The sequence below is a fragment of the Struthio camelus genome, chromosome 23, assembly GCF_040807025.1.
Source record: "Struthio camelus isolate bStrCam1 chromosome 23, bStrCam1.hap1, whole genome shotgun sequence".
NCBI classification, from domain to species: Eukaryota; Metazoa; Chordata; class Aves; order Struthioniformes; family Struthionidae; genus Struthio; species Struthio camelus.
The window spans coordinates 7,787,172-7,857,451 of record NC_090964.1 but is presented as its reverse complement, the minus strand read 5'-3'; the positions used below and the strand labels follow the sequence as shown (position 1 = coordinate 7,857,451).

Genomic DNA, 70,280 nt, shown 5'->3' with positions numbered 1-70,280 from the left:
TTGTGAGAGTCTTTCCCATCAAATAACTCCAGGGTATATTTTCCTTTATCAGCATCTGTGGGGTTCAGTATGTGAAGCCAGATCTGATTCACAGTACTCCCAGTTTTCAGTCTCTCACGACTTTCTAGTCGTTTCTCCCTAAGCAAACAATTATGTCATTTCAATCATATTTAAGTGAAACTGCATAAAATAGAACACTAACTTTCTTTAGATCTACTGGTTAAAACAAAAGATTTGGAGTCAGGACTTCACTGCTAATTTCACAGACAGTTATATATACTCAGTCACTTTTGAAAATCTCACTAGGCACCTCTTTTCTTTTAGGCAGTTTGCCAAAGCTCTGCAAACTCTACAAAAGAGCTCCTCATTCTTATTTAAGAGAGTAGACAGAATTTAGACATTAAATATTTTTAAGGGTTTAGCCCTCGAGTATCATTTCAATTGGCCTCCTTGTATACATCTTCAGGAAGCGTCTAATAAAACGGTGTTTCTCTATTTTACCAGGATACTATGAGACTAAATTAACTAGTGTTTGGAAAGAATTTTGTAATATTTGGGAATATTTGTTACTCAAAGTCGGGTAAAGCAGTCAGAAGTGTGAAGTAATAGAAGCGAAGAACTTAAAAAAAAAAAAAAACCCAACAACTTCTTCTCCTGTCTGTAACCAAGGTGGTTATAACTGAGCAGTCCCTCAAATGCGTCATTATTATTCTAGTAAAGATGACCACTTATAAATATTTGTGCAGTGCTAAGATAAAAATAACATGATTACTTATTTTAGAAGCCCACTCGTTTCAGGATATTGAGAACTGCAGTTTTCAGCCCTTACTCAGCAAATCTCCCATTGCCTTTAAAATCTGCAGGCTTGGGCCCAACATACTTAATCTCAGTGATAAATAATACAAGCAGCAGCACACCAGGAGCCTTGCAAATATCCTTTGGGAACTTACTGGTGATACCAGGTTGTTTTCATGTAGTCTGTGTAGTACTTCACTTCAGTGTAGATTTTGATGCCTTCTTCGGTAGGCTGAATTTGCAGAGGTGTAGCAGAAAGAGCTAATAGTATAATTAAAAGATTGGAATTGAGGAGGACAACCAAGGAAGACTATGTAATTTTACATGTTATGCAAACAAAATCCCAAGCAACCTATTAACATTTCTGTCTGGAGAATGTGGCCAGCTGAAAGCTAGATGGTATTCTACCTCTTGAAGGCCATGGATCTTTTACCCAACAACCTGTAAAAAATGTCAGTATCTCTTCTAGAGAGTGTTCAACACTAGCTCAGATGTTCTTGTTCTTAGCAGTCTCATCTTACAGACGAGATCATAGAGACTTGCATCTCTGTTTGCTTTGATGGTGGAATATGAAGCTACACCTGTGCCTGAGCAGAAGTAACAGTGCAAAACAAGAATTAAACGCGTGTTTCCTTCTTTTTTGAGGTGAAAGTAATCTGTCTTTCACAACCCCATGTAATCCTGACTTTACTAATACTTCTTTCCATGCGTACCTCACTGTTTACTAACCACTCCCCTTGTCAGTTTAAGGGTGCTTCTAATGCCAAAGGAATATTTAATCAGTACTGTTGTACTTCAGAGATTAGGGATTGACCTCTTGATCCAAAGCCAGGGGCACCCCCAGAGCTGTTGCTCTGATCATGACACCCCATCTTCCTCCCCTTCTATTATTACTGTATCAGCTGATGAGAAAAAGACATACCACTGGTCCTGCACAGCTCCTTGAGAAGGTCTTCAAAAGCTGCGAAGGCATAAAGATGGTAAGTATCTATAACTACAGTATTTAGCAAATCACATCTCAGCTACCGACTTAATTTCATTCTATTTAGAATGTATTATGTATAGTAGTTATCCATTATCCTTTCTGTTTAGAAGCTTATGGATATGAAGTTCTTGACACTGACTGATTTATTTTTAGATGCTGGGCATTTCTTGCTATATTTGGATGCTTCTATCTTCCTTAACACTCAGTGTGTGCAAGAGTGTCTCATAGAAAACAGATTTATGTATCAGGTTTAAATGATAGATTCCAGATGTTAGGGTAGGATTTAATCTTGGAAAGTAGAATCTTTTGATTGCTGCTGAGTTGAAGTGACCAAAACATTACTGAACTTTTAACCCTGGTACTTGACAGAATTTAGATTGTGGTCATAACTGATCTAGTATATATATTTGCTATAATAGATCAGGAAACTCTTTAAATCCGGCCAGTGATTTTTAATGCAAATTTTAATTCCTATGGATGCATATAGATACTATGGTAATTAACTGCAGTAGAAAGTTAGGAAATTTTTTCTAAATACAAACTGAATCCCAGGCAGGGGTAGGAATCTGTAATATTGCCTGATACAAGAGTCTCTTACCTCCTTTTGTGAGATCAAGTTGGGTGTAGTCCTCTCCTCGGTCATCTGAAACAAGTGCTTTGTATTGGCCCTCATCTGCTTTGGTTATCTGGCAAATATATATGTACATATAAAATACTAGAAAAACCCACAGATATTTCACATATCATTGAAATAGGACAGGATTTGGAGAAGGGGGAGAGCTGAGATGTTCTTCTTCCCTCCCAGTGAATTTGGCTTGAGTGATCAGAAAGGAGGCAAAAAAGGCAATTTGCCCTAGAACCTGCTTTGAAAGGTTAGAGAGGGCCCTGATTCATTACAAGATGAAATGTTGTCATTTATGGGGGTCAGTATCTCGACTTTTGCTCTCTGTCACTTTGTAGCACTGGGTGCCCTTTGGTGTAAGATACTGGTGCTGCTGGGACTCAGTAATGACGAATCCCACTGCTGTGTAAATTTTTCTCATGTTACTTTGCCAATATGCTTCATCTTCCAGCCTGCAGTGTCCCTGCTGTTCCTCAGACTTGTGGGAGTGGAGACACCCACCTTCACACATGTTTTTCTATTCATTTTTTATAGGTCATGTGGCTATTTGAAATTAAGAATCAAAACCAAACAAGATTTAAATTAGCCCTGCAGAGATGGAATAAAGTTCTGACTGCACTTTCAAGCTCCCTTACTTCACCTCTGTGCTCTCGGAGGAAAAGAGTTGCAGGTTTCTAAGACTATATACAGGGACATTATATCAGCTTGTCTGGCCTTGTGTATGGAGCAGGCCATAAAATTTCATTCAGTTACTTCTGTAGTGAGTTCAGTAACTACCTTTTTTTTTTTTTGGACTAAAGCTCATCTTTAGATATAGAAAACCTGAAGAACTTTCCTTATTAGCCACTCTCAGAATATCTTAAAATTATAATAGCCACTCGCTGTTAAAAATTATCTCATTTCTAACTCAGATCGATCTGGCTATAATTTTAATTTGTTCTTGTTTTGTGCTTTCTTTTGTGTTTGTTCAGTTTCTTTCATTTAGTGGGCACTACCCAAAGCATACTTTGAATGTTGATAATAAGATCAACCCACATTATTTGCATGCTTAAGTGATATCACCAAAGCCTCTGAGTTGCTTTATGTTTTTCACCTTTTTAATCCGAAGAGTTCCTATCCCCGTTTGTTGATCAAACACGTCACCTGTTCGTGCTTTCTTATTGAAGAACCATTGAAAGCTGGTGTCCTTTTTCAGGTTTGTTGCCTGTTTGAAGTGAAGGTTTAGAAGTCAGGATCCCTAGTGCGTTTTATTTCTGAATGCCTGCATGTCCTTCTAATAAGGAATTTCACTTGCATTGAAGGATTACCACAGAATCTGGGAAATTTCCTTCTCTATTAAAATTTCTGTCCAAGATATATTACCTCTTACCTTTCGCTGGTCTGCAAATAACTGTTTGAATGAGCATTGTTCATGCCATCCCTTAAACTTCACATCTAAAATTTAATAATAAAGAGATACAACCGTGTACAGTATGAATTATATGGCTATATGTACCTTGCAGGTAAGCAGTACTTCACAGTTCTCAGTAACCTTCCATTTCAAGTTTTCTATAAAATGAGGACCTATAAAAGAAAATAAATGTCTTTTGCTGTGTATTCCCACAGGTCTCACAAGTTATGTATGGAAATGCCACCATCTAGTGGTGAATCCCAACAGTGATTCCCTCCAATAACTATTTTTCACTCCAACTGAGTTTTACATACAGTAGGCACCACAGTTTATGGCGTAGGATTATTGCTGTCATTGTAATTTCCTAAAGTAATAGATCTTATGTTTGTTGAGGGGGTCTTGTCTTAAAATGTTAATGATGCTGCCTGTACTTTTTTATCCCTGTTAGAAGGCATATTTGTCTTTCCGATTTTAATATTTTTTTTCTCTGAAAGGACTTTTTAACAAACTTCCTTATTTATCAGTATAAGATGGGGGGGGAATGTAATGGTTCTTTTTTAACATATCTGGAGAAGCCTGTTTTCTACCAGGAAAGTGGATGGATTTTAACTACAGGGTATATATTCAGACTGGACAATTTTCAGAATTCAAGACCGTTACAGCACTAATTCAGAGTATCTGTACTGAGGGCTGTGGCTAGCTTGGTAAAACTCTTTAAATAAATTACTTTGATTTTTAAGTCAGGAGGGTATCTTAAAATGAGGACACTTATCTTAGTGCATTAATCAGCTTAAATAAGACAGTTAAAAAAAGACAGTAAAGAAAACTTCTTAGAGCACTCAATAGAATAGGTTTGCTCAAGTTTTGTCATCCAATTAGCATTAGTTTTGGTAAGTCATTAACCTTCAGGCTATCATACCCTGCTTTTTCTTCCATTCTCTCCGTTTTGCATGAGCCTCCTCTGCAACTTTATCAAAACCTGCAAGAATAGCAATGGTCAAAGTCAATAAAAATACATTATTTCTTAGCGTAACACAGTAGAGATTTCTGATCATGAAATGTATTATCATGAGAGCTGTGATATATGTTTACAAGAGATCTCTGGTGCATCAGTTACCTCTGGTCCCTATTGAGAGTCCTTGAACAGATTAGTACCATCAGTCTTTCATTATATGGGTTGCTCAGTACCTAATATTTATTTTCGTGATGTAAAATACATAGAAAAGTCTTGAAGACCTGAGCATTATGCATTTAGGAAATGAAACAGGAGTTTTGACTGTATAAAATTGCAGGCTATGAACCCTAAGCTTAAAATGTTTCAAGGGTAAGAAACAGAGGAAGGCAGAGAGTGTAGAATTTACCTCACTTATAGACAACTGTATGTAACTTCAATTATCTCTATTTCCTTTTTTGTCAATGGAGAAAAAAGGGCACTTTCAGAGCACAATTCATCTAACTTATTTTGTATTCTGACCTTAGCCTACGCTGAATCACTGTGTAAAGGTGCCTGTTTCTCTCCACTGGCTATAAAAAGAAGGAAGTAGACATTGACATTTGTATAGACACATTCTATTCAAAGATTTTGGAAGCTTCAGAAAGTCATTTGAAATCATCAAACTGTTCACAAGAACTGAAAATGGAGGTAGATGCTGTTTAGGGAAGTATTTGATTGAAGATCTTGTTTCTTTCTCTTTTTAATTAATCAAAACACTTCTCTGTAGTAGCACATACAAAAACCCTATATGTTCCATATTCAGCTTTTCTTTGTTGCTTGGACTTCTCCCTAAGTGCAATTGACTGATTTCTTTATTGCATTCAGTTTAATGCAATTAACCAGTGGTTAAATGCACTGAATTTTCAACCGTTCTCAGATAATTGAGTATGCATTGTAGTACATGTCATACAGTTTACTGTCAATACAGAGTTTTCCATAGCAGAATAATATGTAAAAATTTGGAAAAAAATATAGATCATTCCAATGCCTGTTTTGCTCTAGCAGGCCATGTTTATCATCAAGGACCTTATCTGTAAGGCCAAAAGCTTCGATATGTGTTAAAGAGAAATTCGGATAGTTTCTTACATGATACCTGGACTTTAAATACATGTGCTAAAATAAAGATTTGATCTCCCCACTCCTGATGTGCCACTATAACTGTGGGAAATACTTTGGGACTTTAAGTGCCTAGAAAACTTTCCACCGAGTGTGGCAGTTTTATATTTGATCCTGAATTTCCACTTACGTTCATCCACAAGGTCTAGAGTGAATTGATTTTTAGCTTTTCCATCTTGCAGCTGGGCTGTGTACGTCCCTTTATCCTCATCACAGAAATTCTGGATTATAAGTTCTACCAGACCTTTTTCTCTGACAAAGTTTATTTTATGTGTCTGTGTAAAACAAAACAAATAATACAATAAATTGAATATTTGTTTCACGGAGGAACTGTTCCAAGGCCAGATCCTGGCACAGCATCTTTTACAACGCTCAGACTTCAAACAGTCCGTTTGTATATGTATCCTCATATATTTCCCTCACCTTACAGGTGTATTGAAGCCAATACATTCTGATATAATCAGTGCTCCAGGAGTTGCCGCCAAGTGAATTTTGTTAAAGAGTATTTTTTTCCAATATAAATTAAAAGTCTATTTATTTGTTTATGCACATAAGTATAGTAGAATTGCTTATAGCAGAACTCTTCTCTGTGAGAAAGTTTCAATTAAAACCACATGACACAAATTCTTTCTCACTGTATGGTATAGATTTTTCAGCTTACCAGGATCTGTATGAGTTTTAGAATAATGAACGTGTTGCACATAATTACATATCTGTGGTATATAATCACATATTTGGGCAATGATGAGTAATATTGCCACCCTCTGACATCATGCAAGCACTACTGAACCTTTTATACATACGCCCCAAAACCTGCCAAACGCTTAAACGTAAATACCATCATTATGCTTTACTGGTTTGTTTGCTCTAAGCAAATAGTATCATTACAAAGAGCTTGACAAATGTTTTGTAATCATGCGTTACCACCTCAGTCCTCCAGTGTAGAAAAGACAGTTCTTACAATAAGTAAAGGCTACAATATATTTGCTACACATTCCTTAAAAAAAAACCTCAAACATGGTAATAAAAGCTTTGAAATTATTTGGATTAGTCCTATCCCTTCTATCTGTTCTCCTTGTGACCTTGGCATTGCTATACTGCTTTTAAAGGGCAGGTGAATGAATTATATTGCGCTTCATTTCATTCTGAACTGTTCTCTACTCCAGTCCTATCATTGTAAATACTTTGAAAATGATATAATATTAACTTGATATGGGAAGATAAGGAAGAGGCTAGAACATTTTTCTATACATATTAGAAGATAGGAGTACACTGTAACCCATGATGCAATCTTATTTCCACTGACTCAAACTGAGAAATGAATCACTTCCATCTGCTCTTAGAAGTCATAATATTTATCCATATTCAATTCAAAGAGATAGGGTGGAAACCGTGCAGCTTTGCTTTGCATGGCAGAAGAAAAATGTTCTGTCTCATTGTCAGAGATGGTATTTCTTTAGCATCTGCTTAAATGACACCAGTTTATTCATCCAGGACAAAGCTCTTTGTCCTGCACAGGAGCATTTGTAGTATTAGGTGAATTACACGTGGCTGAGGCTTGTTATTGGAAAGTCCTTCTACAAAAGGGGAGTCTCTGCTGGGCAAGATTGCCAGAGGCAGCTTGTCAGTGCTAACAGCAAAGCAGGGTAAAGAGTGGGCTTTCTTTAAGTGTTACCACGGGAGTTTCTGCTGGCCAGAGCAGTTACGGATATTATGCTGTCTTTAACTAATAGCTTTTGTGCTGCAGCCATACTAGGACTGGATAACTTGAGAATCCGACAATTATGTTTGGCTTCCTGTTTATGCCTAGTGGGAAATCAAGCCCTTGAGTCTTCCAAAAACAGCCATCAAAATGTCTGATGAGAATTTAGAATACGTGGGATGTACCTATTTTGTCTCTATCCCTGTTAAGCAAGGGGAAAGTAAGTCACATAAATGCCAATATTTAAAAAGTACGTACTGGAGTACTTTTGAGCTCGTTCCCATTGAAGATCAAATGCAGCTCTGCGTTTGGTGACAGCTTTTCAACCTCCAGCCACAGCCGCACTTCTCCTTTCTCAAGAACATCGATGTTCCATCCAGATATTAGCTTGATCACTGGAAAACAAGAAGGGGGGCCCCAGGGGAATTCATATGCAAATCACACAGCTGCAATCAACCAGGGTTATGCCAGGGTTCACCTTTCAGAGTGTTTGTATAGTAGTCACAAATGTAGTTGCTTCTTACTGATTCAACTTACATGGATTCCTGATTTCATGGCTACGTTTCAGTAACTTGTCCAGATCTGAAATGCAAAGAATGGCAATTGATTTAGATTATTATAACGAGGCCAAAACAAACTCGTTGTATCAATTTGATTTAGTGTGTCAATGGATCTTTATTTATGTCAAGAAGTTGATAATAAGTACAAAACATTCCATAGCAGGAGGGACTAGAACAGGTCATTAAGATAATTCTTCATTATGTCTCAATAAAATGTTGATAGTAAGAATTCAGGAAACACCTTAAAAATTTTTAAATCACTGTAATATTGTATTGTGTCTTAATTGTGAAATCTAAAGGAAAAATTACCTTTCAAGACCATGGAGTCTTTTCTTAGAGAGCTCTAAAAGGAACTGCCCTTGGGCCTTCAAGGAATAGGAAACATCTTTCTAAGGATATCACTATCATTAAGTGATGTCAGTCACTTTCTATTCCTCTAGGAGGAGCTTCCTCTAAACATTTAATATTATACAATTATAGCACATCAGGCTTTTGTTCTTGTTATTAGTTTTTACCTTCTTGTGTTAAAGTACAGCTGGCAGAGATATCATCATCTACATCTGTGACCTCCACTGAATATATACCCAGATCCTTTTCTGATGGGTCTGTCAGTATAAGCTTAGATCTTAGGAAGAAAAATATGGATAAATCATGTTTTTGTCGTAAATGATGCTTTTTGTAAGAGCATGCGATACACTCGATACTTTTGGAACATCAAATATAGCACTCATAGCCATTTATATGTGACATTGCAGAGCAGGGCCGAAATATTAGCCATATGATAGCTGAAGCTTCTCTTCTGTGACCCGAAGATTGTACTGAATGCCCTGTTTCATGGGCATCAGACTGAGAATCAGGGACAGCGAATTGCAAAAATTCAGTAGTTTATTTGTATTTTAGCTGAATATTGAAAGGAGAGGGAACATTTGGCTTGATGTTTTTTCTCAATATTTCGTAAGTTTTTTATTCTACAGTCCACGATTAATTTCTCAGTGTGCATCATCTACTCACTTATTGCCTTTCTCTTCAGTTCGAACTCTGTCAGAATCTGGTGGTCCTTCATAATCCTTTGACCAGATAAATTCAGATGAATCATTCTTTTCAGGAGCTTCAAAAGCCATGTAAATGAAACCCTCCTCGTCGACTCCAAGTTCAATTTCATTTGTGCCTGTATGAGAAAAAGAAAAGAAGCATTCCTTAACAAAACAGGGCAGGGCTTAGTTTCTGGGTATCTGACTTAACCTTTTACTTTATGGATGGAGAAACACAGTAATGATGAGTAAATGTAGATGCAGAAAAACAGATGTTTTCAAAAAAGCCAGAGTGTACAGTTAAGAGTAAATTCATTTGGGCAGTTTGAGTTGCTCATCTTTACTTTGACCGAAGCCTTTGCTTGCTATGAAACGTGTAACTAATATTTACTTAAAGCAGCTTTTTACTGGAAACATCATAGTATTTAGAGACTCCTCACATCAGGATAGGTCTTAGATACTCTGTTTTGTACCATTACTGTGGCTATTGTGATAAGGTATTTTTCTTCTAAAGCAGAGAGTCAAATTCACCCTCGGTGTAACTGCAATGAAATCAGCTCACATGAACTCATGACAAAGCTAAATTAATGTCATTCCATCTTGTTAAGAAAGAATGAAAAGTAATTATGTCTCATCTTCTGCTACAAATAGTACATATATTAATATGCATCAGCTGCAAGGCAACTTTTAACATCTATCTCCCTCTCTTTTGTTTGTGCAGCTGCTATTCTGTTATACAAGCTTTTGTCAGAGCAAAAGGAGGAGGGTTAACTGATCAGTAGGGATGACAAATCAGCCAGGGGGTTGGACGCTTGCTAGAAAGGTAGGTTCTATCTTCTGCTCTGCAGAGCTTTCCTTACTGATATTTTGCAGATTGCAGATATCCATTGTGTGTCTCAGGTTTCTGTCTGTATTTTGGGAAAGTAGTACTGCCCTAGCTTGCAAGGTTGTTGTAGGGATAAATACTTTACAGATCATGTGGCATTTATGATAATGGGGATCAAAAAAGTACTTTGGACAGACTCTTAGTTCAAGCCAAAAGCTGTGCAACTGAGTTGATATTTTTCACTGGGAGATGTTCAGCATGGACAATCTGATCACTTTTGGTTTCATACCGGGTTTGGTTTTTGCCACCACTGGATCTGAAGGGAGAGAGGGGGGACCAATTCCAGCCTTATTCAGTGCTCTTACTCGGAAAATAAGTGATTTCCCTGTCTCCAGGTCTGAAACCTGCAGGAAACAATGACAGAAATTAACATAATCTAAGTGAGAAGCAACACCTGGATACTAGGTGCATATACAAACCTTCATATGGGTGCTGGCTATGGACTGCTTATTTATTTGCTTCCATTCCTCTGACCCTTCTTCACACACGTCTACATAATACCCTGTAATTGGACCCACTCCTGTGTACAATGGTGCTTCCCAGTGTAGCATCAGGGATGTATCTCTTACTTCAGTGAACTTCACATCGTAGGGAGGACCTGTTCAACAAAGGGTAGGCTGTCAAACATTAACATTAAAAAATGCAACTAGGTGCCCTCCATTTTAGTCTCAAATTAGAAGGCTGAATTTTATGATAACAACTGAATAGCAGGTCCACAATAATCATTTCTATGGTAATTAAACAGCAGACGGTCTAGAGAAAAAGCATTCATCAGCTGGTTTAATGTTGTTTGCTTTGGTGTAATATACAAAGATGTTGAGATATAGATCAAGATTCTTCATTGGCTGGAAACAATGATATTGAAAATACCCGGATGCTCTGTCTGAAATGTAGAAATAATACACTTGGCTCTGAACTTCTCATTTGCCTGCGTTTGTATGCTTGGACCCACCATAACACCATTAACTCCCTATAGTTTTCAGAAGTCCCTCAGATTCACAAGAGTAGGGAGATTAACTAATATATGGGGCAATATTTTTTGGCTGTTGTTTTTACATCTTACTTACCTGGTTCTGGCATTGTCCATTCCTCACATTTGAACAAGTCACTAGGTTCAGATACTTTCCCAACACCAGCCATATTCATTGCACGTGCCCGGAATTCATACAGATGTCCTTCCTCGAGGTTGCTCACCTTTGAGTTCAGAAGCGCAAACAGGTTATTAGTACAATCTTGCTTGGTAGAACAGGTTTGCAATTGCAGACATCAAGATATAGTCTTATGATGTTATGAAGAGAGTTCTAGATGAGAGAGATTAAGAACTGAAAGGGGCAAAGTAGCTCATCACTTTTTATTGTTGATTCCCAGTGTGCCTAAAGAAGGATACTATTATATCTAAATGTAATACCTTGTAAACTCGTTGAGGAATTGGCTGAATATTGACTTCGTGCCAGTCTAGTTCAGATGCATCATGCTGATCTAGGAAGTAACCCAAAATCTTTGTTCCTCCTTTGCGCTTCGGGGGTTTCCAGCAAATGGTCATGTCAGTCTTCCCGCAGTGTAGAAGAACAAACCCATGCGGTGCTGATGGGCAAGCTGCACAGCGAAGTGAGAGATAAAATAGGATATTGTTCAATATAGGTTTGAGATCTAGGAATCAGGAAAAGAGATGTTGATATTGGATGAACTGAACTGAGGAAATCTCTGTGTTCCTATCAAACAGACATGATTCTGTTTGTGTTAAGGCCCCTTAATACCACTTTTGCAGTGTAAAAGTATTCTCAACTGACCAGATTCTTACTCAGGTATCACAAGAACAATCATGGACAGGTCTGAGGGCTTTTTTTGCACTTTGCTTTATGGTTTGTCTATTAGAGAGAATGTTAATGGTTGGATATTGACTAGTGTGGTTGGTAGTTTTTTGGTAATTGTGTGTAATTGCTGATGGGGTTCACGCTAGAGAAATTCACAATGCTGATTTCAAGATACCAGGAACTTAAATAGATACTGCACTTAAAATGGTCCCTTGTCCTACTGCCAAATGAATACTGAAGACTTAACACACTGCTAATGCAAAATGCTAATTAACTGTGTCCGCTGTTGACAAGTATAATTGATGACAGAAGCTGCAGGGTACAGGAGAATCAGTTTGCATTGTGTTGCTGCTTATTACCACTATGTCTAATAATAGCTACACGATAGATACGTTTTTGAGGGATTTTTTTGTGCGTGCATGCAATCATGTGTTACTTACCAATAGCTGGCCTTACAACGATGGGATCTGTTTCCGGTGAGCTTTCGCTCAGTCCTGCCTCACTGACAGATTTCACGCAAAAAACATACTCTTTTCCAGGCTGCAGCCCAGGAACAGTAAATCTAGGAGAAAAAATTAGCGTGTTTATATTTGACTGTTTGAAGTGCAGGCAAACAGTCTTTTGGACAGATAAGCAATACCTTATGAGAATTTATATGCTATTTACATTATTTGCTGTTACAGATTAAAGTGTGTCATATCACAGAAAATGGTCACCAGTAAATCAGTCAGTAGGTGTAAATCAGATACTGAGAGGTGTCACAGTGCTGGTTGGCACTACCAGTAGAATAAATGGGAATTTTTAATGGACTTTTTCTAGTTGACATTTGACCCTACAGCTAGAGAGGTTTTCTAAATCCTATTTTTGAGTGACGCCGATTTACTCTACTGGAAAGCAAACAAAAAAATGGATGTTGTTCTATTAATGCCACAAGGCCTATCTACCTAGTGCAGATGATTGACAGTATATGAAGATATATACAGACTTAGGTATCAGTCTGGCTTTGGGTGTAACAATGAGTCAAGGCATTTGAGTATTTGAGCAATATTTCATTCTAAAAGCAGGACGTGGTATTTGCATGTGTGCATGCCTATGAGTGTGCAGAGAAGGAAGTTCTTTTTTTATCTGAAATATGACTCCAACCATTAGCAGAGGAATCCAAGTTGGCACGCTGTGTTCTGCCAGCAGGGTATAATAGCTGAACTCACTTGTTACATGCCACTGGCTTATTATTGACAGTCTGCCATTCTTCTGTCCCAGTCTCCCGACAATATATGTAGTAGCCAAGAGGCTCGAGACCATCTTTTAACTTATCCCACTGCAAAGCAACAGATGTCTTGGTGTCTCTGAAAGCTAAAACCTGAGATGGAGGCGGTAGAGTAGCTAAAAAAGAAAAAATACAGACAAAATATGATATTTTCCATTTTTAAATTCAAACTAATTGTCATAATTGAGTTGTGTTGTTTGATTTATTCACCTTTTCCAGAGCATCATTTTCAAATTAGATCAAAATACCATGGACATTGTTCCAATCTACAGCCTATGCATATAGTGTTTGGGTTTGTCATACCTCAAGCACCTTTCCCTTACAGCCCATTGATTTCAGCAGAGTTACATCTGCTTATGCTTCTCTAAATCAGAGGAGGAAGGAATAGTTTTAAGTGAGCACTGGGGCAGCTGTAGTGTGGGATAATATGAAAAAAATCTACGGAACTAGCCCTCATCTCTGCATAGTGAAAACATGGGCATGAATCTTTGTATCTCTTACTCTAGTCAGCTCAGCCATGGGAAGAAAACAGAACAAATCAACTCTACAAAAAGATTGCTGTTTTGTCTGAAGCCCCAAGAAATGGGCGCCTTCAGCTGCCATGGGTATATCATTCCTTCCAACACTGTTCTATGTAACCTCTCTCTTACACAGTGCTGGAAACGCATTTGTAGTAAACACAAGCTTCAACCTTTTCTTATTTCATTAAACGTAACTCCCCCGTCATTGCTTGGATAGATTTACACTGCGCACTGACCAACTGCAAAGTAATTAAGCAAGGATTTAAGGCTTTAAGAGATTTCCTGATATCAAAGCAACTGCTGTGTAAGAATATACCATAAAGTTTAAAGAAAAGGGAGGAAAAGCCCATGCGTTCATTTGATAGTGTGTCTCCTTTTCCATATCATTAGTGTAGTGCATATTAATTAAATTATTACCCAATTTTGCTCCAGCAGTTATGGGCTCACTAGGCAGGGATGGCTCACTGATTCCATACTTGTTAACAGATCGCACGCGGAAACAGTATGATTTTCCTTTAACAAGATCAAAGAGTGCAAATCTTGGGGAATTAACTGGCATATCCAGATTAACCATTTGCCAGGAGTTGCTGCCTACAATTGACTGCAAAGAAAAAGGTGATGATTTACAACTCATGAAAGCTTAAAACCCTCCTGAGCAATAACAAAGTTATTATAGGGAAAGTAGCTTTTAAAAAAGAAAAGACTTAAAGGATGTTTTTGTTATTGGTATACTCAGACTTTTCTCTCGTGGCAACAGAGGCTGCCTTTGCAACAGAAATGGTACAACAGGTGGGAAATGAGTATGTATGAAAGGAGGCTGGTAGAAGATACTAATTAACCAACAAAAGGATTAGAGGTGAACAGGAAAGTGAACCACTGTGCAGTGTTTCCCAGCTCTTCCACACTTACTGGCCCATAAGGCAGGAAAAATCTTCCTGTCAGAACTCTGCTACCAGTCTGTAGTGTAAGACTCGTTTGTTTATTCTTTGTTAATCACTGCTTACTTAAGTTGGTGTCAGAGTCAGGATTTTAGCTCTAGTAAACTGCGGAGCTGGAGGAAGGCTCAGCAGGCCATTTTTGAGGCTGTACTTCTCCAATCACCCACACAGAGTGAGTAGTGCTGGAGAAGCGGTAGAAATTTCCCCACAAAGTGGCCTCTCAAGGCGTCTCACTCCAAGTAAAGGGACTGAACACATTTTCAAGGGAGAAGGGTGGTTCAGCTTCTTTACCTCTTTTCTTCTGCTTTGTGCCAAAGCTATCAGGGAAAAACATGATTATATTGGCCTTTTTAGGAAAGGAGGAAACCTGTCCCTTAGGAACGGTGACAACTCATTTCCACAGGCTACACTAAACAGCCACCAGCAATTAATTACATTTAGTAAATACTGACCTGTGCTGCAGGTCATCTGAGAAATAAAAGTTCTGTTTCAGGAACAGCAACTATTGCCCTTCTATTTGGTATTATTTCCTTACCTTTTCCACGTAATAATTCAGTGGTTCTCTACCTCTTGGATCTGGCTCGTCCCAAGCCAAGGCCACATAATCTTCTCTGACCTCACTTGCATGAACATTGGTGGGTGGCAAGGGGATTTTAATATGTCCTATGGGAAGTCAGAATATGATATTTCTTTAGTTATAATGTAGCAAAAAATAAGTTATTTTAAAACTTTATTTTCCTACTGTAACAGTATAAAGGAGGAGCCGTAAACCCTTTGGGGACATACAGGCAAACTAAGGTTATTACAAGAGGCTGTGTGCTGTTTAGGATGAATGCGAAGCCTTGTGCACCTTTACAACCATGTTTCACCAAAATAAGGCATTTTTTGTTTTTAAAAGCAACTTAAAAATCTGAACTCCATTGATGTAATGAGACTAAGGGTACTAACTGCCTAGCTCACATTTGAAAATGAGGTTGTAACACTTCTGAAAATGTCATATCTTTTCCTTCCTCTGCTTTTACATAAATACCATTCTATACCAGGCTTAGTCTAGCAGTATCACTCTACCAGCATTGGCTGGCTCCATTATATCTTGGAATGTCTCTATTTTCTTGAGGTGTACGGCTGTATTTTCCTGAATGTATTTTTTCTGGAATCATGCTGTCACTGATCTCATAGTTCTAGAATAATAATTTCTTTCTGAAAGAAGGGTTCAATATAAATCTGAAATTACCTTCCAAGTCATCCTTGAAAATTTCTATTGTCTTGCCGTCATTGTATGGAATAGCTGTAACGTAAAACAGGACAATGTTATGCCCTAAGAGAAGATGCTTGAGGCATGTAAAAAAAGAGAGAAGCCAGAACTGTGTCATTTCCTACACACATAATTATGTCCGTTTCATTACACATATAATGAAATGTCATAGCTGTGGTATTTTGATCTCCCTTTCAGAATAGGACTAGATGGGTTCAGCAAAAGTACAGTATGGCAATATGTTGCAATGATATTTGTGAGAATAAGGAGAATCTAGACAAACTGTGGTTAGTTATACCTCCAGCTTTATAGTGTACTTAAGGGGGTTATTTTCCTGTTTCTAGTACATACTTGTCACTCTTTTGTTCTTGCTGGGGTCGTATGTTGTAACTGGATCACTGCTTTTAGAAGGAAGGCTGATACCCTCTTTATTGACAGCCTTTACTCGGAACTGGTATGTCTGTCCTTCAACAAGGCCCAAAACAGGGAATCTGCAGGTTTTCACAGGCTTGTTGTTACATGGCACCCAATCCTCTGAACCAGCATCACATCTGAAATGAAATACAGCCCATGCTGTTCCTTCCTGGTTTTTCTGCAACATAGTTATGAGACTTTGTGCTCTAAGATGATTACTATACAGACCTTTCAACATAATATCCCAGGACTGGACTTCCTCCATTATCACTGGGTGCTACCCAAGAAAGAATCAAGCAATCTTTATTTATATCATGGCATTTCACATTGAGTGGGGATCCAGGTGCACCAGCTGTTTCTGCTGCAGCATCTATATAAATACCAAGCCACAGTGGTTAAGATTTTTTCTTCTCTGTACTGAACCTTTCACTCAGACAGTAACTTGATTTTAAGTATGTAAGGGCCTACATCCCAGTAGTACAAGTCACATTTTCTAGTACCTGAGTCACAGCTGAAATTAGGATTTGGACATTCTGTTAATCTTGCCCATGCACAAAACTGGGAGACGTTTTCTTGTGAATGAGGTTGTGAACTCCTTTATGTTAAGGGATCAGGAAAGGAGGTTTTGTTCTAAGTCGGATAGAATTCTGTTTATACCTCTAACAAACACGTAAGTAGTCTGTTCTTTGTATCCATCCAGTGTGGGAACATGGATAGTGTAGAATCCCTCATCTTCTTTGTAAGCACATGACACTGTCAGAGAAGCCTCTTGGTCTTGATACTTTAATTTCCGGTATTCAGAATTCTGCAGCAACTCACCTGTGAAGTATGAAAAGGGGTAGAGGAACTCCATCTCAACTGATAGGGTCAGGAGTGGCAGACCAAGATCTGTAAGACACTCCTGATATTATTACTCTGCCTCTGAGTTGTAGTCATGTACTCTAATGCTAGTTTGCTGCTGTGCCACTGTGTTCTATTTGTGCACAAATACAGAGCAAAAAATATGGTCCCTGAAGAGCTTGCAATCCAAACAGAAAAGAGTAGCAAAATACGGCTTGAGACAGATTAGTGAGTAGAAGGTACTCAGCTTCAGGGGAGCTCTTCCCACCAGGTAACTGGATGCTCTGACGTCTGCCATGTATTTTACCATCTCTACCAGAGGATGCAGTACCACTCGGAATGCAAGATCTTTTGCCTGAGTGGCCCTCCAAATTGGAAAGCAGAATGGCACATACTGCGTGTTTTGTATCTATTTAATCAATTCTGGGATAGCTCAGAGAGACAAACTAGCCAAATTCTCTGTAAATCACGAAAATTCAATGGGTCCTGCTATTTTCACAGCTGATTCTGACAGAAGGATTGAAATGGCAAGAACAGACTTACTGTGTCACTTCTGCTTCTCCAAACTTAATAGCACAGAAATATTACCACTTTGGCTAAGATCAAACATCCTTGACTTGCAGCAGAAGAGTTGAGGATATCCAGAAGGTTTTTTCACTAGAGCCCCATTGGCCTTTCAGTGTCAGAACAACAGAGACTTCGAGCTTTCAATGTGTGGAACTAAGACTCTTAAACAATTCTTACAAACTTAAATAAGTCACTACCTCCAAAACTTTTTACTGCTATCATTCTTTTACAAAAGAGGAAAGAATACAAATTAAATAATAACATTTGTAGCTCAAGAAGAGCTGAGAGCAGCTCAAGAATCTGAATTCCACTTCTCTTCTGTAAGCATTAGGTCACAGTTATGAGATCAAACGGTATATTCATGTATGTGTATAAACTTAGCTGTTGCATACAAACCATCTCTGAACCAACTAATGTCTCGTTGGTGTTCAAGTAGATCGGAAGAGAAATAACAGGAAAGGGTGAAAGGCTCCTTCTCCCTTGAGAATAAGGATTTCAGTGAAAAGGCAAAATCTGGCTCTCTGGCAATGAGAGACCCTGTGAAATGAGAGCAAAATACAGCATGATAAAGAGACTTCCCCGAGCTTCTTCCTATTGTTATTATATTATTATATTATTATTGTTCTTTATTTAGAGTGGTACCTGGGCCTTGCACTTTTTGTATGAAGTCAGGCTAACAGGAAAAGCTATAGCTCAGACAAAAAAAATCAGATTGCTTCAGGCTATAGAAATCAAAGAAATAATAACACTCATTTACTCACTTCTGTATATTTCTGAATCAAATCCTGACTCCTTTCCATAATGTTCTATAAGATAAGAAGAAAATACATTTAACAAATCTTGTAACAGTGTTTATCAGCCCCCCAAAACATACAGTGGTGCTCGGCAAAGTATTTTGTTCCCTCAAACGAACACTTAATGTGAACCTTTAAAGCCTCATTGTATGGTAAAATATTAATCCATTTAACAGCTGATTGTCTTCACAAACATCAAGGGTTTATCTACACAGGAAATTACTGATATGACTATAGTGATATATCTGTATTGCTTTAAGTACTGATGTGCACTCAGTTTTTCACAACTAACAATTTTTTTCAGTTTGGCTTACATCATTACAAGCTACACTAGAAGAGGCTATTGTTGTACTGAATAAGAGCAGGGTAGCTACTCAATGCCATATACAGCACAGAAAAGGAAATCAAAAAGTGTCAATGTCATAAACATTACTGAAAGCGGAATATGGCCAAACCCCTGGATGTAAACAGCCTCCCCTTACAGAAGATGGTACGGGATTCTTGAAGGCTACTAGTGACTGGGACTTCAAGATTTAGCCAAAACAAAGGACATCCAGAACTGCCAACTGCTCTGAGATACTGAGGTCATTCCTGAATCTGAGGGAAAAGTGTCTCCTACCAAATAATTTATTACAACAGCCATGGATTCTCTGGTGGCATCACATGTGAATGCTGACTCACTTAACCTTTTCTAGCCTGTGAGAACTGCTAGGATCACAGCACAAAATGAAGTAATTTGGAGCTGGAATCTAAGAACAGTTGCATTTAAACAGGATGAGATTGAAATACTTTCCTTTCTTATCTTTATAAGCCCAAAGAAATGCATATAAAATAATACCTATTTTTTTTTTCAATGAATGAAGTCTGACAATAGCAGAATGCATAAGGAAAATAGGAGGAATGAGTGTTAATGGCTGAAGAGGTAAGTCATGGAAAGCACAAGAGGGAAACCACAGCTTCATCCCAGATCCTGTGAGCCCCACAATGATGTCTTTAGGAAGAATGAGCTTCTGCTGTAGGGGATCGCCAAGCCTGAGACCCTCCCCTGGCATCAAGGGCATTCCAGACAGTGTCAGGCCTGAGAAGAGATGCCATCAGCTTGCCTGGGGGATGAGGAATGTTTCCAGTGGAGGCAGGATTAAGGCTTTGGTATAGTCTCTATTTTCAGAATGTTAAATGCAAATAGCAAAAGGAAGAGTCATGTTACTGGGATGGCATTAGACAGGGTCAAGGGAGAAGGAAAGTGTGGGCCTCTCACCAGCAATCACAAGGAAGATCATTAGCAAGCTGTCTGAAATGGTGGTCAGGCCTGATGAAGTACAGTTTCATCAGGCACTTAGAGGTCAAGAGAGTGGTCCCATCCAAGGTTTTCTGTGATAGACCACAGCATTTCAGACGATGATTATATCATCATACCAGCGCTGATCCTAAAGAGACTGACAGGGAAATGGGGAGAAGGACTGTGCAACTATTGTCATGGATTTTTTCAGATAGCTACTTCTGCTGTATGGCAAAGGCCCAGCTCTTACTGTTCAGAGAAGCACTGTACACCTGGTGACTTTTTTGGGGTTATGGTAAGGGGAACTTAGGGATCTGGGAAGGTTTGCAAGTGCTAATTTTCTGGTCTATTAGTGTGCCTTTAGAACTGGTAAGTGTATACTACATATTTGTAGACATGCTGAATTTTGACAAGGACGTTTGACAATGTCCTTTAAACAAGGACATTTTTTGGTTAAAGGATTTGAAAGATAACATAAGCAATAGACATTTATTAAGATTCTTGAGTCCCGTTCTGGGTGTGTGTGTGCGTGGGTGTTTGCATGGGTGTGGGGGTGTGTGCATGTGGGTGTGAAGGGCATTCAGATGTGATCAAAATATGGCATTCAAAGAGTAAGGTTGATAATAACATAACCCATGACAGAGCTAAGAACTTATTAAAGGACTAACAACAAATATATTGTCTATAACAGAACAAAACCCTCCCATCTGAAAAAAACAATTCAAGCTGGTTTGGTTACCAGTATGGTTTCCAAAGCAAACTTAATCACTTCTTATTCAAAATTTGCAACTCTTACATTTGAATTACTCCCTGGACTCTTGTCAGTCCTACTGACAGCATTTAGTTGTCTGCAGTTCTGTAGGTCTATTCTGCTCTGGCTGTTGATGACAGGCTTTATATATAGGAATAAATGTGTGTGTGTGTGTGTGTGTGTGTGTACACACACACGTATGTATGTAGGTATTGGAAATGTCAATAAACAAACTATGATCCCATGAGACTGAATTCAATATTTCTTAAAGCTTGATATAATTTCCCTTTTTAAGTACTGGTAGTTTACTTCCTTCCCTATATGTCTGATTTTGACTTGGGCAGAATGCGTATATACAGAATTCCTGCCAGTTATTTCAAGATCAGTACAGATCCAGAGAAGAAAATCAGGTATCTGCTCTCGGTGGTTACTGATGAAAGAGAAAGATGGTGTTCTACGTAATATTGCACTGAGAGATTCCCTTGGAAGTCACATTACTTGTTAATCAATTTATTGCTTATTGTTAGAAATGCACCAGACTCTTTCTCAACCCATTGTGTATTGAACTGTATGGCTGTTTCATATCAGTCCAGAAGAAATCTAAATTTAGTACAACTTCAGCAGAGTGGAAGGACAGCTGTGTCCATAAGGAATCTGAAAAATTTTGCTTGAGTCCAGAAGTGAATGAGAAAGAGAAGTCATTAAATATTAGTTGGTGGTAGCTGGATATTATTTTATGCAGTTGTGCTTTCCCCTCAGTAATAAATAAGAGAGAAATTCTCTCTTCTTATTTACAGGGGGCTTCTTTCTCTGTTTTCCAAAGTTCTTGTATGTTCTTATGATATAATTTACAGCATTGAAAATAGGTTGAAAAATCTAAAGAATTTGAAAATATAATACAGAAGGAACGTTTTATACTTACTCCTGACAAGCACTGTAGCAAATGAGTAAGCCTCACCGTATTGGTTCTTAACTTCAACACTATATTCAGCAGAATCCTCCATGGAGCATCTGGAAAAAATATTTTCCTTCTTTTTTAGGTTTTAGTCTTTGTTCATATTTCAGAGTTAACTTAGGGCAGGATAAATTCAAATGGGATCCCCTTTAATCCCAGAAGTTAGAAGCAGATACTTCCTTTTAATGAGGAAGCTATTTTTCCTTCTGAGTGAAAGGATTTCTTATAATTAGGGGTCACTTTCTTTCTTGATATACAAAAGCGAAACATTTCAATTAATGAGCAAGCAAAAGCTCTGTGGAACACTTGATTTCACTGCAAATAGGCATTTGTACTTATTACATGTATATGACACAGGGTTTTAGTCCTAATATCATTCTGATTACATCGATCCATCCCAACTGGGATGGATCTGGTAGGTCTGCTCATAAAGTGCTCTTAGTGCGTATGACATTGCCATGAATGACAAAACTTTTGCCATGCCTAAAAAAGGAGCAAAGATTAATAAGGCTATCAGATTTTGTACTTAACTCCAATTATTTAGGTTTAAATAAACACAGTATTGTTTAAACCTCATGAACTACTGTTGAGATTGCTTCCTAATAGCAAAGATTTAGCTCAAACGCAGCACACTGAAGTTAAAAAAGATCAGACTCCAGAAGAATTATCTTTTTTGTTTAACATACACAAACTGAGCTTTTCAGGAAAGCAGGCCTTATTCCAGTAAAAAACCAACTAGCTCAGAGACAAGAGCACATACATTACCTACTGATGTGCAGGGTGTGCATACCAAACTTGTTTTTTATCCGGTATTTCCCCGCTGGAGCTAGGCGAGGATCAATACGGACTCCATTTTTATACCTAGTTGAACACAAAGGTGACATACTGCTTAAGAGGGATGAAGAAACTGGTAAAATTAACACCTTAATTTAAAGTTAACAGTGTCAAGCACAACAGGGGCACAGCAGAACAGAGGAGTAGACAACAGTTCCCTCTTTTTCAGCTCTTATCCCACATCAAGCTAGAATAGCCTTGCAGATAACCTTGATCCCATCCCATAGTGCTGCTTGTGCTTCTTCCCCAGTGCAGTCCTGTGCTGCTTGGAGACTGCCTATGACCGCTTAGCATTGGCTTGTTGCTTCCTCCGCAGTTTATGCTCCCTGCTTTGCAGCTTGCGTGAGGGAGTTCGAGCAGATGTCTCTTGCTTCTTTATGTCCACTGGTGAACTGTGGGAGGTTCATACTCTCTTTGTGCTTCGAATAATTCAAAGGGGTTGTTCTGAGAGGACACAGGACATCAGGAGCTCTGACAGTAGAGGAGTTAGCTGCCTACAAAGTCATTATTAATCCAAATGTTTACATACTTCAGACCTTCTATGGGAGGAGGGGTCAGTCACTTTAACAAACTGGTCAAAGTACACTTTGCAAATTGCCTTTGAAGTGATCTTTAATGTATTTCTGTCCCTCCATGGCTGTGGTCAGGCCCAGTATATAGCACTTTCTCTTGTGTATTTGTAAATGAGCAAAGCTGAGTAAATAGAAGAGGTGCTTTGTATTTTACAAATTGTAGGCACTACGGCAATTTAATGCCAAAACTTTTATGGACTCCTGATTGGTAGTCAAGCCTCGATGGTGCATATGTGTGCAGAGATTTAGCGCTGGCAGGAGATTCTGGTTTGCAATTGAATGGAATGTAGCACCAAGGGAAGCAGGGAAATCAATCTTTCTGTACCAAATCGTCACCATAAATGCCAGTCCTATTCCAAAAGGAGCCTCTTACGACAGTCCACTGTCTACAGGGCCCACCGAATACTTAGCTTCTTTACTGCATCTAACAGTGGAACTGAAGAAGTGATCTAGAATTGAAAGTGTTTTCTGTGAATTCTTAAGGTCTCCCATCCTTCTTTCTAACAGGACACAGATGTTTCTCCTCTAGTTGCTTCCTGAAATGTGCACATGCTTTGTTAGCCACACGGGCAGCATCAGTCAACACCGTCAACTGACATACCAAGTAACTTGTGGTGGTGGGGAAGCCAGGACTGTACATGCCAGCTTCACTTCCATCCTCTCCCAGACTGCATGTACTCTGAGTGGGATCCAGAACATAGGTGGTCTCCCTGAACACAGCTCAATGTATTCCTTCTCCATTTGTGCCTTTTTTACAGCCTAGAACAAGGATAGAATAAATAAAGGCAATGGAAAGGGATTATATTCTAACTACACAAATCCATTTACAAGAGGGACATGTGTGTGATCACGCTTTAGTGGCAGCAGTAGAAGGTCTTGTCTTTATTTCTCATGGTTTTAGAGATTGTCCTAAAACCTAATTAGGTTTAGTATCCTCTCCAGAATGCTAGTTAGTGTTAGTAGTTATAATCCTGTGGGTATTTCTGCTATACATAGAAACGTCTGATTTCTTTCTACATCTGACCTTCCTCCGAAGGGCCTTTCGGTCAGCTCTCACACGCAGCAGTCTGCAGTTCCTAATAACTTCCTTTTCCAACTTTTCCATATCATTCCCAAACCGAACTCTCTTTTGTCCCCTCTGCTCTAGCTCTAGGATGTCAGCTTCTCTTTTTAGCTTGTAATCCCTGCAACAGAGAATGTTAAAAAGACAACAAAAGTTAGGATAATGCTTTTGCTTGTTTATTTGTTTTTTGTTTCATAGCACGTACATTTGGTTAAATATAAAAAAGTATTAAGGAAAGAAACATCAACTTGCACACAGCAGGGAGTACGATGAGAGGTAATCATGCATCCTGGACACCAAGCAGAGCTACCATGAAAGATTCTACTACCATGGCACAAGAAGGAGATCCACTAAACGCACACTTTTAATCCTGGACAGGGAACTGGCAGAAGGATTGAAGGGAGGAGGGGTGGTGCTGACTACCTAAGTTGTTCAGCCATCACAGGAGGATGGTCAGCAGGGTCATTGCCAAGATTTTCTAGGGAAGAGAGGGAGTTCCATCTGTTACCATTAGTTTATTAATCTGGCTCTGTATTTTCCATTTATTTCTATGAAACTTGTTTTCTTCCAAGCCCTTGCTCATGAGCAGGGAGATGTTGCTCATCATCAGAGGTAGCAAGACAATATAATATAGTTTTCTGTATTTTAGTTGAGAACTGGTGTTTTTCTTTTCAAAGGAAGAACCTCTTGCTTGAACCTGGTCTTTTTGCCTCCAACAAAATGAGCTGGAACCTGTAACATTTATATGCAAGGGTGATAGTGTATACCATGTTTGTATTTGAGTTATAATGATTTCTGACTTACTGTGATGTTTCAGAGGTCAAGGCAAGGGCAGCTGCTATGGATAATTCTGACAGGGTGAAAGTCTCTTCTTCCTCACTTCCAGAGGCAGATGCACATAAAAGAATCCAGACAAAGTTGAATAATTTCATAAATTAAAAATTCAGCAAATCTATGAATGTCCAGTACCAAGTGTAATGTTTTAGAAGGTCCTCTCTGGACCTGACTGATCTGGGCCGTCCCTGACTCTGTGGCTTACCTGGTTTTGAACTTTTTCTTTTTAGTTGAAGAGGTCATTTGCAAGCTCTGTTGTCTCTCTTCCTTTTGTTCCTCCTCTCTGTAGTGGAAGAAGGTTCGGGTTCCCATGCTGGGGAGTCAGAACAGAACTTTCTTGCTGTAATAGAATAAAAAATAATATGGCCTTCAAATAAGACTTGCTAACAGGAATTTTTTAAGTTACCATTAAGTCCTCACTTTGCTCTGAATGAAAGCTTATATAATACTACCTTTTGCATTCGGACTATGAAAGAGGTTTATTTTCATGATGCTTCAGTAAAAAATGGAATCAGATGAAGTCTTTAAAGGCAGCTGAAGCCATAACAGAACAATAAGTAGGCTACATTTTGTGAGTAGATTGTTTTCCTGGGACTGATCTTATGCTCAATAAATCCAATGGATGTCTTTCCAGGGAGTTCCATTAGATCAGACCTCCAATATAGCTTGCAGACAAAATGAGGAGCATCATAAAAAAGGAGATCAGAGAGACGTGGAAGATTAGGGACAGAATAAGATATGGAACATCAGGTAATGGTATATGCAGAACAGTTTTAGAAAATAAGATTTTTAGACTGGAAACGGTACAGGCTGCTCCACAATCTTTTAAAAGCCAAATATTCTTTTATTATTATTCTGAAGAGCTCAGTTTTCTTTGTAATAGATTTACTGGCTGTTGCCTTAGAACAGCAGTTGGCTGGGCCTACAGGGGCATGGTAATAAGACAGGATGAACAGAGGGCAAGAGATGAGCAAGGCCAGTTGAGTGGTGTAGAAGTCACTCTGTAGAGTGAAACAGAAGAATCTGTTGGTGTTCCTAACATCACATAAAGCAAAAAGAAATAGCAGTGTTGGGTTCTATTAATTCCCACATTAGGAAGGTTTTAGAAAGGGGATGGCTAGTATTAAAGGTGTGTGGGAAAGAACAGGGTATAAAATAGTAAAAAAGTGTAGAGGAAAGGAAAAGTAAACAAAACCCACCTCTTTTTTCTCTCCTAAAGCAACCCTGAATCAGCATCACTTGTAGTAACCCCAACCCCTCATCAGCCACTCCTCCTAGGTGCAGATTACGTAAGCATTAAGGCAGCTCCAACCTTGCCTTCCTTCTGCTTTGCTCATCAGGAGATGCAGGGGTGGCTGTGATGCCAAATAGCCTGTGCCCCTCCATCCAAATTGTAATTTGCACCATGTTCTGACCTTGCCTGCACATGCCAAGGGTTAGATAAGGCAATGCTGGTGAACCAAGTGCACAGGCTGCTAAGCAGAAATCACTTGGTATCTGTAGTGGTTAGAAAATCCAAGCATCTTTTCTGGAACTAGCCAGCTCCAGTTGCTTTTGCAGAAACAGCACTTCCTCAGCCTGTATATCCCATCTGCATACCTAGGTCACTGACAATTACACTTACAGTTCAATACTTCAACAGGATAATGTTTTATCCATCCTTTGAGTACATTCTGAGAGATCAGGTATTTTTCCTTAGATCTTGGAAAATGGCTGATGAATCATAGAGAGATGAATCATAGAGAGAACATAGCCTCCTTCAAAATCCTGCCCTTAAGAAGTTGCTCGGTAAGCTGCAGGATTTTCCCCAGAGTGAACAAAGAAGCCATCCCAGAGAGGTCTCCCCTCCAGGTAAAATATGGGGAGCAAACATTAGAGCCCCTGGCTCCCATCCATCTCCTGCATTAGCTGCTAAAGAATGAGGCTGTTGCTGCAGCCCCTCCTCTGGGAATAAGCAGCGTGCTGCTTCTAGGCACTGACTAATGAGTGAGCATTAAACAAAAGTAAATTTTAAAAGGGTATCACTCGTTATCTCATTCCGTCCTGCAACTGGTTCAGAAACCTATAGCACAGTCCTTAAACTGTACAGATTTTCAAGTTCTAAGAGCTTAGGTTACTTTAAAAAACAGTTGAGGCTCTCTGAAAGTGTAATTGTTGCTGAATAATGTTTGTTCAAACATACTTGTAAATCTCTCCTTAGCTCATGTTCAATGATTGAAATTTTCCTTCGGCAAATTTTTGCCTGAATTTTAGTTTTATTGCTTTTTAATCCTAAAACTATATACAATTCAAAAAAATCAGCTTTTAGTACTAGTATAATTTTCTGTTAATGTAAGTAAACTATTTAAAAATGTCTGTGTAAAGCACAGTTGTTGTGGCAAATGCAAAATATCCCAAAATACAGATGAAAATACAGAATTATCATGGTAATATTTCCTCAGTAGACAGTAACTTTGCAAGAGACTTGTCTAGGTAACAGAGAAACGTTGGCAAATACAAGAAAGAGAAAATACAACAAAACAGATTTTTATGGAAAGAGTATCTTTCTAATTTCATAGAACACTACTCTGTTCAGAACTATTTCAGCTGAAAAATGAGTACTGGGCATCATATCTTTGTTTCCATGTTCATGAATAGCTACTGTTCATTTTTACTATAGTTCATTTCTGCTATACACTGTTTTCAATTTTTGCTTGGATAATTTTGAATAAATATTCAGTGCTTTATAATCTAGTGTTTACTGTAAAGATACAGAGTTCTGATCTGCTAAAACTTATTATAGTCTATTGCTTTTCAGTCCAAGTCTAGTTTTTTCTAAATAGATCAATAAAACGGAATAGATTCTTGCAAAAAAACCCCATGAAGTAAAACAAAATATTTTCATAAGGAAAACACTGGAAAGACATTGACGGCTCTTTAAAGCAGGTATAATCATGAAGCATAATCTCTTAAGTGAAATTCAAGAAAGTGATCATATACAATAGCTGATGATAAAAGTCATAAAATCTTGATATAAACAGCAGTTTACTTACAGATAAACAAAACTCACCTGTGAAGATTACAGTGAGAGTGCCTGTCCTCATGAAAGATAAAGGACAAAGGAGCGTTTCTTTTTCCCTGTTGATGACACTAAGAATGACTGTCCCCAAAAGAATGTTCCCCATGTTTGAGTGCCCGTCCTAAAGTCTTAAATATAGCATCCTACCATGTCATCGCAATGACCATGGGGAGACCCATGCAGAGGTTACACTATTTGAGCCATTTACTGTAGTGCTAACTAATCACAAACTCTTTTAGGTCAGGCAAATTAATGCCATTGCCAAATGATATAAGGGAAGACAGGTGCCTCCGAATTTCAGGCATCAGAGCATTGTTTTATCCTCTGCTCATTTAGGATAGAGGCTCACAAAGCATCTAAAATGAATTATGAATGTTTTAATCTCCTCCAGGAATCTCCCTTAGGTTAACATTGCCATTGCTGCATAATGGAGTGAGATTCATTTACTTTGACATCTCTTTAGTGAATGCCAACTCCAGCCAAATTATGTCAGTGTATAATTAGATCAGGAGCTAACAGCAGTTCTGTGTTTTGGTTGGCTGAGACTATTATGCTTTCCCCACTACAGGAAAACGAAGACTGGCTGCCACAGTAGTGGGTGAGCTTACATATCCAGCTGCCCGTAGTGATATCTGAGAGACTGGCACAAGGCAAAAGAACAGAAACTGCTATTTTACCATTTATTTAAAATAGGCTTGCAGTTTCAGCATTCAGGATAAACTCTTCAGAACAATGTGAGGAGTGGGTGATATTTTGTGTGGTGTCAAGGAGAAATGAAGGTTTGAAAGTAGCAGAACTATGAGGCTGCGATACTAATTTGTTAGCCAGATGTTTTCCAGTTGCCTTTTATTAGATGAAAAATCAGTGCATCAATAATGAACTTCTCAGAGCAGATAGAAGTCAGTGAAAGGGAGACATAAGAACATAAAATTCCCATATTGGACCAAGCTAAAGATCTGTTCAGCCCAGTATCCTGACTCTTGACAGTGGCCGGTAGCTCTTCCTGAGACAGACACAATGCTTTATTGTCACTAATAGTCCTAGCCCCGTTAATTTGTCTAATCCCTTTTTGAACCCTTTATGATTCTGGCCTCCACAAGACCTTGTGGAAATAAATTCCAAAGTCAGATTTGGCAAGGTTTGAGTCACCCTGTCCATATCATTGGGATCCATTTCCAAGAATGCTTGTTCACTTCACCTTCCAAATAGAACAAAGCTGAACTACAGCAGGATCAGCACGAGAACTGCAAGGACTTCTTTGTGCAAAGTTTTAGTAGCCGTGTTTTAGACATTCCTAAGAAAGCAATAAGCAGGTATTATTGGGCAGGCATGACTGAGTACATTTTGGTATAAGCTGAGCTGTCAGAGTGAAGGAATACTTTTCTTTCACCAGTTTTGAACCATTGCATGGCCACTTCAAGTACTTTCCTGAATTTTGTATTATGAGAAATAATGAGTAATTATTGTCTATTCTGCTTAATGTTTATAATTTCATTCATCTTTGCCATACCAACCCTCCTGTATCTTTTAAGGAGAAGAGTCCCGACTTATTGTCTCCTCATATGGGAGTCATTTCATACCTTTGACCTCTTTTGTCACCTTTTTCCTATAAAATTATCTCATAATCATGCCTCACTTCTCTCATTATCTTAATTTGAAAAGGAGGAGATGTATGTGAACATTTTAGATGCTCTAAACTATCAACTTTAAGGCCACAGTGTAGCACTGTGATCCAGCTGCTATGTAAGTTCTTTCATGCAGTTCTGCTGCATCGTACCCTCCATCCAATGTGATGGATGGCCAACGTGATGCCAGAACTAAGGTAGGAAGGGGTGCCATCGATAGCTAGATAGATATCAGGGTCCCATATACTTTCAGAGCTGCCCCTTGGCTCTACTTCATTCTGTCTCCAGAATTTGGAGCCTTCCATTTGTTCCTTGAGTGACATTTTCTTCAAAGGACATGTGAAAAAAATCATCAATTGCTTTTGATACTCTTCAAACACCTTTCAATGCTAAAACAAATAACAAGCAAATAACAAGGGAGAATGTGAGCCTCAGTGTGAGGTGGTATGTTCATCCCTGTGTAAAGATCCCTGGTGAGCTATGAGCAGGGCTGCCAACACAGGGAGCGGCTAAGTGACAGCTCCCCAAATTTAGCTGAGAAGACAAAGACAGTAATGCTTCCCTATAGGGTTACAGCTGCCACCTGCTATGCTGATATCCTTGTGACAACTGGAACTGCAATGCTCACCTGTCATCGTTGTGACATCTGGCTAAGAATAAGCACGGTCTTTGTTGCAAGGCAGTTCTAGTTTTTATTATCTAGAGCTATCAAAACTCTTATCTGGAAAAGTCAAGGTAAACATGAAATAAGCCCTTATTAGAGACAGATGATTTGCATGTGAAGACCTTTGAAACAATGTTGAAATCATGCTGTTTATCTGAAAAGGTCCTTACACAGAATGAGAATGAGATAATTAATATAGCTTTTTTTCCATGATGAATTTTGAAACAAACAAGGCTATCAATTTGATAACGAAAAGCAATGAAACTGAAGGCAATAAGAGCAGCACATGGTAGTAAGGCAGGGATGAACTGTAAGGAGTCACCTCCATAAGCCTTGGCCTAGAGTCTCTTTCTGTTGATGGAGATCCCTGTTCATTACACTTGCTGCTGTTCAGGGTAGAACAGATGAAGGCAGGATGGTGCAATAGTTGGGTCATCAGCCTTTACATCAGTCCCGCTATAGGCAGCTTTTACCAACTCATATTGTCAGAAGGGATGGAATTTTTGAAGTATTTAAGGTGCCTGACGAAGTGATCAACATTTCACTGTGTGCCACTTCACATCTTTAGGCACCTACATACACTCTAAAAATCTGGTCCTAGGTTTTCTGCACCTCAGCTCCCATTCCTCCCCCTGGAGCACCAAGATGATACATTTTTTAAGGGCTGTGACATGACCAGACCCTCTGGCAGAGAGCTGTAGATGTTCTTAAGATGGGAAACAGAGGGATTTGAGAAGGCTATTGAATAGCGAATGTATATTTTAGCAGTGTCTTCAAATGCTCTCATAAGGCCCCCTTCCCTTCTACACTATGCTGCCCATACTGACCTCTCACTGTGGGTTATATTTCACAACAAGATCCAAAATGATGACATTGTGGCATTTGATTATTCCCTGAGTAGCATCACTGGGAATGTTGTTGACACAAGATATGCAGCCTACAGGCAACTCTGAATAAAGGAACTGGCATCACTGGCTTGAAATGCAGCCTCTCCTCGGGGGGAATTGGTGGAGCAGAATGGGGTCTTGGCCCTTCCTGGGAAGCAATACTGCTTGTCTGCTGCGACTTCTGTAGCTGCAGCGTTTCTGTATGTATTATTTTTGATGGTATAGTTTAGACATAGGATACATGAGACAGCTCAAATGACATTCCACAAAACCTCTGGTATTGAATGGCCCTAAGTAAAGCCAGCACAATGAAAATGTTCTTTGCTGGTTGTTGCTGCACAGACCATGTACATATTCACACCTTTCATACCCTTTTCCATGAAACTTATGCAGAGCTGGTGTTTGGACCTTTCTGCCTCTTGCAACATGATCATAGTGCTTTGTCTGGAGTTAGGGGCTGAACTATTACCTATCAAATATGGCACTCCTAAGAATATTCCTTTAATCCTGCATTACGTCATCTGCATATGACATTCATAATACTTTGTTTCACTTCTTGGAGCAGTCACTTTTGATCATTTCATTTATGGGGAATTTTTGAGATCAAAATGAGACAGCTGATGATCCCAGTAAAAGAAATACATCTCCCGTTCTTTATTTCTCTGCTTCCTCTTTTAAGACAGAGTCTCAGCATGTGATCTAACTGATATCTGCTCTCCAAGTAGTGTCAGTCTTATCAAAATTGCTCTATGTAATTGCAGTGCATTTTAGTGGTTCTTTTTCATTCAAATGGCTCACTTCACTGCACTTCTGCCTCAGTGGAAGAAAAACCCTTTACTTCATAATATCAGAGTTTATTTGCAAAATCACACTAAAGTGAGTGGAATTTAACCTTTAGTCTCAGCTCCCTGGACTGAGAAAACATGTAAAGGCACTCATGAGGAGAACAGCTTATTCTAGTTTCTGTTCAGCCTTTCACTGACAGTGTTAATCAAGTGAGTGCTTCCCCATACCATTCAAAGGCTTGCTTATTCCTATAAATGATTTCAGTTCTACCTTAAAATGATGTCATGAGACACTCATTTTTTTTACCACAGCAGAGCAAATCAACAGGCTGAACTATGCTCTGCTCTTAGTCAAAGATAATAATCATCTCCTTTGTCCTCCCAAAAAATACCATTTATCTTGCCTTTGGTAAGGGTACAGTGCTAGAGGAATTTGGGTCTCAGTTTGGTTCATTTCAGCACTGGAAATGGGTGAGCTGGTAAGAGGAGCAGAGGGTTCTGCAGCTGAAAATGCTTCTCCATCATGCAAATGGAGCATGTTGCTCATCAGCAGTGCCAGTGAAGGGTAGGAGAAAGAAGCTCAAGACTTCCCTAGTCTCCCTCATAGATTGCTTAGTGTGTTAGGGTTGTTGGATCTGAATTGAGAACCCTGAAGACTGTTATCCACATAACAGTCAGGTTAGTATAAACTCCTCATTTTCCTGCCTGCGTGGAATGTGGCCCTAGCTGCTCCATCTCTTTCATGGGATTTTCATGGGGAAGTCATGAGAAAGAAATGAGCAGCAGCTCCTAATAGGTCAGGACTGAGTCAAGACTGCATCAGTCTGTTGGAGAGATAAAAAGGCTTTATCTTTCTACAAGCACCAAAGGGCACATAGCAGGTTAGGAGACATTTAGTTTCACAGAACTGCTGCATCAGGAGCTGTGACCACAATTTCAACAACTGCTTTAAAGGCAAAGTCCATGCCATGAAAGTAGTCTATTGTTTTGCAAGAGTCATGTCCAAGGGTAGAGCGCGAATATATATTTCATTCTTTTACTATACCATGATATATTTCATTCTTTAGTTTTGCATACATTTGCACTTGAGTTTCTTCAAAGTTTGGGTATATTTTGGACCTAGATCTTTGGTGCTGATAAAGAGCAAATGTCATTTCTGTTCTGAACTTTCCCAAATTTTGAGGATGCTGAATTTGGAGTTTGAACCTGAGTCCTAACTCAGCTTTTAAAGTAGTCCAATTCATAATCTATTTGAAGGAAATCCAAGAAATAAAGACCTACGGTAAGTGGAAAGATAAAGCATTACAGTTTTCCCAGAAGCAGAGATATTAGTAAAGATTATTATGTTCATGATATAACAATTGTGGGAACAGTCTGACAACTCAGTACCATGTTGTAATACATCCAAGAGCAGCTATTGTTTATTTCCATTGTACATTTTGCAGGGTAGGTTACTATTTCATGCAAGTAAACAGAATCTAGATTTTAATATCATTATGTCTTCCTAATAAATTTCTGTGTTCTCATCCATACCTTGCTCCCACTGAACTTTTAAATTCAGATCTTTGAACAACATACTGAGGGGGATGCCACTGTCCTGATCTGAGATAGTGTCTTGGGACACAGCATTATTCAATTTTGTGCAGTTTAGTTCCTTTGCTGCTGTTAACATCTCTGTTTCTTGAGTCTCTGTGAACTGCAATTTATTTTCAGAATACGAGAATGAATCTGGTGACATCCACCACTCTGTGTTGTGCTCTCCAGGGAGGTTGTTACCAGTACAGACTGAGAGGAAGAAAGCTGCTGAAAGAGATGACAGGGATTCATCCTCTGAAACAGAGTCTCTGTCAACTTTCACTGAAGACAATAATGGTAGCAGTTCTGCTCTCTGTTGTCTATAGCAGCTTCCTTGTTCCAGCAGAGAAAGTGGCACCTGGGGTATACGCAATTTACTTTCTACCCCATCAGGCTGGAGCAGCAGCTGCTGTGTTTGCCCAGGGCTCCCCTGTAAGAAAGCTGACTCTCTTGTGTCACTGCTCTCCCATAATAACAATTTTGGCCTCTGTTCTTTATAATTCCAATGACTGCAGCTCTTTCCCAGTGTCTGGGTTACAAGCTTTCCACCAACAAAATCTGGAGAAACTTCCTTTAGTGTCTGGTTTGGCTGCAATTTTCTCTTGTCAACACAGTCCATGTGTTCGACACACACACCATAGTTTAGGGACAGAGTTTCGCTGGACATGGCACAAGGAACACTTTGCTCAGCTGTTTGAGGAGTATAACCAGGAGATGTGCTTTCCAAGCAGCGAGGCTGAGGGGACAGCTGGAATGCCGGTACAGCGGCCTGTTGCTGATAGATAGTTTTTGGTGGACAGAAAGACTGTGGTGGATCCAGTGCTTTGTCCAAATGCTGGCTGATCTGTGGTAACTGCACTTCAGGGATGAGAAGTGCAGGTTTGGATAAATTAATAGGCTTTATAATGTGCTCCACTGTCAGTGTAAGAGGCTGGAAGGATGAAATCCCTCTGAAATCCTGTTGAAGCAGATAGACAAACATGAGTTATTAGCAAGAAATCGATGACTTTAAAGGCTTGCTTTAGATTCCTAAAAATTCTCTTTGGAAAAATATGAGTGAGAGCCAGCAACTATCACAAGGGATCCACTCCACTGACACAAGATCTCTGGGATTTTTTCTGGTCAGTGAGCCTTTGAAGGAATGCAGACATTTCTCATTATCCCTCAGGAAAATTGTGCAACTGTGCAGGAAGACAAAATCTTGCTTAAATTTTGCAGTGTTTGGCCTAAGCCCTGGAGCATGGAAACAGATTACCCTTAAGTTTATTATGCATAACCATTACTTGCTATTGGAGATGAGGGATAGGTGAGAAGGGTCAGGATTTCCAAAGGAACTTGTGATTTAGGATGCCTTAGGTTTTAGCTACCCAACCTGATACGTCCTTTAAAGGTGACCTATTTGGGGGAAATTCTGAGCGCTCCTCTTTTATAAATCAAGTCCTGTTAAATTATTGCCATTGGGTCACTCAAAAATTGGAAACCAAGATCATAAGAAACTTCTGAAAATTTTAGGTTTAAGATTGGAGGAAATTGAACTTTTTGGGATTTGTGATTTGGAGAGTGGTTCTAACACATCAGTGTGAAGTCTTGTTCTCCTCTAGGGACAATGCATGCCGTTTATCTAATTTTATAGACTAACCAAGGTTCTTCAAATCTGCAGGCATCTTTGTTGCTGTACTTTGCAACTCACCTAAAAAATTTTCTCTAGCTGTGCTAGGATGACCAGATTCAAACTGCCAGTAGACAAACTGCCTAGACAATGCCCTTGCCTGCTCTTTCATCCTCCTGAATTAGCAATACTATTCAGATGTATGCACACAGTCCCGAGCATTTTAAAGATTTACTGCAACAGCTTAAGAACACTTACCAAAGACATTGGCTGTGCACTGCGTTGCTTGATATATTTATAGATCACATAACTAATTGCAGCAAACATCAGTCCTCCAGAGAATGCGAGTGCCACAAAACAGTAGAGAAGCCAAGTGTTATCTGGTTAGTGGAAAGAACGAATAGAAAATGTTGCTTCAGAGAGCTAGACTAGAAAAATTGTGTGGGATCATCTAAATGACCTTATAGATCTAGTCTGGTAGGACTAGATTTCTAAATTAGGAAAGTCATTGTTGCTTCAATGCCTTTACCAAAGCTATGTTATTTTATACCAGCTGAAAGCTGGTCTCTTGTGCACCCAGTATCCCAGCTAGACTTTTAATGGAGCAGAGTTAGCAGCCTCACCTGCTAATGTTCGAACCCAAAATACTTGAGATTTGCTGCTTCTCTCGAGGAGACATATGTGTACTGTTCCATTATATTCAGTGTCTGGGTCCAAGTTGGAGACTTCAAATTCTTTGTTATGCTCATTCTTTGTCCACTATTTAAAATAAAGACAAATTCTGTATTTTAGGAAGACGAAAATCTACACAATTACTTCAGCACAGATTGCAAAATTCAACATAAAATTGTATTTGTTAATAACATGTTACAAGACTCCAATAATTCAGTGTATAGGGAATTCTAAATATATCATTTGCTTTCCACTATTGTTGTTGTTGGGGTTTTTTTTTTGCATTTCAATTTCTTGAGACTAGTTAAGTCAGTGTCTTTTTCGTATTTATCAGTTTTACTTCTTGCTACTTATGCAGTACTGTGGGAAACCCTAGTTCTCCCCGAGTTTTAGAGGAATGCTTAAAGTTCCTGTTGTATAGTGAAAGTCAAAGACTCTGATAGTTGCCCTTGTGCCGCAGAAATCACATCCGTCTTTAATCAGCTCTGATGTCCTTCTCCATCTTATGCAAACTGTGATTTACAAAAGTCAGTGGTTAGTGGTCTGAGGTTGTGCTTTACCTTTTGGCGTGTCCTTTGGTTGAATATCGTTAAGTGATAATCAACAGTACCAAATTTGCTATAAATGTCCTCTATGGTTAGATGGCGGTGATCCTCACCTCTCAGCGGAGTATAGGGAGGCTGTATAAGAAACTTTATGGAACGTACATTAGGAATATACTCCACTTCTGGTGCTCCAATAATAGCTAGCAAACATAAAACAGGAAGTGTCAATGGTTAAGATTAAAGCTGTTACATTATCAGATGATCATATGCACATGTAGGCTAACCTTTATCCAGATACTGTGGACTGACTATAAATTGTGAAACTTCTACAAAATTCTGATAATGCTCAAAAAGATTGTTTTACTTAGTAGAAAAGCTGGTTTTATGTATTTTTTTATTTTTTCTGTTCATATACAAAAATATTCAGACTTATTTCATTGAGCATAGGAAAAATCAGGCAACAGGTGATACTTTCTTCACCCAGAGTTCTGCCATCATTAGCCAGTGTTCCCTAGAATTCCCTAGAAATTCCCCAAGCTTTTTCTTAGGACCATGGTCTCACTATTTGCTCATTGCTTCTCTTTCCTGCACAGAGATGTCCTCCTGCATGCATGCATGATGAGGTGAGAGTGAAATCCCACCACAGGCCACTCAGCTAACTCCTACCTAAGTTCCTATTCCAACCTTAATTCAGATTTTGTCTTTATAAAATTTTGTGCTTCTAGTCCCTAAAGGAGCTCATTGTATCTACACTTATTGTGAGTGAAAGGCAGGTGCTACACCCAGCATTTACCCAGAGGTTTAACCCAGTCTATAACAGGCTATTTAAAAGCAGCATTCAGTAATCCTTCAAGGCCACGTGGCTTGAAAAAAATCAAACTGAATGGCTCTTAGGGATAGGATACCTTCACCATAGGTGCTAACATTTTTGTGCAATGAAAAGTGAATGTTTAATGATCAAAGCAACTATATGGCTCTCTCAGAGCTTCTTTCATGCAAAGATCTGAAGGCTCTTCATAATCGATTGCTAATGCCTCCCTGAAATATTTCTGACAAATATGCAGAGGGAAAATTTTAGTCACAGAGCCAATAACAGAATTCCCAAAGGCTATATTGTGTGTCTGTGGCAGAGCTCACTCAGTGGTTGAAAATATAAGGTATTCACTGGTCTAGCTGCTTATCCTGATTTTCTGGAGTTTGCATTTCAGTTTGCATTTCAGGTCATAGCATCTATGACTGTATCACTGGCTCCCCCAGGCTGCCCATCATGTCTCTTATTAGGATCCTTCTGCCCCTCTTCAGCCTTGATAGCAGCTCTTCCTTCAGGGACATCTGACTTTTCCTCTTCTCTTCTAATCCCACTTTGGTGTCAGACCTCAGGGAAGGCCCTGAACACCTGCTCATTTGCCTCCTTGCCCGATAACAAACCCTCTTCCTCAGCTAGACAGCCTGCATTCTCTTCCTATCAAGCACAAAGTCTTGCAACGCTGAAATTAGAGCAAATCCTGACCTAGACATCCATGAGACTAAGAATGAGTCTCTAGTAACCAGGATTTAATAGATTTCAGCAGTGGTACTTACTTTCTTTTCTGGGTTCAAACCTTTCTGAGTGTACCCACTTGGAGGAGCAGTAGTTCTGACCAGTGGCCCTCACTCTGGCATAGTAATGCTCAGTGAAGTTTTCTGTTTCACGAGTGAGATTGCAGAAAGGCTGTGTGATACCCTGGCACTCACGCTTGTTAAGCCAGACTTTTTCTCCATACCTTAGAGAGGACCAAACAAAAGCTTTTAGTCTGTTTAGTAGAACAGGTATGATACAGTGCCTCTTTACAATGATCCAAACAGGCAGTTATGCCAACTCTTAGTAATTTTCAAATTCATTGTTACAATTAGCAAGTGGTTGGGAATAGAATGGCCAAAAAACTTCCTCTGTGTTACAGTCCTTAATCCGTTCCGCACTGACAGCATCTACACAGATACTGCATTGAGGAAGTGCAGGTAATTTTCAAGAGGAGTGTCCTGGCAGTCAGGACTCTTGCATTCTTTGCCCAGCTCAGGCACTGAATCATTGCATGCAAATTCACTGCTGAGTTTGCGGACCTGTCCAAATGCAACAAAGCTATTGTGTAGCACTAGTCCTATTTCTTTTATTTCTCATCACTGAATCAAAGGAAGGCAATTACTGTTACCTGTATTTTGCAGGTGAGGAAACTGCGGAATGGGGAGAAGTTGCTGAAGGCAAAGAGCAGCTCAGTAAAGATGACAAACCAAGACTTAAAATTTTCATTATTTCTTTAATTTAGCACCGTCCAGCAGTGGAAATAATCCTGTCCTTTACTGATTTGTTGTCTAAGCAGAGCTATTTTCAGAGCAGCAAAACAAGTAGCAGAAACAGCAAAGCCTACTTTTCTTTCTTGCTCCTTCTCCCTTTGAAAAGAGTGGCCCTAAACAACAGAGCTCCAGAAAGAATCAGACTTTACATACTGTTTATACTGGACATCAAATGCAGTGCCAGGAGGAACATCTGCTTCAGTTTCCCATATCAGGATGTTCTCAAAGTTTGTAGAAGAAAATGCTGCATGTTTCAGACATGATGATCCCTCTGTAGTGACAATGCCTAGGAGGGGAAAGAAGCTAGTATTAAAATGCATATTCTGGCATCTCAGCTTTCAGATGAATATGGGTCTAGTGCTGATCAGCCATTTAGTGAACAAAAATACCAGGCATGCCACTTCCAGTCACCTAGAGATAGGCTGCAAAGCAGAAGCTTGCACAGAACAGGAACCCAGCCAGCACATCACAGCACAGGCTTTGCAGATTGTTGGCTCAAGCCAAAGAAATGAAAGTTAAGAAGTTTTACAGAAAGGCCTCCAAAAGCCAGAGTCAGAAGCAGAATCCAGGAGTCCCTGATAATATTTCTTTTAAAGCAGTTAAGTGACTGGGAAGCTAAGAAGAACAGTCTGTTTTCAAGGCCAGATTCATGCCTACACACTCTCTCTCTGCTTTCTGCCTCGAGTCAGGGAAGCAATATGCTGAGATCAGTTTCACATCATTGCAGGTGTGAGTGCTGTTAACCTCTGCCTTCTTTATTGGCTGCCTGTACAGAGTGACACTCAAAGGGCTGAGGCCTGGACTCTGATCTGGGAGTGCCAGGGTGAAGGCAAACAACAGCTCATGCAACTCCCTGCAGTCTGAGTTCTGTGCTGCCTCCCCACTGAGGCTGGGTTCTGGCTTTAGTAAGCAGAAATGTCACTTGCCCCTGGTCTGAGCAGAATATCACTGTGATCTACCTGCAGCAAACTGGCTCTGAGCAAACACTGCAGAAATGTCCTAGAGACTACAAAGTGGTCACTGCCATGGGAATACACAATGTAAAATTCCCTAAAGGCTCCTTTCCTAAAGGATCCATTAAACCTTCTAACCTGAAGAGTAACCTGAAGAGTGGATGAGCTGTGTAAATTGGGATTATAGATGCATCCTCAAAGATATATAGTTTATGCCTTACTTCCAACTCTTGGTTTGCAGTATTGATAAACACCTTGAACTTGCATGGGCTTCCGCCTGCACTTGCTGAAAACAGTTCATTATGATGCTTGTAAATGGACACATAAAATTAGAGAGCCCTCCCGAAAAAAATGGTGAGATATACAATTAGAAGTAGTACCATTTTACAGATGGGAAAACTGAGGCCGAAAATGGGGGTGATTTGGACAAGAGCTCATTGACCAATTGCAGTAGAACAGAGACTAAAGCATACCAGTTCCTGAATCCTCTCCTTAAGCTTTCCTTCCAGCTGCCTCCATAGCAGACTACTGAGTGTCACCAGTTTAAACTACTGTGCTATGTAAGAGGAGAATTAGGCAGAAAAGCATAGATCCAGTTCTCGGCCTTATTATTTAGGGCATTTGGGCAGGGAAACAGCACAGAATTGGGCTGCAGTCTTGTCCAAATTTTGTCCTGACCTCAGTTGTTGTTCAACACTTGCCTCCTCTCATACACGGCTTAGCACAATCTTCCTAATGTCCTGTCTAGGCACCAAGAAAACTGGGTCAACAGTACCCTGACCATATCAGAAGTAGGAAATATCCGTCTTCCCACATTTATCTATACCAAAACACAGTTATGCAAAGCAGTGGTAACACAAGCCCAGTGTGGGCAGGGAAGAACCAGGATATTTCACGGTATGAAAGTTCCTCGGTTTCTTAATTTTCTTTAGGCACCTTCCTCTGCTGTATAAGATCATGGGCACATGAACAGAGCAGTGAAACCTGAAGAACAAATTATCTTGTGGCAGAAGCAGATGAATGATCTGAAAAGCTAGCATTTGAAAACATGGCAAGTTTATCCTTGATTCATCCAGGAATGAGATTGCTACATTTGGAGCAGGATTAAGTGGCTTTTAGGGATATATTATACATTTGCAGCTTCTTACAACTGGGACTGTTCATCTGTTCACATGCCCCTCCATTTAAGGTGCAAGGGGACTGATCCAAAGCCCCCTGAAATCAATGAGTATCTTTTTTTCTGTAGGATTTGAATTATAACACATCAGTGTACCTTGAAGTAAAGGAATCTTTTCTTCTCCCTACTAATCAATAAAGCACTGAGCACACCAATGGCACTTTGAAAATATTTAAAGGAGAGAGCAACACAGCAGAAAGCTTTTGAACAACCTCACACAATGGCTTATTCTCTAGGTCTTGTTTGAGGAAACATGACTGAACCACCTCTCATGCTACAGGACCCAACAGAAACAACCACGATCAGTGATAGGAAAGAAGAAGTCAGGACTTACCGACCACTGAACAAACAGCCCAAAAGATCAGAAATTGCTTCATGAATAACTATGCAAGCTGGGATGTGAGAGCAGGCAGTTGTTCCTGTGCTCAGGTGAATCACCTTTTATAAGAATTAAGTTCTTGTTTGTGAAGCCAGGTTGGCTTTGTTGCCCAGTAACAGGCTGCAGAGCTGCTATCCTGCCTGTATTCCCATCTGAGATCACCAACTAAAGATAAGTGTGCGCATGTGTATGCATATGAGAGAGAGTATAAGACTGACAACAGGAGCACCTCTCCCCTCTGAGTATACACACCTAACTGTACAAAAGTGCACAAGCTAGAGGCTTAGAAAATCCCCAGCTTCTGAAACAGAGCCAAATACCAGTTTCCTGATAAAGAGCTTCCTGCCTGAAAGCCTTCACTGACATTTTTCAGTTTTAGGGCTTGCTTTTCTGGTTGGATAGCTTTGCCTCGTTAAATCTCTAAAAGTTAAAAATTAGTGCTGTGCACATAGCTGATTTTGTAACTGCTGCAAACAAGACACCTATTTACTTAAGAAACACCTTTGGATATTTTCTTAAACTGAAAGTCAGATAGATCGCTAGTTTTTAAGCTCTTCTATTGTTCATACTGAGCATGGGTGGGAGCCAAATGACTAATAGATAGCTCTGCTGTCTATTGGGCAGAGCACAAGATCCTTAGGTGTGCCATGGCTTCTGTGTGGCCGGGTGGCTGCTGAGATTCTCTTCATCTGTGAGAGAAAGGAGGTATCCTTTTGGTAGGAGGAGCACGCGCTGCTCCTGCTTTCCTTGTGGCTCTCGCCAGAGGCAACCATAGAGCTACAGTTTATATTAATAGTTGCTTATGATATAAGGCATTGTTCTGAGTATCATGTATAGTAGAAACCGGGAATGTGCCTGAAATCTAAACAAAAAAGAGACATAGTTCCTGTTCCTTAGCTTTCTTAGTTTTTAGGGTGTCCTTCAGTCACATTTTCAGACTTTTCTCAGAAGAGGGAGAGACATTTCCTTCTGTGGTTGAAAATGAGAGGTAACTGCTTACGTCCAGGAGCTGTGGATTTACAATCACCAGATGTGTATAAAATCAGAACTCCCTTAGTCACTGCTTTTGAATTTTTATGATATAGCTATTCCCTTGTCACAGACTGGATAACCTCTTTGGGTTATTTCTCTGATTTACTTAATCCCATGGTCGTAACTGTTCACAAACGGATAAAGTCCTGGGGCCTAAGTTTTGCCCAGGACTAACTGGACATTAGGCTGATGATCCTCCAAAGCAGAACCAAACAGCTTGTCCTTCTGGGCGCTGAGAACTGTTCATACTATGATCACTTCAGCCCTACAAAAGCTTTAACAGAAGCAGCTGCCCCAAACCACGTAGGACAACTGTGCATTAGACAAATAAGTTTAGGCATCTGCCACTTTCTTATGAGCAGTGCTTTTTTATTGTCTAAAACCTATTTAAAGCTCCTGAATGCTAGATTTTTTTCCTCATTATTACAAGCGAGCCTGGGGCCCCACAAGGAACACCAGACTTGCAGCCTATTTAATTAAAACACAAACCATGTGTGCTTCTGCAACTGAAAGCACACTACTTTCACTACTAGATCCTGGTAGCAAAACATGTGTTAGAAGTTACTACCCCTTTTGCTTACCCCTTCCTCTCTTGGAATTTCTATTCCTGAAGTAGTTTCTATTCTGCCCTGCTTTGATATGAAGGGGGATGCATACTCTGAATGATGCCGCTGATGCACCAGCTGTCATTTTTGTCTCTCTCATCTCACTCTGACAGATGCAGAAGTCTGACGGGTTTATTAAAGACAACCCACCTATCCATCAGTATGGCCTGCATCTAATTAAGTATAGCTCTTTGCTAGGGTGTTTCTTGGATATAACTTGCTAAATTATTTTCTAATTTTTCCCTTCCCTCATGTCACTCACCGCCTCACGCTGCTATTGTGTGATGACCCATGATAGAGCAGAAGTGAGAGAAATTGTACTGCACCCGAGACTTTCATTTTGAGAAGGGCACTTAAAACTTAATTTTTGTCCTTATTTCTAGAGAGACATTATCTTTTGAATATCCCAGGAAGGACTTAGCTGCATCTTTAGGCACTCAAAGATTTCCAGAAATCTAGTACCAAGTTTAAAATGCAACAGTTTGATTTCAACCTCCAAACTGTAGAGCCTGAACCTATATCAGAAGTTAGTTCCTGAGGACAAAAGCAGATCGAGAAGTTCATAACACAGGTTTTCTGTGGAACTCTGCTTATAACTTAGCACAGCTGGGGAAAGAGGAGAGAAATCTTGCGTTCAAGAGATTTGTAAAGCTAGCAGTCTAAGGCCAAAAAACCAAGATGGTTACCTCCTCTGAGGTGCTGGAGGGCTCAGGCTCAGGCTGTAGAGCTCTACTCTGAGGACTGCATGAAGCCCAGTGACTGCTGACCAAAGAATGTAGGAGATCTGATTCTGGTTCTTGTGCTTATCCATTAGATGAAAAACATCCAAGTTTTCTGATTGACTGGGTCATACCTCTTCTTCCACTGAGGCGAGAGAGCTGCTTTCCTCCTTACATGGCCGTAGGTGTTAAGTAAGGAGTAAGTTATAGGCTGATTGCTCTAGCGGAGGGAACGCTGGGCTCTGGCCACCTCTGACCCTTTCCTGGTGTGATGGAAGGAGGTCTCAAGCTGTGGTGAATGAGCACTTTAGGACTGGGATGCTGCTGCCGCCAGTACAGCTCCCCTGGCCTGCAGTCTTCTCCCCAGCTTCCTTCCTGAGAAACCTATGACAAGATGAAGAACTGATCCCAGGCCCTGTTCACAGAGCTATGACATGTCAAAATAACTTTGCAGAGGTTACACAACTTCTCCTGAGCTTCCTGTAACTCAAGGCCTAGGGGTTTTTTCTTGATTGCAAAAGAAAATGGGTGGTGATTATATTTAGATGATCTTTATCTTTCTAAATGAAAAGGCGGGATTACAATACAGAACGTACCTGGGGACACCTGGGGGGACAAGCAGGAATAAAAGGAAAATTCCTGTGGACAAATCTTTTCTCTCACCTCCTGTTTTTACATGAGTCCAGGATCTTAGTAGGTCTAATTCTCCTCTTTGAAAGCTGTTCTTAACCACCCAGAACACTCCCACCTCTTTCTGATTTTGTTCTCCTGATTCTCTGAAAATGTGAGCATTAATACCCTCTACAACACCCTTCCCTCATGCAGGAATATTCTCTTTGAATGTAGCGAATGTCTTGTATATCTCCCTCTTTCTTTTAATGCATTGCTTTTCTTCATATCCTTTTATTGGAATAAAATAGAATCTGTTTCCATCAGACACAAAGAATGCAAATCAAAAATACACTGAAAAGGTCAATATCACTCAGTCAAGAGAGGCCCCATCTCTGTTGTGCTTTTCGTTGGGTGATTTGGGACTTCTGATATCATTCTGTGATCAGAAAGATGGACGCACTCCTGGTCTTTCAGTGAAAATGCTACAGTGACCCAGAGACAGACCTGGCATCCAGTTGCATAGGACTCCATTCAAATCAAAGTAGTGGGGGTGGGAAGCCCATGATGAGGTCTTGTTTTAAAATGCAACGTTTTTCCAGATGAGCTGCAGTCACCTTTTGTGGTTCTGGGCAAACATAAACACACACGTGCACACACACGTGCACACACACACACACACACACACACACACACAGAGTTATCTATCAAAATATTATTGCTTCTGCATACTCCACAGCTCTCAGACATTCTGCACAGAAAGGGGATGTTCAGTGTTCATACTATATTTGTATAAAAATAAAATAAATAAATAACAAAAATAAACATGCTGTACTTTTCTAGCTTTGACTTCAGTTCACTCTGTTGAAACAAAGAGGGTGACCTCTGTGGGCAGATGGGGAGCTCTCTTCATCCCACAAAAAGCAGAGGTTGCTAAATGTCTCTGTTAAGATGTTTCAATTCCATTCAAGCAGGGGTGCAGTTTTGCCATTACAGAGAAGCAAATGTAATGTCAGAGGTCATCCAGGCTCAAAGGCAACATGTAGGCAGAACACACTGCATTTTCAGATCTCAGCTGATGGCCCTGGTTCTGTTTTTGTGGTCCCAGAGGTATTTTTGCCTTTCATAGCTAACATGCAGAAGTTATCTTGGTCTGAAGTGTCAGGTGAACACAAGGCATTGTATGTGTTATGTGATACCTACATGAGATCGGCACTGCATGCCTCACCCCATCTGGGTTTAAGTAATGTACCTTGTATTATAGCTCTAAAACCTTATCAGAGCTATACTTATAGAGAGGGATAGTGAATGTACATTAATTACCTGGCAGTAAAAATACAAATTTTCTGTCTCTAAAGCCATATCCCTTAATAGGACAGCCATTAGTAGAAAATATACTGCCTAGGTGAATACATACCAAAAGCACCTCTGTCGGGTATTTGTCCTTTTGTTCCTCTTGCCTGGTTATCTAGAGCTCTCTGGCATTTTCCATGCATGCCACAGAACTGCTAGCTCCTTGCCATGTAATGCCTATGCTGATAACCTTTGAATTCAAACTTTTGAGCATATTTTTCCTTCATATTTGAAGTTTCAAATGCATCACTTAGCACAGTGGATGCAGGAGGTGTCCCTTCTGTAAAATTATCGCTGTCGCAGTCACTTGCAATACCCTCATCTTCTGCTACCTGTAATGTCTGAAAGCAAATGAACTGCACCCTGTTTGGATCCTCAATGAGCTGCGAATCCTCAGTGATCAGGAAATCGTGACCAGCTATTTGCTTCTGGTAATACTTAGTGAAATGATGATCCTTCCTATGCAGGAACTGTTCAGCAACCAGAGGTTTGACACTAAGTTCTTCCATCAGTGTTTGAAGAGGGGTCGTTTCCACGCGTTCATCCCTGTCTGTATCATGCTGTCCACGTCCCCTGGGACCTGGATATCTCACATCAGTGAGGGACACACTTCCCAAAGAGGAACTGCAAGAAAGGGATACTTTCTCATTTCCTTGGGATCCTGAGGTGTCCACCTCATTCTTTCTCATTGGAAAGAGAGAGAAACCCAAGGTAGTTAGGTCAAGCACAGATCCGTCGTCCACACGGAGACCTCCAGATCCAGAGTCCAAGCTGGTTTCCCCCTGAGCTGTTCTGGACGGCTGATAGTTCAGACCTCTCTTTGGAAGCTGAAGCATTTCAATATATGGGATGAAAGTACTGCTGTCTTCCTCCTCTTCCTCCTCCTCTTCTTCTGATGATGAAAGGAAAGACACCATCCATGGCAGGTTGTTTCTTGCTATAGTTCTGGTCTTCTTCCCTTGTGATACTGGCTTCTCTGTGCAGATAAGATAGTCCCTGAAGAACTCCTTTTCACTGAGCTCACAGTGAAAGGCTGTTCCAGCAACTTTTAAGTGGGAGAAATCCTACCAGGGAAGAGAACCAAATCAGATAGATCAGAGAATTAGTGATGCTTTTTAAAGAAAAGTTTTGAGTATGGGACATGCCAGAAACAAAGCTCTCTTACAAAGGGACTTCTGGACGCAAAGCTGAGAAGTGCAGAGCACCTGCAACTCCCCCACTCTCCCCCAGTTCGCCTCTGAAAATCACCAAGACTTTCAGTCAGAAGGGAACCCCAGAATTTGGGCCATACCAAAGCATGAGGCATCTTCGTTCGTTTAGCGTCTTGTTTCAGCAAACAGATGATGAGGGCGCCTGTGAGAAGGAAGGGGAGGACAGATGCAGGGATCATGGCAGAAAGTGGGAACTTCCATCCTGCTGCTGAAAACAAAACAAAACAAAACAAAAATAATCTCCTGCAGGTGCTATATTTTTTTGCTAATAATGGACTTTTACACTCAGCTTTTCTTTCAGAAATCTGAGAAGATGTTGGGCTCAAGATCCTTATTTTGCCAATGCAAAGGAAGGATAACAGACTTGCCTAAGACCAGACTTCAAGTCAGAATCAGAGACAGAAATGAAAGCTTTATTTAGAGCAGTTAAAAATGAGGCTCTGTTTCACATTTTTTTCAGGAGAAACATGAATATTCCCAAAATTTCAGTGAGAACATAACTCAAGTATAATATTTCAGGATTTTTAGGAAACATTTCAGATTTAGATTTTTTTTTTAATGAAAGCATTTCTATAGAAAGCAGGTGCCTTTCACTAGAAAGTCCAACCAATCTTTTTAACAGGAAGCCTCATTTTTTGCTGAAAAGCTAATTTTGATGGAAATCTTTGGCATGCCCTAATCCCATTTAATGGCTCCCCACCCTCTTCTCAGCAGGGTCATACCTTTGTGGTTTAATAGCACACACACTGGCTGGGAGAATTTGCTGTGCTTGAAATCAATGCTTTGGAAGGAAGATCTGGCACTCAAGCAGTAATTGCCACTAAGCGCAGTGGTGTCGATGTTCACTGAATTCTTCCTAAAAATACTTTCATATCGCTTCTGTTCAGAAACAAGAAGAACAGAGGGTTGGAATCAAGATTCTTTCATTATCTGGACAGTGTTTCTCTACCCTTTTAGCCCATGATTCTCTTCATCACCTTGTGTTGCTCCAGTGGTAGGAAGGCGTGTGTGGAGAGGCACTTGATGCCTTGCTTGCTGTTTGTAGCACCTGTTCTAGGCCTTAGGGTCTCATACCCAGGCTGAACTCATAGCTGAGCATTTGCCTTGTTTCTTGGGTGGGATTACCAGCTACTGCTGTGCCCTGTGCTGCCATAGCTACACTTTTATCGGTACCTGAACTAGCTAGTTTAAACCTCAGATGTTTGTCTCTTGCGCTGACTATAGTGTAGTGCTGTCATTTCAGTGCTGGTAAGAATGTAAATAGAATAGGTAGAAGGAACTACCAATAAAATAAAGATGCTGGATCTCACATACACATATCTACTTTTCTCCTCTGGCTTTAGCTTTGGTTTGGCCATTTCAGTTTTTGCAGTCCCTGGATCCAATCCCTCCCTGCCTAGAAATGTGTAGCCCAAGGCCTCATCCTGAGAAGTGCCACATTTACTGACCTTGTCTTCAGATCCAGCTTCCCAAAGGTCCAAGTCATACATCCAAGGGAAACTCTCCACACAGGTGGCCAAAGGGAAGGAGGCATTCACATGGATTAAGTTCTCCTTTACACTCACATCTAGCACTGGGGGAGCCAGTTCCACTGTAAGCAAGTGACCAGACATAAGAATAGTGCTTGCTTGTGTATTAGCTTCACAAAAATAATGCTTTTCTTTGACTGATGTTTGGGAAGTAAAACAGATACTTCTCAGGGTAATAAGATAGCATGGGGGGAACATCAGCCTAATGCCACCATTTTGTTTCTAATAATACTTGATGTGTCTTATTTAAAGCAAGCTCAACTATCTTCATACTCAATTATCTTCATATGATATTGTGCAGTGTTCCGCTTCTTCTTAGCTTTTCATATGGCAGCCTGAGCATCTTTTTAATTTTTCACCCAGTGGCAAAGACTCACCTGATCTTTGACAGTTTGAAGTTTCATGATAAAAACTGATATATATAATATAGAAGAGGGCTAAAGTATTAAAATGAGGATGTACAAATGGGTTTAAAGTAAAATGAAGAGATGTGTCCCTGATCCTATGAAGCAGAGGTATAGAAGAGGGAGAGGCCTCATGGGTGAACTCATAATCCTATGTCTGATCTGCAGCCACCTTTCCAGCATTCCTTCATAGCCTTGCTCTGTTCTCACACACAGTTGTTGGGATGACCTTTTAGCCATCTGTAAACTAACAAGCACTCACCATCCAGATAGTATTCCTTGAACTCTGATTCTACCCATGGCGACTGGAGTCCTCCGGAAATGGCTTTTACTCGAGCCCGGAATTTAATGAAGAAATTTGGAAGCACACAAGTCAGATTGCAGGAGGTACTGGGAATATTTTTGCAATGAGGGACCTTTATCCATTTGTTCATGCGTTCCTGGCTAAAAGAAGAAACAAAAACAATACAATATTAAGCATGCAGTTTTGTTATAAGTTGTAGAGCAAGAGAAGAAGGTGTTTTGTAGGATGGCACCAAATCTGCCTCAAACTTCAGAGAGGAGTACTGCCCAGACAGATAAGGATTGGTTTTGGTGAAGGGATGCAGCCAGATCACTACTCATGATGATATTAATTAATATACATCCCCAGAGGCTTGCCCTCTGCCAAACTCTCAATCAGTCCTCTGATTTCTTACTTTGTAAGCACTTACCTTTCATACCTCACTGTGTATGTCGTATCAGGTGGAGATCCTTCTCCTGGGATCCATGTCAAAATCATATCAAAATCCTTTGACAGCAGTGTAACGTTTTGAGGAGGGGGAAGATGAATGTGACCTGATTGAAAGGCAATATTATGTGAATGATCAGGCTTTGGGGGGCAGGAAATACTGCCTATTTTTGACCCAGCTGTTTCAAAATTGCGGGCATAGCAGCTTTCTTCACTTAAGACTGGAAATCAGTGTTGGAAACAAGTACATTTGTGATGTAGTCCTGCTTTCCCCATCTTTTATATATTATCTTCATCTCAACAGCTTTTAGAGTTAAGACATGGACTTGTGTGAACCATCCTATTCTATAATTTGGAGCCACTTCCCCCATCCTCTCACTCGATTTCCCTGTGATCTGGTTTACAACCCCCAAAATCCCTGACTCCCTGCTGCTCCCACCTCCCAGCCCCTAGACCTGGCGGACACAGCTGGCTCACACAGCTGGTTCAACCGCTGTTCTTCACAGACAGATCATCCTAGCATGAATGAGTTTTTAAAACAAGAGGCAGCATGCAGACCTGCCACTCTTTACTTTCCCAGCACCTATTATTTATAGTGGATAAATACGTACTCCTTAGCCTTCAGCGAGACATTTCCTATAGACACGTTTTAAATGCCATTTCTTTACAGGGGAGTATTTCACTTTATGTGAACCATTCCCACTTATACTGCTTAAAGCGTATCTGGGTATGTCTTTTCTCCCGCAAGCAAAGCCACATAGCATAGAGAAATGAAAGTAACAAATACAGCCGTACCGTACCTCTAATGTGCCGCAGGAAGCACAGTGCTATCAGGGCTCTGGTTTTCCAGGCAGACATGCTGAAGCAGAACTTTTCCACTTGTGATGTATTTCTTTTCTTGCTACCTTTTCATCAAAGTGTTTTCCTGTATTAGTTTGTACGAATTACACAGAGGACCATGTGACTAATGAACTGTGCACATACACAGAGCCTCGCTTCCTGGTACAGTCCAAATATAGCACTGCACATTGAACAAAGAAAGGAGCAGAGGTGAGAGGAGGTTATGATGAAACCAAAATATTGTAAAGATTGCAGTACTACGCCCTCCTGTGTAATATAATGATCTCTGTCACAGGGCGTGTGTGAAAGGAGCACAATAACACAGTGCTAGCCTTCTTTTGTGAGGTGCTTTATTAAAAAATTGACCTTTGGAATTTACCTGAGTGGAAGTCAAATATTAATAGAAATCAAATAAAGTCTGAGTGATAGGAATCTAGCAATAATGAAAATAAATATTTAGTAGTATGTAATTCTAATTCTTTCTTTAAGAGAAGCCAAGGAATTTCTCTTGATTTGTGTTACCTGGTTAAGAATATTTTTCAGAAGTTATATAATTGCCCCCACTTTACAGATGGGAGAAGCGAAGTGCAGAACTGTGATAGGGATCTGTCCTGGACACAGCGTGCGAGAATGAAAGGATCATTCTGATAAATGCTGTGCTTCTGCTGGATGCCAACACTTGTTTCTGTTGATCCTTCAGTTATCACTTATCAGTTATTTGTCATCACTCCCAAAATATTAGTCAAGATTGTCAACAACAGGCTTAACCAGTTGTTAAGCCTGTGCCAACACTCAGGTGGTTCTAGGCCCCAGCAGTAACTAACTAATGAGCACGTTGGTTGTTGGCATTTGCACTTACAAAACTCTCAAGGTGTTCTGTTTTCAGCATACAGTACCTTTAAATGACAGAGTTCTCCTGAGGCAAAGCTCAGTCTCTAAGTTGCTGCTCACACATGTGCCCAAAGCAGCGTCAAAGAGTCAGCAGTTTTGGTCTGTGTGTATCAGAAACATGGCAGGAAACATCGCTAGTCCAGCTGTGAGCTATGCCACCAGGTACAATGCGCTCAAGCATATGTGTTTGGAATAGCTGTGTCCCTGCACCATGTGCACAAACTGATCAGAAAGGGAAAAACAGCCTGATTACTCACGCTATTTGGTTGGCAAGGCCACGCTTTTACCGTTCTTATCACAATCACCTCCAACCGTGTGCCACGAAGAAAGTAAATGGGTCAATGATGTTACCACACAGAAGATAACACTAACACAGAGAAAAGGGACTTTTCTGGGCCTTCCCCAGATGGAAAACCTACCAAGCTGAACAGACAGCCTGTTGCCATCCCCTGTGACATGAGCAGGAACTGTCAGGGTCTGGGTACCAAGTGTGTTGTTACCATTAAAGGAGAATAGCTGATGGAGCTGGGTTTTGTATTGATGAATGCTTGTATGTACACCAGGAAAGTATCTAATGTCTCATTTTCCTGAACATGATATGATTCAAGCCATAGGAGGTGACCCAGCTACAAGGTTCCTTCACTCACAGCTTTTCCCAAAGAGCTGTTCCTTCTTTGCGTGGGCTCATGTCACTGGTACTTTCCTTGCTCCTTGGATATTTTGCTGCCTCCTCTTTAATTTCTCTGAGGCTCCTCTTTCTGTCTCTCGTGCACAAAGAACCATAATCCTTGCAGCCTCTCACTGCTCTTTTTTTATCAGGCTTCTATTGACGTTTCACACGCATGACCCATCCCTTAGTCAAGCCTTTGCCTATGACCTATATTTTGAGTGGTTCTGCTGCTGTTTCAACTACCTAGTCCATAAGGGAATGTTTTCCATTTACTTTGATGGAAGAATGGCAGTTATCAAATTCCAATGAAACATTTTTTTGCTGATCAATTGGAACTGAAATGATTTACAGATGTGTTTCACTGAAGCAGACTTCCATTAGTACCCTGGTGGATTTCCCCTGGAGGCAACCTGCCTGGATATCTTTCTGGCAGGAATCCAGTCTCCTGAGGTTTCCGATACAATCCTATCTGGTGACTGGGGTTCTGGCTCCTTTCCCTTTCCTGGAAAATTCTGAAATGTTGGGTTTTGCTCTGAATTGATGAATCCAAATGTAAAATAGCAAAATCCTGCATGTTACAGACCAAACATTGTTCTTCCAATTCCTAAAGACAGATCTTCTGCACTCTCGTAGGACAGTTACAGAGTGGGAGTGACTTTGTAGATTTTGCTTTATTCATGCCGTTTCACCCTCATTCACACCATATTCCTGGATACCCCACAGGAGACACCAAGTCCTTGGCAGCAACAGGTCTTTATGATGCTTCAAGTCTTGGTGAAAGAACTTTAACATATGCTAACAAAGCTGGAGAGCAGATCCTGATTCTTCTGGATTCTTCATTTTATGCTTACCGGAACATCCAGGGGAAAGCAGGCAAAGAGCCAGTATGGGCTGTGCGTGCCAGTGTGTGTCCTGGAGTTATCTGTGCGCATGTGTCTGGCAAACAGATGATTGGAGGAGGAGGATGCTTTTTCTAGGATCACAAAAACCTGCCCGGGATCTGGATTATACTAGGTTATTTACATCTTCCTGGATTTATACAAGGTTTGGCCAATATATAAGGACAAAAAACAAAGCTAAAGGGTCAGGAACGTCCTAGATCTATTCCCCGTCAGCATCAACATTGCAAAGGAAGTACCAACACGCAGTTCTTATATTTCCTGTAGCAGATAGAACAAAGTAGGAAGCAATTCAAGGGTCAATCCCATTAAGGTCTTGTGAAGAGCCCTCAGGCAACTTCTCTTAAAGACGGCATGCAATTTTTAGCAAGCATCTGCAAAAGGTGAATCTCATAATCATCATCATTTCCTGTGAAACATCTGTCCTGAAATGTGGGCTCCACCGGATTCTATGGCAAAACTCCCTCTGATTTTAGTGTGACTGAGATCTTGTCCTAGGCTAAGCAAGCATACAGTTGTCAGCAAACCAAGCTGGTTGGCGGCCTGTGCCACGAGGTGTCGCTGCCTATCAAACAAAATCCATTAATTCCTCCAAGCCACAGGCTCTCATCTAGACCTATCTAGAAACTTGGCAAGCTTCATTAAAACTCCTTCCACCTCTGCATTGCCTAGCACTCTCTTGTACGGTGGCCTACGTGCATATTTTCAAAGGCACCCTCTTAAGTGCGGGCACTGAGCTTGCATTGTACGCAGTGAAGGTTTGCTCTCCTGTCTGACTAGCCGATGTCCTTGACTGTGGGGTGCGCAGATAGGTGATGGATAAGGCACCCACCAGATCACAAAAGGGCAAGAGTCTTTCCCTGGGTGAAGGGCAGGAAGCACCATTGCACCCATTGGTGTGCTGGGGTCCTTGGCACCTAATAGCTCTGTGACGGCAGGCAGGGTTACCTGCCACAGCAGAAAACACTACAGGGTTTGGTAACACCACCAGCGTCTCCCTGTCCTGTGCTCTTTCCTTAGTTCTGCGGTGTGACCTTGGGCAAATAACCCCGCTATGCCCACGCACTCCCAGCGTTTTACTCATGTGGAGCATAAGTGCTTTGGGACAGGGGTTGTCACTCCTTAGTGCAATGCCTGACCTGTAGGTGGCCCTTTGCATACTGCTGTAATGCCAATGATAGCTGGGGGACTTTCTTGATTTTGCCACCTCTTGCCCCCCGGCATGCAATAGGTGATTCAGATCACTAGGCTAAACCCTGCAATCCTGCCTGAGTCAGGCTTTGACTGATACCTTCCTTTCTTGAGGAGGGGCACTGCAGGAAATGCAGTCTCAGTCTTGTGAGGAAGGCACAGTTTGGGCTGTGGTTTGACTTTTATGAAATCTTTGGAGGCAATAGGCAGCACAGGGTACTGTCATCCCAGCTCTTCCCTTGCGCTCTCACCCCACCCACGCAGTTGTTTGGCAAAGCTGTCTGTGCTGTGTACTGTGAGCTCCATAGGACAACTGATCCAGCTGAGAAAAACCCCAGAGATTAAAAACACTTAACAGGGGATTTTTGGTGTGAATGGCACTGGGGGAACCAACTACCAATCCGTAAGTGCAAATGAATGAGCCTTTCTCTTGGCCATCACTTGCAGGCATGAGCAGATAGGGCTTAGTGTTTGGTGATGCTTACCAGCATTTATGCCAGACTTAACATTTCAGATTGCATGAAGGACTGGCTGAATGTTTTCAGTATTTCTTAAAATGCAAAATAGCCTTCCTGCCCACATGCAGTCTTCCCCAGCTGTTTTTTTTTTCTTTCTGAAATGTTCAGAGGGTTTTTTTCCCCTCGATAAAACAAGAGTTTTTTCAGATAAGTTTTCTATCAAAACACGAGAAAATTTCAACTTAACATTTTTGAAGAAAATTTTCAATTTTTTGAACATTTTTACAGGACAAAAGTCATTCTTTCCTACCGGCTCTCATTGCCTTTGCTAGGTGGGATCGCTCTGGCTAAGAGGATGTTGCAGGCAAGGAGCGGAGGTGGTAGTTGTCACAAATATGCTGGAAACTGAAAATATTAGTCAATGAGAGTGATACTTCCTGGTAGCTCTTGCTGGATGATTTGAGAAATCTCTTAAAGGAACATGTTCCTGATAAAAATTATTTTAAAAGGAATTTTTGCCTAAGACCTTGGAAAATGAGTGACTAAAACCTTTAGTCATTCAAACTCAAAACTCTTTAAATGTTTTTTTCCTTTCCTGCAATTAAGTTCTCCGCTTTGCTAAGGGCGTGATGCTGCAGACGCTTCTGGCAGCACCTGCGATCATACCACAGCTCCCCACTGCTGCAGCTGGCCCACACCCCGTGCTGCATTTCTCCTTGCTTCTCCAGAACGTGGCTTTATATCCCTCTAAACACAGATGTATACACAGATGTCGTGCAGATGGGGACTATGGCTCCCCGTAAAAGTTCAGAGGCACAAACCCAAGACTTAGCAGCCTGAAACCAATGTCCTAAAAAGGTGGTCATGCTTGCTCCTGCACCCGCTGAAGTATCTCAGAGTTGCTGGCTACCTGCAGATCTTCCTAGCGGAGGTACGATCTTCACCGGTGTGAGATTGCTTTTCTTGGCTTAACGTCTTCATTTCTGGAGGTGGTGGAGCTGATGTAACTGGTGGCAAAAGTGTGCAGTATGGGCCTGTCTTCGGAGCTGTGGCAAACCTGAGGGCAGGGGAGGAATTTTTCCTTCAACATTTTTCACAGACTATTTGGAAGAGCAAACAAGCATGGCTGTGTCTGAAGAGAAAATATTCATTAGACCAATCTAAGCAAAAAGCATAATCTGAAAATGAAAGCAAGGCTTTATTTAGTTCCAAAGTTTTTGTTGGAAACCACTTGTATTTTCTGTGGAGAATATACTGTTCTTTGAGGAAACCTATGCTTTGGAGAGGCGCAGAGAATTTTTCAACAACTCCAAAGTCACTGTTTTTGGAAACTTCCTGCCTTGTCCCGAGTTTCTCACACTGAGAAGACAAGCCTGGACCCGAGGTGCAGGGATTTCTCTCCCTCAGACAGTGTTCAGCTCTTTGGCAATGCTGCTGCCCCACTCTCCCGTCTTTCTCTGGCTTATGTAGGTCTGTGGGACACGCTGTGCGGCGCAGGCGTTCGTACCATCCAGGAACGCAGCCACCGCCCTCGTCAGTGGCTGCCACTGTGGCTTTGGCAGCAGGGTGGAAGGCACATACTCTGCGAGAGGGAGATACATCAAAGTGACAGCTTGAGGCTTATGAAGATAAACACCAAGGAGTTCTAGCAGAGAGCCTGATCCTGGCTTTAGTGAACTTGTTTGGCAAACTTGAACCTTCTTGCCCATCCCTGGAAAGCCTTTTCTTTTGAAGGGTTAGCTCTGACCTGGAACTGGGGGAATCTGATCTTTGGTGGCTTAAGAGGACAGTATTTTTCTCTTTCTGCTTTTTCTCCCTCTACTTTTTTCTCTTCCTGGCCCCACAGGCTGCTGCAGGAACTGTTTAGTTTTTGGAGCTGATGGAAATTCTTTTGGAAGGTTCAGGAAGGCAAGTATGAGGAAACAGTGGGATGAGTAAAGGAAAAACTACTATTGGGAATTAAAAGGTTGAAACATCTGCAGAGCTGAGCAATGCCAGATGATAAAATAAAATGTAGCAGTGTCCCCTTGACCCAGACAGGCATCTGGGCAACCTGTCACCAAGGGGAAAAGAAGAGAATGGGCTTGTTTTTTTTTTTTTTTTAAACTGAGTCTGAAAAGACTTAAAGTGAAAAGCAAAAGCAAAAACAAAAATATAAAAATGTTCCCCATACAAGGGCTATAAATCATTTCTTGACCTTTGTTTTCTCTGACAGGGTTTTTAAAGGAATCTAAGGCCTTGCCTGTACACAGCAGCCATAGCTGGTACAGTTTCTCCTCATGGGGTCACAATCTGAAAGGTATATACACTTATAGCCTGCTCCTGCATGGTAAGGGGAAGACAGTAATCCTGTAAGGACACGTGGACTTTGTAGGCCAACCTTTGTGTTAGGGTTTGTACCTGTGTCATAGTTTCGTTAGACCATCGTACCCTGGCAGGTATCAAATGTGGTTAGACAAGGCCTTAGGAGCTGCTGAAGGAGAGTGTGGCATTTCACAGCTGTTTCAGACCTGCTCTAGGAGCATGTAGTCACAGGCCAGAAGACTCTCCTCCCTTCTAAGCCTCATTACCGTTAATGTTGCAGTCAAGCAGACTGGCTGCCAGTATGACACTGATGGAGGAGGGCTACGCAACTACATGGCCACCCCAGCATAATACAGGGGTTCAGACTGGAGCCAGTACTAATATAGGGAAAAAGGGGAGTTTCACAGGCATCTCAGTCCCTTCCAGGTTTAGGTCATCCTTTTGTTCAGGGAGAGCTGGAGAGATGCATGTCAGTACTGAGAGGGGACAACCTTTCCCTCATCTCCCCCAGATCAGTGATCTGGCCCATCCTTCCTGCAACATCCCTTGCTGCTTTTTCATTTAGCAAGGGCAAATCTGCAGAGATTTTTTTTTCCACAGCAAAGAGAAGTCCCTGCTGAGCAAGGCACAGACCTTGTGCTCATGGAATGAAATCATTCCCTCTAAAAAGCTTGACTTGTTCATGGCAAATGACTGAGGAGAAGGGTCTCCTGTGTGCCTCTCTAAGGGATGTTGAGATGCCTTGCCCCCTTTTGTAGCAAGTTGGTTACACATGCTGCAGCTCTGAGCTCCCTTCAGTTTTACCTTCTCTGTGACCTGCTTTTTGGGTGCAACTCCGTGGCATGCACACAGTGCTGCTATACTGAAATCCTCCTGTAAAAACTCTCTCCCTGGGCAGCTGGCTGCATAGCGTTAAAGGCAAAAATGTGCCTCTTGAGCAAAGGCAACTCTTCTGTCAGCTGGCAGTTCAGTGGTTCCCGCTCTCCTATGTGGGTCAGTTACAGGAGGGGGGCAAGGTACACACTTGTCTTCACTAGGTTGAGTTGGGCCTCGCAGCAAGCAGAATCCTATTCTGACCCAAATAAATTGAATGTAGCAGTTAAACTGATCTTGGTTAAAATCTACATCGAAGTGGACTTACTTTGGATCTCAGCCTGAGATCAGACAGAGCTATCTCTTCCCTCAGTGCCTTCTTGAGCGGTGGGGCAGAAGTGTGGGATGGTGCTGTTTAGCCAGTGGACTCGAGTCTATAGCCCATTTTATGCTGCTTCTCTTACTTTTCTTGCAGCCTGTCCCTTCCCCTTTACAGTGCCTTTTCATTCAGGCTGAAAGCAGTCACAGAGCTTGCCTGGACATGCAGTAACGGCGAAACTCCAGTGCACACAGAGTAAAACATGTGCTAGCCCACAAGCTGCAGATATAGAAACACAGGAACCTCCTGGGGGCACCATGCCTCCCGAAACCCCTAGCTCTCACTGATCAGCGTGGGAAAAGTGGTGGGGACCCTGCATGTTCCAACAGAGAGACTTAATTCTAACAACCTGTCTGTTGTAGTCTGCAAGCCAACCTGTGCTCTTGGGGGTCATCCCACAGGCTTCAGAGCTTATCCATCTTCGAGACCATTTCCTTACTGTGTGCTATGATGTCACCCTTCCTGATTCCAGGGCTTTTACTCCTGGGCTCAGGACTGCAGGATACCAGTATGCTGGACCTGGCTGTGAAACTCTGCCCTGCATGGCAGGGGGATCCAAGGATATCTACATGCCTGTTTTGAGCAGGAAATAAATTGTGTGTTGGGTATGTTTCACCCAATGGTAGAGTTAGTGCACAGGCTGGGAAGGGGGAATGCAGCGTGGGGGAGCCATGTATGTCCGGTATTGTTAATTTGAATACCATCAGGACAGGTGAGGTAGCTGCAGAAGTGGATGTGCAGGGAGTGCAACAGAGCACGGCATAATTAGAGGTGCATTTCCACGCACCCTGGCCAAGGCTGCGAGATGCTATTCCCCTGCAACCACTAGTGGCAGCAGCTGTACTTCCTGATGGGGAGGGTAGCCTTTGTTTGCATGTTTGCAATGTTTTGCATTGCAGTGTTTGGATGCCAAAGCTATATGGTGCCATAAAAGTTAATTAACCAGATAACTAATTAAAGACTTCTCCCTTTTATTGTTGCCAACTTGCAATTCAGAAAAGGGCTTGGGTCAAAGTAAATCCAGCCACACACCCCAGTGAAAGAAGTGATAAACCATTCAAGGTCCAATTAACCATTCATGGGACTGGTGCGGGAAAATCCCCTCACTCTCTGGAGGAGGGAGCGTCCTAATCACACACAGCACCAGCACAACTGACCCAGGCTTTGAACACCTGTCCAGAGAGGCTGTTGCTGTGGGGGGCCATTGCAGTCTGAGACTGAGACTGGAGGACAGGATTTATAGGTACCAATAGACATTATGGTGGTGGAAGAGTCCCCATGAAGGTGATATGTCCTTGGGGAACTCATTGACCTGCCTGCCAAGTTTCAAGGGTTAGGTTGACAGGGCTCTGAGCTAAGTGAGGATGTAAAGGAGGTGGTAAAGGACCCAGGGCAGGCTCTGCTCAGGAAGCTTTGAGCAGGGTGATCCGCAGTGGCTAAACTACTCTCCCGCTCTCAGAGAAGGTCCCCATCTGCTGCGGGTATCACCTGAATGGGGGAAAATCTCTCTGGACAAGCAGACACTGATAATCCTTGAGGAAATCTTTTTTCCATGAGTCATTGCACAGAAGATTTGTAACATTTTAAAGACAGAGTCAGCCGCAGCAACACATCATTCACATGGGCCAACTTTATCAGCAGTATAATAGTATAGAAATATACTATATATAATAGCACTATATACTAAATATAATAGCAACTTCCAGTTGCTTCAGCAGTGTCCTGACCTGCTGATTCCTGGGGTCATTTTGGTCTTATGGGATATGCAATTAGAGGGTGGAGAGTAGAAGAGCCAAGATGAGGTTCAGACTTCTCTGATCTGGCCACCAGCCAGGAGACGTGCTGTAAGTAAGAGGCCCAGGCCTAGAATTTCCAGGAGGGCTGAGCTCCCATTTGAGATCAGGAGAGGGGCCCAGATTTCCACCAGTACTTCACACATGCTAGGTGCACCTAGGGTCTGGGATCTTGTGCAATCCCAACCTGGCTGAGGGTGGCTGAGTGTTTGAAATTCCACCAAGCTACTGGGCCCGCCCTTCCCCCTGAAAAAGGGGGGAATTGAGCAATTTCAGCAAGTTTTCCTTGTCTGTGGAGCTCACGTACTCGGCAGAGCAGACGCGGGCTGCGTGTTGCTGCTCTGCGGATGATGCTGGTTTCATCCAGCAACCCACTGCCTTTCAGAGAGGGGCAGGGAATGGCAGTGTTATGAGACTTGTAGTTTTGATGACACCACTGCTGAGATCAGTGCACTGGCATACATTTACACCAGATGAGGATCTGGCCAGAGTCCCAATACTGGGAGAATATTCTTCCCACCCCCGCTACTATCAGGCCCAGCCCTCAGATGACAAGAATTTAATTTAAAGGCTCAATCTCTTGTCTGAACAGCTCCCTCCCTCCCCTGCTACGATGGGAGGAAAATCTTCGGAGAGGCATCCAGGCGAGTGGGAAAGCTTTGGAGGGAGCTGTCTCTTGCCCTTTAGCCATCCAGAGAGGAAGAGCTCATCTGAATGAAATGAGGATCAATCAGAGAGAGGCATGGGAAAAGTTGGGAGAAGGAGCCTCCAGTGATGTATATTCATGGGGGGGAAAACCTCCCCCAGACATGCAGAAGCTTTGATGAAAACCCTCCCAGCTGTGCTGAGCCTTTGAAGTGACACAGCAGAAATGTATTCACGATTACCCAAGAGATAGAAGCAGATGAGTTCTCAATCAGCTGAATCCTTGTATTTAGGATAGACTTTAATGCTTAATTTTTATAACTCCTTCCAAAATTAATGAGGATCATCCTCACTGCATCCCATCATCCCTCCTCCCTGCTCCTTCCCTCCCCGCCCTGCACTCCAGATAACCTACAAAGCCAGATTCATGTTCCCAGAGGGCAGGGGATGAGATGGCCTTGGTGTTTCATGCTCCGGAGGAGAACTGGGAAGAGTCTGACCCATTAGCAGGATACACATGGCTAATGGAAATGGGATACTACTTTTTTTTTTTTTTTTGTAAACCAAAAAGGAGAGTTCTGAGATCTCCCCACATAGCTCATGGGCATCGAAGTGTCGTAGCATTTTGTCAGCAGTGTGTCTCCTGCTCCAGCTTTTGTCTTTCTTGCCTCCCTAAACAGAATCTGTGAAAGCTAAGTCTAAAATCTGTGCTCTGGTACTTGAGCCAAGCAGTATTAGAGCTGTTTACTACTGGGAAGATCTTTGTACACAGGGAGACTCATGCAGGGCTGAATCCCTGACACTAGCAGCGTCCAGCAGCATTGCACTCTGGATCAGCAGCAGGGATGGATACCATCTGCTCTGCAAGGAGTTGAGTCACAGTACCCAAACCTCATGGAAACTTTTGCAGGTTTTTTATTGCTGGAAGGTTTCTCCATTCAGAACCACAGTGGGAAGGTCAGTTCCTACAGAAAGCTTGTCCAGAAAACAATGCACTTTCCCCTGGCCTTTGCCTACTTTAGCTGGGTGACATGAGGCTAAACACAGAGTGCTCTTGAGTTCCTCCTGTGAAAAGCCTCAGGGAGTATCCAGTAATGCAAATCTCAGGTCATTTTTCCCTCATGTTGCCCCTTCTCACCAGGTGGCTCCCTCGCAGGTACATTTAATGGAAACAGACAGATGCAATCAGCCAAGACATATATGTTTAACACGCTTCAGGTGCATTGGCAGTTCCAGATGATCAAAGTCTCTTTTGTGATGCAGTGGCATCACCAGGGTGTTTTCTTTTAACTCTATCAGATAAGTTGAAGGAAAGTCAGTCAGTCAGTTTTGATGTTGTAAGAAACCAATTTGGGAAAGGTCAGAGACAAAAAATTGCTTAAGAGTACAGTTAACTGGGAGCTCCAGCATTGCCAACGTCAAGGGGAGACTCATATATGTTTCTGGTTCTTTGGTAATAATGTGACCTTTTTTCACTTTCTCAGGTGATTTGACAAGTTGCTGTATTAGCAGCTGAACTGGAAATTTCAAGTGTAAGTGGTTTGAAATGGGAGGTCCTAATCCCTGAAAATCACCCTAAAAACTCTTCTGAAGACCTAGTACAATGGTGAACCTCCACCCAGGGCAGGATCTTCCCAGGCTCTTGTTAGTTCTCATTAGTGCTAACGGCAGTTGGGCACATGCACCCAGCAATGAGGAACTGTCTTAAGCAGGAGCCTTTGTGCTCCTAGGAATGTGTTTGTATTAAGAATATACATGTTTCTTATAGAGAGTTTTCTTTGCAGGGATGGTGCAGGCTGTATTTAACTACCAGATGAGGCAGGTGTGGTAACATGCAAACTTCATAACAAGACTTGAGGAAAACCAGTATAGGCATTAACTTTGGTCCGCTGAAGTCCTAGTATGGTTGTGACAAAACAGAGGAAGTGCACTGAGAGTGAAGCAATGAGGCTGTTTATCCCTTTAATCCTATCTACAGAGAATGAGGCAGTCTAGTCTAGTGGATAGGGCATCAGCCTTGGGATCATTTGAGCTGGGCTTTGCTCATGGCTCTCTTGTGTTACTTTGAGCAAGGGGTGCCTCCTTTCTGCGCACAGTTTGTCTTCCCTTTTCCCACTTGTTTCTTAAGAGTAAGGATCTGTACCATGACCAATGTGGTATAGCTTTCATCTCTGCTGGCATGTCTAATAAATGAGTGAAAGTGATGGTGACAGCAGACACACGGCGTAGCATGGCAGCTCTGAGCTCAGACTGCTCCTCACCTTCCTCCTTGAGAAGGTCCAAACTCCTGTCCTCTTTCCTGGCTGCCACTGGTGCGTCACAGATCTGGCTCACTCTAACTGGAGACCCTTCTCCTTAGCACACCCCCTCCATAGCTGCCTCTTTAAATCTGGAAGAGACAACCGCTTGTAGGCCTAATGGAGTCATTTTATCTAAGGCCTGCAAGCCCTTCACTTTCATCTAGTGAATATGTAGCTCCATTTGTGGCTTCTCCCGTTTCTCAGCCCATGTACCCAGCTCTGCTTCTGCTTTGACCTGTGCTGTTTGCAATGTGCAATGCCGCGTGGCCAGGTCAGCAGGGGAGGCCTCTGCTCAGTGACAGGCTCCTGCAGTGGCCCAATGAGTCAGCTGGAGGATGGAGAGCAGGGTCTGGAGTCCTGATTTCCCCTCTGTTGCCTGACTGCTGCACATGATGTGTGCATTACGCACTAGTCAGTTCACTGAATCAGTAGTGAGTGAGGCAGGGCCAGCTGACATCTCTGTACTTTAATATATTAACTCAGAAAAACCACGAGATTTTAAAAATCTATACTTATTTTGGATTGCTTTTGTCTTCCTGTTTGAGAACATTTAGTGTTACACTCGCATCATATTTTCAAGCTTTTCTTTGCAGTGTCTTAAAATTTAAAGTGTGAATCAGAAGTGAGCTAGTTAAACCCCTTTAGTCTCAATTAGAATTAAAGTGGTCTTCACTGGATTTACTGTAATTTAATTCAAAGTGGGGTCAGATGAACTGAATCAAGGCTATCTGATTCTGAACTGGAGGATCTACCTGAGAGTTCACTGCCAGTTTACTGACCTCTTTTAAGTTATCTTCATTCATGAACACAGGTTAATGTCCCTGAATTTCTCCCATGTAGACAAGCTCTAGGAGTTTCAGCAATATCAATCTAAAATGACTCCCCTAGGTCTCCAAGAGCTTTCATAGCCTTCATCTATTTTGGAGAAGAGTAAGAAAGCAATGAGAAGAAGAGGCTGTTGGTGTGACCGTTAGGAAACGTGTCAAAGCAGCAAATCTTCTTTCACTGTGAAAGGAAAGGGACAGTTTCTCCGGGCAATGTCCAATGAAGACAGTGGAGCAACAGTTCAGCACAAGTCTTGCTCGGCCTGTTTGAAGGCACGTGGGGAGCTGTTGTTGCGTCCTTCATGGCTGGAAGTAGTTCTTCCTGGTTCCTTATGGCAGGCATGGATTTCCTAGACCTGTCCTTTAGGAACGGCCTGTGTCCCAGCTGACTCAGGTACTGTGAAATTGCAAACCAGCCTGCTGGCACTGCTGCCACCGGCTGTGTCAGTGCCTCATGCTGCCTGGACCCCAAGCCATAGCAGCGTACATTAAGCCACGTGTGTTTCCTGGCACCACCCAGCTTGGAGTGAAGGTATGAAAAATGACAGAGACTAATGAGGAAAAGGAAAGGAGCCCAACCTGCTAACCAGTCTTCTCCTAGACATTCCTGAGGGACAGGACACAGCTACTCACGTCCTACGGTTGTTTTGAACATAGTTCTCACGGGACCTTTAAGCAAATGGACCAAAACCGCTGCTCTTACCAAAATCGTTACTCTCTCTTTGTGATGGGCACTGCTTAGGAAACCTTGTCTCCCCCTCATAGCAAACCCTCCTCAGCATCTCTCTCTTGGGAAGGGAAAAGGCATCGTCTGCTACATGGTGTGTCCATGCACACAAAGATCTTTAGAAAGGCATGGGATACGTTCCCCTTACATGAGCCAACAAAAATGTCACGTCCTAAAAAAATTGAAATGAAATCTGATGCATCAACTATCCTGCTGGGCTGGATCAAATATGATCCAGAGGGAGTTTTTAAAGGGGCCCCACATTTTCAATGAATGGGTGAATTTCTAACCTGTCTTGAAAGGAACTAAGGGGAGAAACCAGGACTCAGTGTTTTAATTATTTTTTGTGACAGGTTTGTACCAACAAAGACAACATTGGAACTCTGCCCTGAGCTGTATTTGAGCCCAAATACAGAAATGTGGCAGTTTAAACCTGCTAATGTTTGTTCATACTCTCCAGACTGAGTTACATGACAGGAGAGTAACTGCTAACATCCAGGTGAGTTGTCCGGGGAGATAAGAGTTATTTCGACCCCAGGAGAGTAACTTTGTCCTTCGCTCAGGGTTTCTGCCAGAGAAAAATTTTCAAGACCTTCTTCTGCACTGGTTTATGGCCCAGCCCAAAGCAGAATTGTGCCAAATGCAAGGGAGCAGCAAGGGCTGGCTTGCCGGCGCCTTACAGCTTGAGGCATTGCTGCCAAGAGGGCAGTGTCCGGTACTTAAGGGCTAGTAGCATTATACACACTATTTTTATGAGTACAAAGGCCTGGACATGGCAAAGGGCAAAGAGAAGTGAGGCTCTGGGTGTACTGCATTCTTCACGGGTCAAACTGCACAGCAAAAACCCTTACGTTTTACTCCCCACTCTGTTCTGGGGCAAGTCACTGCACCCCCTCAGAGCAGTATTTTCCTTGGTTGTGTAAAGGGAGCTTTAGTAAGAAAATTTTATGGGAAAATAACTTTTTATTTAAAAGAAATAAATGCCAAAGACAATTTCCCTCTACGTATTTCCCCTCTGTTTTTGAACAAAAATAGAAAATCAAATTTTTTTATTGCTTTCTACCCTTTCAGCTTGCTGTTTTTCTTTCTGTCATTTTGTCATTGGCAGCCAGCCTGAACTAACCACTGCTAGTGTTGAAAAAGCCTTCTCATGTAGGATTTGTTTAGAGTATGAAAACTTCTAAGGTTTCCGGAGAGACTTTTTCTCCTTTTCTCAAGCCATGTAACTGTGTGTTATAGATGAGTTATCTTCTGGAGAGGAATGGGATTATTTTGAGTACCAATTGCACGGCTGGTATTGCTCAGCACCATCAAGCCCTGGCGATCATTTCTAAGGGGTCCACATGGCGCCTTGAATTTGGGAAAGCTAAGTGGGTTTTTTTTAACCTGTTTCCTGTAGTCACTGCAAAGCAGTGTGAGGGATTGCAAAATGCCTCACTGAATCAACAAACAGCAATAAGCAGTGTTTGACACTGCAGTTGGTAGAAGCCCATTACCTCCTCTAATTAATCCTCACTTCATTAGGCCGAGAGAAGGCCCTCATGGGAGCGTGGGTGTGAGGAGGATACGGCCGCGGGGGCTCCTCTCCCCGCTGCTGTTTATTGGTTTCTGTGGCCCTGCGCAGACAAACAGACCCGCCCTGCACGCCTGCGTGGGCTCAGCCTGAGCACATGCTCAGCCGGCTGCTTTTTCCATTGCATTTGCTCAGCAAGGATTAAAATTCAGTTCAGCCGTGGGTCTTCCGGCTTCCTTTTGCGCACGGTGGGGAGACCTGGGCACTCGGCTCTCGCTCTGGCAGGGGGCTGCAGGTGAACCTCCACCTGGGTGGACACTGCTGCAGCCTGCGAGCTGTGGTTTGGGCTGTGCCATTATACAGAGATGCTTCTTGCATCACGAGATATCCCATTCCCTATCTTCAGTCCACACCCTCTTCATCCCATGTAATTCTGCCCTTAGCCAGCAACAACCATTTTGGCAGAAGATACCCTTCCTAGCTTCTCTGCTCCCCTGTCTAATGGTAGTTTGAAGCGAGATGGAGTCCTGTCTGTGTAAAAAGTAGAGTGTCATCACCTTCTACCATCCCTTTCCTTGGACCATTTGCCCACCCAGGCGTTTTAGGTGTTCAGCCTCTCCGTGCAGAGCTCTTGGTAAGCATCTTTGAGAGAAGGAACCTAGCACCGGTCTGTGCTGCAGCTTTCCCCTTGCCCCCGCCTGAAGGAGAGCACCCCGCGCAGGCAGACACCTCGAAGGAGAGCACCCCGCGCAGGCAGACACCTCGACTGGCTGGCAGACGGTGACAGATGCCACTGGCTTGTAATGGGCTGTCTGTTGTGAAAGAGGATTTTTAGCAGACTAAACCTGTAGTTATGAAATGAAGTCTGCCTCAAATATAGCAGAGAAGGATCATAGAGGCAGTTACTGTAATTACTGCTAATGATACTTATATTTACCTGCATGTTAGTTCCATATAAACCTTTTTTATCCCCTGCGCAAACAGTGAATAATTAGCAGCCTCTGTCATTGCCTTTTTAAGAACTACATCATGGTCCCTGCGACAAAGACCATCTCTTGGAACAGCACCTAGCGCACTAAGATTTCTAGGGCGTTGAGTGTCACTGTAATAAAAACACGTCAAAATTGCAAGTGAATTCATTAAGATCAATAGGGAGAAGTTATCTGTAGGGCAAAACTGTTCCCAGTAGGCCTTTTCACTGGCTTTTTATTGGTAGTGTAATTTTCCAGGAGGTTACTTTGCTTAACGGACTAAATCTATTTTAAGCTTGTTTCTTTTACCACTGAAACTGTTTAGGGGCTCTGGCGAATTGAGGCCAAGGATGGAAGACAAATTTGCTGTTTCAGGGGTTGGAAGAGTTTTGACATTCATCTACATTTGCTCCCCTATCAGGTACTGGATTTAGCTCTCCCACCTCAGGTTTGGCAGCTGCTCAGCCTTATGCGAGTGGAGCGTCTCTCTCTGTTAGCCTTGTTTAGGCATCAGGCATCCACTTACGAAAACAACGCAGAGAATATTTCTTTCCAACGTCATTTCTGCTTCAGACAAAACTGGATTTATTGCATAATAAATATGTTCACTGGAGCTAAGGTGAGGTGGTGGTTAAAAACAACCACAGTTCACATCCCCTTTCAGACCACCAAAGCCCGGCCCTCTGGTTTTTGCTGATGCATTACGGCTGACAGCAGTAATTTTTAGTGACAGATACAGAAATGACCCTAGGGAAAATACAACACTGATGGAAGTTTCCTGTGGGAAAAAAGCTTTTTTTCTTCTTCTTCTTTTGTTTAACTGCTTTCACCTTTTCTGGTTTTTGTCTTTAGGGGCAGATTCTTCACCGGCATTAAAAACCTTTTGATCCCATTAATTTCACCATGATTTAAGGTCACTCAGCATCTTATGAAGAATAATCAGTTTCTTTTAGGATCAAGTTTGAAAAATTGCCTGCACTTTCCAACAGTATTGGATGTAAATAGCAAGCAAACTGTGGTCTGTATTTGTTGCAATGCTTGGAAAGACCACACCTCTGTATGAAACATTGGCTTTTGCATAGCAACTGATACTATGAGTTAAACTGGATTGCACAACGTTGACTCTAATCTTGACTGGAAAGATAGCATCAATTCTGAGTCAGAACCATATTTTCCTGTATCTCAGAGACAGGATATTTTTGTGCAGCAAATGGCAAAAATTGACATGTATGTAAATATATTTAGTCTTGATTCCACTGTTCTGAGGGAGCCGTGGGTCAGGTAAGTCTCCCACTAAGTGCAAATGGCTATTTATGTGTGGCAGTCTGAACAAAGGCTTGACAGGGCCCCGCTCGCAGGATCTTAGAATCTAAGTGCAACGTACTACGAGGAAGAATTGAGTAAACAAAGAGGAGGAGACTCAGAAGGGAGGATGAAGGTTACAACAGCAAGAGAGCCTGAGATTCACCTGTTGTTCTGCACCATTTCATTGGGTCATAGTCCCGGACCAAAAATCTTCATTAAAAAAAAATTACTAAGTGATAACGTTGGACCTACTTACACCATTCATAAATCATGATCATGTCAGAGCAAGGAAGTGACTAAGTAAATAACTGCCTGCATCTCAGTCCGTACTTACGTGGACAAGCACAAGCGGTCAGGAACCTCATCCATCCATACCCTGAGCCAAACAAATATGAGGTTGTTTCAGCCTGGAAGTCCAGTAGCTTTATTAGTGTCACATGAACTTATGCTAACAAGCAAAAGCCTGGCACAAATACCAACCACTCTTTTTCTCTGTTTGTCTACTTGATTAGTATAATTTAGTTAGAGATAGTTTTCTTGGCCTGAAAGTAGCTTGAAATCTGTAGCTTCTGAGTCAGATCTAGAGGCGGGTTTGAGTGCCCAAAAGCATCTCTGTTTTTTTCAGCCGTAGCATCTTGTTTATGAAAGATAATGCCTCTCACCACAAATCTTGCCTTGCTTAAGCACACTGTGAAATCTTGCTTCTGCTGGCATCAGCAGGAGCTATAAAGAATAACGCCCATTGCTGCAAATCTTGCCTTGACTAAAACACTGGGAAGTCTCGGTGTCAGTAGGAGTTCTGCACTTCACAGGATTAGAGAAGAATGTCACATCAGTTCCGTAACCCTGACCTGAAAACTTTGGCCTTTTAAAGTATTTGGGTCTTGCTGTCTTGATATTGTTCTCTAAATATGTTCTTCTAAGGAATTTGGTGAAATGTAGGAAAACAATTAATTGATACATTTGCTGACTTGTCCTTGAATATTTTGCTAAAGTAATGGTGACTATTGTCTTTTGGCAGTAAGATACAGGTAACTTAGTGGGAAACTTACTTGCTGTTGTAGTAGTGTCTGCAAGTCCCAGGACCCCCTGGGCTAAGTGCTGTACCAACTCAGAACAAAAGATAATCCCTAACCTAAACAGAGTACAGCTACGGTGAGGTGCCGTATTTTCAATATTTTCATGTAGTTTTTTGCTTCTCATTTGAAAGATATTTGCCTTTAATAATAAAATTCTTGGATTTTCTTTTGTTCAGTCACAGTGACTAAAGTATTCATGCTGTCATAAATATCTGTTTCTTTATATTTGATAATAATGTACTTGTGATGTGAAAAGGATAAGATTAATGGCACATGTAGCAATCCATTGTTTGGCTTCTAATTAGTGAAATTGTGCAGAGGAAATGACAAACGCTCATGCTGGCTGTCACTGTGTAAGCCTGGGATTAAATTCGGAATTAGTGCCATTGTCTCCTGATATGACAAATGAGCTATGCTGACTTAAACCAGATGAACACCTAGAACTTGACTTGGGTCCCTTTTTTTGAAGGTATTTCTAGCAGGATTTCCTAACATTCATTTTCATCAGCAGCAAGTACCATGTGGATCCTGTTATGTAAATAACTGATCCTCCCTGTATCTCTAGCATGCTTACCTCCAAATAAGTTGGTGCAGTAGAGGAATGATGTTCTCCCTGGATGAGGTGCAGATGAAGAGAGTTTTCCTCAAAGTCGAAGAGAGAATCTGTGGCAGAGACCCTGAGTCCTAGGCCAACCCTGTAATCGCCTGGCTTTCCTCCTGGCCGTCAGAGGCTCAGCACTCGCATCTGAGTTGAAGGACATGGAAGGACTTAGCCTGCAGATCAGAGAATATTACAGTTACTTTAACTGTGACAGCTAGGTGCCAGGATTTTGATGAGGCCCAGTGTATTCATTAGAAATTGCTGGTTATTAAAATTAATAATACAGTGAAATTAATTACTGGGAAGAAAAATAATATCCATGTTGATCCATGCATGTGAATGAGAGTAGAGATGCCTTCTGTGGCTCTTCCATCTCTTGCCATTTGTACTGTTTTCCTGGAGGAACTGGGGTTTCCAGTTAATTCGTAGAGTGACAGTTTAATGTATTTATCTGATGTAATTCATTCCCCTCTGCAGGCTCATCTAGAAGCAACAAAGCAGGAGAAAATAACTGCTCAACCACCCCTTAATCCACTAAGAGTAAAGGCAGAGACACTCTGAACTAGCCTGACAGGAATGATAACAGACAGCGCAAACGGCTGGGGGCCCGGGAGGGAAATCTGCCAAGCTTTGGTCCTGTAAGGCACCTAATCCCTTGGTACCTGAGCGCCTTCAGAGCTACTGAAGGTGTTGTGGGACAGAAGATCCTGTTATGCCCATTTCCAGACCCCGATTCCTGATGTGTCGGTTTTTAAGCTACTGATTATAGGGGTGCAGGGCGTGAGATTACAAACTGACTTGGAGCCAGTTTAGGTCTGGGAGTAGGGTTCCCTGGAAGCTCAAGAG

General features: G+C 41.5%; 3 protein-coding genes across 6 annotated transcripts in view; all 3 read right to left on the bottom strand.

Annotated features, from left to right (window-relative positions):
* Positions 1-25,091, bottom strand: part of MYOM3 (myomesin 3) — a 29,105-nt gene extending 4,014 nt beyond the window's left edge. Inside the window, exons 1-32 of the mRNA XM_009668250.2 lie at positions 24,985-25,091; positions 24,750-24,824; positions 23,907-24,066; positions 23,484-23,641; positions 22,242-22,337; positions 21,444-21,532; positions 18,459-18,503; positions 18,094-18,234; positions 16,948-17,109; positions 16,519-16,660; positions 16,228-16,427; positions 15,856-15,909; positions 15,157-15,284; positions 14,101-14,284; positions 13,104-13,278; positions 12,336-12,457; positions 11,490-11,677; positions 11,149-11,275; positions 10,501-10,679; positions 10,311-10,425; positions 9,176-9,332; positions 8,680-8,789; positions 8,142-8,186; positions 7,863-7,999; positions 6,033-6,177; positions 4,712-4,771; positions 3,898-3,965; positions 3,496-3,606; positions 2,379-2,466; positions 1,718-1,756; positions 951-1,056; positions 1-138 (exon numbers count right to left, since the gene is read on the bottom strand). The exon at positions 1-138 is cut by the window's left edge and continues 26 nt beyond it. Coding sequence (XP_009666545.2) covers positions 1-138; positions 951-1,056; positions 1,718-1,756; positions 2,379-2,466; positions 3,496-3,606; positions 3,898-3,965; positions 4,712-4,771; positions 6,033-6,177; positions 7,863-7,999; positions 8,142-8,186; positions 8,680-8,789; positions 9,176-9,332; positions 10,311-10,425; positions 10,501-10,679; positions 11,149-11,275; positions 11,490-11,677; positions 12,336-12,457; positions 13,104-13,278; positions 14,101-14,284; positions 15,157-15,284; positions 15,856-15,909; positions 16,228-16,427; positions 16,519-16,660; positions 16,948-17,109; positions 18,094-18,234; positions 18,459-18,503; positions 21,444-21,532; positions 22,242-22,337; positions 23,484-23,641; positions 23,907-24,066; positions 24,750-24,824; positions 24,985-25,091 — 3,851 coding nt within the window. The remainder of the gene's footprint in view (positions 139-950; positions 1,057-1,717; positions 1,757-2,378; positions 2,467-3,495; positions 3,607-3,897; positions 3,966-4,711; positions 4,772-6,032; positions 6,178-7,862; positions 8,000-8,141; positions 8,187-8,679; positions 8,790-9,175; positions 9,333-10,310; positions 10,426-10,500; positions 10,680-11,148; positions 11,276-11,489; positions 11,678-12,335; positions 12,458-13,103; positions 13,279-14,100; positions 14,285-15,156; positions 15,285-15,855; positions 15,910-16,227; positions 16,428-16,518; positions 16,661-16,947; positions 17,110-18,093; positions 18,235-18,458; positions 18,504-21,443; positions 21,533-22,241; positions 22,338-23,483; positions 23,642-23,906; positions 24,067-24,749; positions 24,825-24,984) is intronic.
* Positions 25,092-28,505: 3,414 nt separating this feature from the next.
* Positions 28,506-45,554, bottom strand: IL22RA1 (interleukin 22 receptor subunit alpha 1). 2 transcript variants are annotated; one of them, XM_009668251.2, is made up of 7 exons: positions 40,995-41,711; positions 38,684-38,816; positions 37,781-37,962; positions 36,215-36,399; positions 35,606-35,741; positions 35,241-35,362; positions 28,506-34,331 (listed from the first exon to the last, which is right to left on the bottom strand). In XM_009668251.2, exons 1-7 carry the CDS (start codon positions 41,035-41,037, stop codon positions 33,303-33,305), a joined length of 1,830 nt encoding a protein of 609 aa, XP_009666546.2. In that variant the 5' UTR covers positions 41,038-41,711; the 3' UTR covers positions 28,506-33,302. The 2 variants fall into 2 exon arrangements, with proteins under 2 accessions (XP_009666546.2, XP_068773539.1); XM_068917438.1 differs by lacking the exon at positions 40,995-41,711 and adding an exon at positions 45,422-45,554 and having other exon boundaries at positions 28,512-34,331.
* IFNLR1 (interferon lambda receptor 1) lies at positions 45,513-50,315 on the bottom strand. 3 transcript variants are annotated; one of them, XM_009668253.2, is made up of 7 exons: positions 50,032-50,315; positions 49,215-49,338; positions 48,764-48,945; positions 48,017-48,159; positions 47,291-47,447; positions 46,649-46,776; positions 45,513-46,421 (listed from the first exon to the last, which is right to left on the bottom strand). In XM_009668253.2, exons 1-7 carry the CDS (start codon positions 50,087-50,089, stop codon positions 45,513-45,515), a joined length of 1,701 nt encoding a protein of 566 aa, XP_009666548.2. In that variant the 5' UTR covers positions 50,090-50,315. The 3 variants fall into 3 exon arrangements, with proteins under 3 accessions (XP_009666548.2, XP_068773541.1, XP_068773540.1); XM_068917440.1 differs by having other exon boundaries at positions 49,224-49,338; positions 50,032-50,292; XM_068917439.1 differs by having other exon boundaries at positions 46,649-46,773; positions 50,032-50,291.
* Between the last annotated feature and the right edge of the window lie 19,965 nt (positions 50,316-70,280).

Bases quoted from the DNA above. Each gene is read 5' to 3' on its own strand.
- IFNLR1 (XM_009668253.2), bottom strand. From the start codon at position 50,089: ATGTCTGCCTGGAAAACCAGAGCCCTGATAGCACTGTGCTTCCTGCGG. The intron at 47,448-48,016 runs GTCAGTAAATGT...GTTTCTGAACAG, and splicing joins AAGCTGGATCTGAAGACAAG to AAGCGATATGAAAGTATTTT. The intron at 46,777-47,290 runs GTATGACCCTGC...TTTTGTTTTCAG, and splicing joins TGTGCTATTAAACCACAAAG to CAGCAGGATGGAAGTTCCCA.
- IL22RA1 (XM_068917438.1), bottom strand. From the start codon at position 45,500: ATGCATGGAAAATGCCAGAGAGCTCTAGATAACCAGGCAAGAGGAACA. The intron at 37,963-38,683 runs GTATGTAAAGTC...GTCCTCTCTAAG, and splicing joins TTTGATGTCCAGTATAAACA to GTATGGAGAAAAAGTCTGGC. The intron at 36,400-37,780 runs GTAAGTACCACT...TATGTTTGCTAG, and splicing joins GTTTGAACCCAGAAAAGAAA to CTATTATTGGAGCACCAGAA.